We start from the raw sequence: 72,089 nt of genomic DNA, 5'->3' as shown, positions 1-72,089 counted from the left end.
AAGCAAGATACGTCAGTCCTCCTGAAGCATTTTGGTGCCTTTCAGAATACCTTCTTCATGGGCAGTCACACACCAAGATGTGGGTGACGTATCAATTGTCCAAACTTCGGACATGGTCAATTGGCAATCATGTGTAATCAAAATAAGACAACTGATTATTGAATATGTAACCATGGAAGCAATTTTAGTTGTTTCTAGCTCGTTGGCGTGCCTCAAGGTCATGCATTCTTGCAAGCGCTTGGTTACAATGATGACGTCATCACTGCAGGTTCCTTCGGGGCTAAAAGGCTCTTGTTGTAAAATCTAAAGAAAAAGAAGTTTTCAAACTGGCTTCAGGTTACATTGAAAAAAACTTTTAAAAATCCAGACCCGCCTCTAATCCCAGGTGAGACCAGGTGCCGTCTCAGTGCGGTTACCGTTTGTGGGCAGCACCTACTGAGCTAAAACCAAATCGATCAGGTTTTTTTTTTTTTTGTTTTTTGTTTTTTGTATACAAGATCGAGGCTCGTGAAAGAGCGAACATTAATCACACAGAAAGACAAACAGACACACAAAACAAATAACATCGGGAGCGGTAGACAAGATGGGGAGAGAGGGGGAAGGACACAAACACAACATTTGAGAGCAGGGACCGAGAGACATGGAGACACTTTGGGGGGAGGCATGGGAAGGGGGGGGGGGTGGGAGAGGTATAAAACATATGGACACTGCCAAGACTTCCAGGAAAGAAGTTGGAATTTCAAACAAGGTGGATCTGGGGTGAATTAGTGGGGGTAGAAAAGATCAAGGTTTTGGATGGGGGAAGATAAGCGATGGTGGTGAACAGCTGTTTTGAAGACCTGGAGGGAGGAGTGTGATTGAAGTGAGTGTGGGAGTTTGTTCCAGAGGCGGGAGAAAAGAGGTATGAAAGAGTGAAGGTGAGCAGAGAGCCGAGATTTCGGCAGTTTAACCATCAGAGGGTTGCTGGCAGATCTTGTGCGACCTGTAGGAATATTTGGGGGACAGAGCACAGAGAGAGCTGGGGGAGCAAGGCCGGAGAGGAGTCGGTAGAAGACAGAAAGACCACCTACCTGCCTGCGGTGAGTGAGTGAAAGGCCCTCAGAGATAGCTTCATCGCAGGAGATTCCAATGATTCTGAAAGCTTTGGATTCAACAGCGTGAAGCCGAGCCAGGTGTGAGGCAGGAGCACCAGCCCATAGGGGAGAACAGTATTCCATTGAGCTGCGGATAAAAGCCTTGTATGTGGTGAGGAGCCCAGGCGTGCCTAGGAAGGACTTCGCACGACGGAGGACGCCCAGTCGGCGACTGGCCCTGGAGGCCAGCTTGGAAATGTGGCCTTCCCAAGAAAGATCATGTCAGATAGTGAGACCCAAAAGCTTGAGCGACAGAACTTCTTGGAGAGGACCGTTGAGAAAGCAGATGGGAGGGCTGTCCAGTCGATCCCCTCGGAGAGACATAGTAAGAGTGTGAGATCCGTCAGGACCGAAAGACATGCTCCACATGTTTGACCAGTCTGCGACCCCGTCCAGGTCTTCAGAGAGTGAGGAGGCTGCAGACTGCCGATCTGAGGGAAGAGGAATGGAGCGGCAGAGAGTGGAGTCATCAGCAAAGAGATACAGAGGATTTTCCAGAGAGTCGGAGAGATCACTGATAAAGACCAGAAAAAGCACAGGGCCCAGCACACTGCCTTGGGGAACTCCAGCCTGAACGGGAAGGGGAGATGAGAGAAATCCACCCAGGGCCACACGTTGACTACGACCAGAGAGGAAGTCCGCAAGCCATGCATGGAGATCTCCATGGACACCATAGGAGGAGAGCCTCACCTGCCTGTGAACGACCAAGATGGCAGTTTGGAGCTGGGTCGGGATTCGAACATAGGAAAGAAGCCTCACCTACCTGTGAACCACCAAGATGGCAGTTGAGAGATGGGTCGGATTCGAACCTTGGAAAGAAGCCTCAGCTGCCTGTGAACCACCAAGATGGCAGTTTAGAGCTGGGTCGGGATTCGAACCTAGGAAAGAAGCCTCACCTGCCTGTGAACCACCAGGATGGCAGTTTAGAGCTGGGTCGGGATTCGAACCTAGGAAAGAAGCCTCACATGCCTGTCATTCACCAAGATGGCAGTTTAGAGCTGGTTCGGGATTTGATCCTAGGAAAGAAGCCTCACCTGCCTGTGATTCACCACGATGGCAGTTTAGAGCTGGGTCGGGATTCGAACCTTGGAAAGAAGCCTCACCTGCCCGTGAACCACCAAGATGGCAGTTTAGAGCTGGGTCGGGATTCGAACCTTGGAAAGAAGCCTCACCTACCTATGAACCACCAGGATGACAGTAGGGCTGGGTCGGGATTCGAACCTAGGAAAGAAGCCTCACCTACCTATGAACCACCAGGATGGCAGTTTATACCTGGGTCGGGATTCGAACCCAGGCTAGACAGCTTAACGAGGAGTGTTCATACTTTTATTTCATGTGCATTTCTGCTAAGATTATTGAACATTTCCTTCCCCCTCCATGACCCCTGACCCTTTCCTCCTGTAACCGGTGTGAAATCAAAAGGGCTTCGCTGACCACGTCGCCCGCACGTGCCAACCCAACAACCTTTATTGGCAACATCTTTACTATAATTCACCAAATGTCTGTCTGTCTGTCTGTCCGTCTGTTCCCAGGTGCCGCAAAAACGGCTGAACCGATCGCAACGAAATTTTGGGTGGGTAATCCTGGGAACCCCTGGAGTAAAATAGGCCATATTGGTTTTCCAATTTTTCCCCATTTTCCCAATTTCCAAATTTCCAATTTTCCAGTTTTTCCAAACACGATGGAATAATATTTACCGATATGAACAGTGATGTGGCTTTTATTGAAATTCTACAAATACGGTTTAGATTTTAATGATTTCCGTGTGATATGGTTTAACGGATGTTTATATGAATCGTTTAAAATAAAAAAAGTCTTCAATTTCTGATATTTTGCCTTTTCATTTGGGCCTCCCTTCATTCCTCTTTTCCTTCATTCCTCTTTTCCTTCATTCGTCTTTTCCTTCATTCGTCTTTTCTCCCGCCTCTGGAACAAACTCCCTCACTCTCTTCAATCCCACTCCTCCCTCCAGGTCTTTAAAACAGCTGTTCACCACCATCTCTTATCTTCCTCCATCCAAAACCTTGATCTTTTCTACCCCCGCTAATTTCACCCCAAATCCACTTTTTTGAAATACCAACTTCTGTCCTGGAAGTCCTTGGTGTCCTTGCGTTTTATACCTATCCTGCCTCCCCCCAAGCCCACTCCCTCCCACACATCTCCCGATGCCCCTGCTCTCAAATGTTGTGTTTGTGTGCTTCCCCTTCTCTCCCCAATCTTGTCTACTGCTCCCCTTTTTATATACTTTGTTTCCTTGTTTGTTTGATTTGTTTGTTTGATAAATGTTAGCTCTTTCACGCGCCTCGATTCTGCATACAAAAAAAAAAAAAAAAAATGAAAGAGTGAAGTTGAGCAGAGTCTTGATTTTGGCAGTTTAACCATAAGAGGGTTGCAGGCAGATCTTGTGCGACCTGTAGGAATATTTGGGGGACAGAGCCCAGAGAGAGCTGGGGGGGGCAAGGCCGGAGAGGAGTCGGTAGAAGACAGAAAGACCACCAAATTAACCTGCCTGCGGTGAGTGAGTGAGAGGCCCTTGGAGTTAGCTTCATCGCGGGAGATTCCAATGATTCCGAACGCTTTGGTTTCAACAGCGTGAAGCCGAGCTAGGTGTGAGGCAGGAGCACCAGCCCAGAGGGGAGAGCAGTACTCCATTGAGCTGCGGATGAAAGCCTTGTATGTGGTGAGGAGCTCAGGTGTGCCAAGGAAGGACTTCGCACGACGGAGGATGCCCAGTCGGCGACTGGCTTTGGAGGCCAGCTTGGAAATGTGGTTTTCCCAGGAGAGATCATGGCAGATAGTGAGACCCAAAACCTTGAGTGACAGAACTTCTTGGAGAGGATTATTCAGAAAGTGGATGGGAGGGTTGTCCAGTCGGTCTTTTCGGAGAGACATCGTAAGAGTGTGAGATTTGTCAGGATTGAAAGACATGTTCCACTTGTTTGCCCAGTCTGTGATTTTGTCCAGGTCTGCAGAGAGTGAGGAGGCTGCAGACTGCCGATCTGAGGGATGAGGAATGGAGCGGCAGAGAGTGAAGTCAGCAGCAAAGAGATAGAGAGGATTTTAAAGAGAGTCAGAGAGATCATTGATGAAGACCAGAAAAAGCACAGGGCCCAGAACACTGCCTTGGGGAAGTCCAGCCTGAACAGGAAGAGGAGATGAGAGAAACCCATTCAGGGCCACACGTTGACTATGACTCGAGAGGAAGTCCGCCAGCCATGCGTGGAGATTTCCATGGATACCAAAGGAGGAGAGTTTGGTGAGCAGAGCGGGGTGCCAGACCGTATCGAAGGCACGTGATATGTCGAGGGAGACAGCTCTAATTTCCTGTTTGGCATTGAGGACCTCCATCCATTGTTGAGACAGCAGAAGCAGCATGTCCAGAGTAGAGTGACCTGGTCTGAAACCAAATTGATGATCAGAGATCAAGCCATTGGAGAAGAGGAAAGATTTCATATCCGAAGCAATGATGGATTCCATGGTTTTGCTGATAATTGGGAGAAGGCTGATTGGTCCGTCGTTGCTCGGATCTGTTTTGCACCTTTTTTGCGTAAAGCGGTGATGTTGGCTGATTTCCAAGCAGATGGCAGTTGACCTTGAGCAAAAGAGAGGGTTCTCTCCCGCCTTTTCCCTTTTCTCTTTTCTCCCGCCTCTGGAACAAACTCCCCCACTCCCTTAAATCCCACTCCACCCTCCAGGTCTTTAAAACAGCTGTTCACCACCATCTCTTATCTTCCCCCTTCCAAAACCTTGATCTTTTCTACCCCCGCTAATTCACCCCAGATACACTTTTTTTTTCATTTTGAAATTCCAACTTCTTTCCTGGAAGTCCTTGCAGTGTTCATATGTTTTATACCTCTCCCACCTCCCCCCAAGCCCTCCCCCTCCCACATTTCTCCCGATGTCCCTGCTCTCAAATGTTGTGTTTGTGTCCTTCCCCCTCTCTCACCATCTTGTCTACCGCTCCCCTTAATTTTTGTGTTCATGTGTCGGTTTGACTTTTTGTGTGATTAATGTTATCTCTTTGACGAGCCTCGATCTTGTATACAAAAAAAAAGAAAAAAAAGGACGTACATGTGACCTCATATAACTACCTATCTTCAAAGTGCACACATCACCTGGATGCTTCCATCTCCGTGAAGAGCGTCAAATACTTATGATGTGCCAAAGGTGGAGTCGTTCAACGTGATAACGTCACACATAATGAAATATCCCAGTTTCTCGAAGCAAGATACGTCAGTCCTCCTGAAGCATTTTGGTGCCTTTCAGAATACCTTCTTCATGGGCAGTCACACACCAAGATGTGGGTGACGTATCAATTGTCCAAACTTCGGACATGGTCAATTGGCAATCATGTGTAATCAAAATAAGACAACTGATTATTGAATATGTAACCATGGAAGCAATTTTAGTTGTTTCTAGCTCGTTGGCGTGCCACAAGGTCATGCATTCTTGCAAGCGCTTGGTTACAATGATGACGTCATCACTGCAGGTTCCTTCGGGGCTAAAAGGCTCTTGTTCTAAAATCTAAAGAAAGAGAAGTTTTCAAACTGGCTTCAGGTTACATTGAAAAAAACTTTTTAAAATCCAGACTCGCCTCTAATCCCAGGTGAGACCAGGTGCCGTCTCAGTGCGGTTACCGTTTGTGGGCAGCACCTACTGAGCTATAACCAAATCGATCAGGTTGTTTGCATGTTACCTGTGAAGATCCTAGATTTGGTAATGCCATGAAATGCTTGATGTGGAATGGGGTGCAGGTGTATGCTTTTGAGAAGTTGAAGTTTTCTTTATCATCCGAAGGTGGAAGGAAGCCGAGGTAACTCGAACGGCATTCGGTTGAGAGAGCATATTACCTCCACCTGGCTGAACAGCTTACGTTTTGTATCCCACTGATAGGTACGATGTGGATCCAGATCTTCACCAAAATCGAATCAATTCGGCCATGTCACACACCCAACCTGTACACCAAGTTTCGTCCGAATCCGTCCATAACTTTTTGAGATATTCTGTTCACTGACAGACAGACAGGAATGAAAACATAACCTCTGTCGATACCTTCGGTGGCGAAGGCAGAGACAGTCATAAAGAGAGAGTCTTCAGGTGGAGGAGGATTGCGTCATCAGCATTCTTATTACACATTCAGCATCAAGGAATTCCGTCACAAATTCTTCTTTCAAGAAAGCCATTTCTAAGATGCAATGGCACGTGAGCTCTTCAGCCGTGTCGTGTTTACGTCATTGCGTCGATTAAACACCTTGGTCTGATCAATATGGCGTCCACGCACCAGCAGGCTGAACACGTGGTCAGAGGGCACCCTGCACAGAGCTAGCTCTATCGTCTTTACCCAGAACAAATTTCAGGAATGGCCGATTTCGCTTACACGGGGGCACTGCATCACCAGCACAGCCGCGCCCTCAGAAATGTTGCAACCTTAACGCAAGACAGAACACATTGCGGATGGGACGAGTCAGGTTCACTATGTTAACAAATATAATTTCGTTCAAAATTTTGGGATTAGCAAACCTGTACATTTTTGGAATCATCAGAGCATGGAGAATCCGAAAATCAATGTTGGCATTTGCACAGACACCTGCATGGCCGCCATTTTGGATTTTCAAAATGGCCGCCATAAAACACATATTTTGCGCTGCCTTGGCTTCTCTTCAACCTAGAATCTTAATTAAATATGCTAATCCTATGTTTTCTGGGTCAAGGAATCCAATAAAGGCCTCAAAAGAGTGTTCAGGATTATAGAAAAGCAACAAACAAAGGTAATTGAAAACCATTGTCTTTATATTTGTGATATAACTGTATTACATAATACATGATATTGCAAGTCCTTTGAAGTTATAGGTATGGGTTTATAAAGCAAGAAAGCAGCCTTGTTAGTATCAGATTGAACTATAAGTCCTATACACAGGATCTACTAGGTCTATACCATTCAGGAATATGCTTTTACACATCTTCATCACTGTCCTGAGTGTCATTTTCGCAAAGGTGTCTACGCAAATGTAAACATTAATTTTTGGATTCCTCATGCTCTGAATATTCCAAAAATGTATAGTTTTGCTAATCCCCAAAAATTTTGAACGAAAAAAACATAGTGAACCTGACTGGACGGCCGGTTTGGAGTCTTTTAGTGATGGTGTGCTCCGCCATGCAGCACTATATTTAGCCCAGCAGATATGTATCACATTTGGGGTTCTGTGACTTTAATAACACAATCATGGACTTTAGCAAGCATGTACAGAATGCATAGAGGAAACTTTTCAGCTTTCGGGCCATCGCTGATTTCCCCTATAAGAGCAGCGGCCATTTTCCAAGATGGCCGCCAGCTAGTTTTATTACGATTAAGCTCATGGTGCAACCAATGCATCGTTTCATCAATAATACGTTTATGAGGGCCCAATATGGCTTGAATTGCTTGCACAGATGTGAGGAATGTGATTGGCAAGGAATTAGAAATGGAATATCTAGCAAGTTCATCATCAACATTTTGGTCTCTAGTTTCCCAGATTATTCTTCCAGATTGATACAAAGCTCTCCGCACGTGCTTTGATGTCTCTAGAGTGAAATGATATACAACATTATCCGATAAAATTTTTCCCATATTGACATTTTTGCCAGTGAACTAATCCCACCCAGTTTGTTCATGAAAAGTCACAAAGTCACATCAAATGCGATAAAGATGGCACAATTTACTAAACTCTTTGAATGACAGACCAGGGCATGCAGACAACTGTTTTGTACTGTTTATTTTATTTTAAACTCTTACAATATCCCTCAATTTACATGTAAGACAATAGATATCATGTGTCTGTAGACACTACGAGTTAGACTATTTATCTTCTATATTCTATATATCTATCTATAATTCCAGTAATCTCTGTGTGTGTGTGTGTGTGTGTGTCTGTGTGTGTGTGTGTTTGTCTGTGACCGCTGTTTCTCGACAACTACCGGTCCGATATACTTGAAACTTGCCAGGTATATTGCTGGGGACCCGAGGATGTGCCTTTTCAAGGTTTGAAATTAATCGGACAAGTAGTTACCGAGCTATGTCCAAAAAACGATTCAACCAATCAGAGAGCAGCGAGCTATCACGTGTGCCGAACGTGGCGAACAGACTCTGCCTCGGACGGCACATTTGAGAGCGTATTCATTTATTTCACGTTGGCAAACTATGTTGGCGTTAAACTATGTTTTAAAACTAATTAAAACTACTTTGCGATTCATCGTAACTGCGATTCGTAACTGCCGTTCGCTTTGGCTTTGCGAATGGACCAAACCATTTCATGTAAATAGAGGGGGGGGATTGTCACCGTACTCGCAAGCCGTTCGCTTTGGACCAAACCATTTCATGTAAATAGAGGGGGGGGATATAATTTTAGATATAGATATAGTACGGGCATGCCCTAGTCTATCTATAATTCCAGTAATCTCTGTGTGTATGCGACCGCTGTTTCTTGACAACTACCGGTCCGATATACTTGAAACTTGCCAGGTATATTGCTGGGGACCCGAGGATGTGCCTTTTCAAGGTTTCATATTAATCGGACAAGTAGTTACCGAGCTATGTCCAAAAAACGATTCGACCAATCAGAGAGCAGCGAGCTACCGAGCTATGGCGATTTAGCCGTTCGCCGTTCGCTTTGGCTTTGCGAATGGACCAAACCATTTCATGTAAATAGAGGGGGGGGTTCTACCGTACTCGCAAGCCGTTCGCTTTGGCTTTGCGAATGGACCAAACCATTTCATGTAAATAGAGGGGGGGGATTGTCACCGTACTCGCAAGCCGTTCGCTTTGGCTTTGCGAATGGACCAAACCATTTCATGTAAATAGAGGGGGGGGGGGATATAATTTTAGATATATATATAGTACGGGCATGCCCTAGTATATATAAATGCAAGTTGCCCGATTTTGTCTGATCAGGGAAAACGTCATAACCACAGCACGTATAATGCTGAATGATACCTCATTTAAGAGCTCTCGGGTCCAGACAGTGCATGAGGTGTCTATAATATATCTATCTATCTATGTGTGTCTCTCTATCTATCTATCTACGCGTGTCTGTCTCTCTATCTCTCTATCTAGTGTGTCTCTCTATATATCTATCTATCTACGTGTGTCTATCTCTATCTATGTGTGTCTCTCTCTATCTATGTGTGTCTGTCTCTCTGTCTAGCTAGCGAACTATGTGTGTCTGTTTTTATCTATCTATCTATCTATCTACGTGTGTCTGTCTCACTATCTATCTATCTACGTGTGTCTATCTATCCATCTATCTATCTATCTATCTATCTATCTATTCTTCTGTCTGTTGTAAGAATGGCCTTGGGTAATGTCTCGGTGATTCCATTGTGTATTGTCTGTCTGTCCATATATCCATCTTATGTAAGAATGTGTGATTAATGTAAGAATGAGCATTCACATTTATGAGGGATGGAGGGGAGGACAGGGGTTTGGGGTTTGGGAGGGGAGTAGGTTGTGGGGGGGGGGGGGGGGGGGTGAAGCGGTTGAGGAGTTGTGGTGTGGGGCAGGGGGGGGTGGAGGGGATTTGAAGGCTTGGAGTGTGGAGGGGGAGGTTGCGGAATTGGGAATGGGGTTTGATGACCTGGGGTTTGCGAGGAAGAGTTGAAAACTTGAGATTGGGAACATCGGCCTGGGAAGGGGAACAGGGGTTGAGGACTCGAAGAAGAAAGGAGTTGAGGACTCCAGGTCACATTTTACATGACGGGGAATTTAGTAACCCTGAAATTATGCTGTCAAAGGACATTCCTGTTCAACTTCCTAAATATGCCACACTTTATTGGGAACTAATTTCCTTACAACAGGCCAGTATATCCTGGTTATCTGCTGGTCAATATATAATGGAGGGAATATAAGTATGTGTGTTGTATTTGGTATGTTTCATTTACTCCTCCGAAATGATTTGTACTCAGAAGCTGAAACTCTCAAGGATTACTCAGGAGACCCGGAACGTGTGTTTCCTGAAGTTTCATTTGATTCCATCAATTTTTGAAAAAAGAAAAAGAAAAAAAAAAGATTCCTTTCATACCTTGTACGGAAAATCTGCTGAACTTGCGCGTCGGATCTCGTCTCGATGAACCATTCGATGGACTGAGCTTTCTCCTGTGGAGTCGCCATTTTCATTTACATGAAACCACCAGACCTGAAAAAAGAAAACTTTTTGAGTTTCTGTATCATAGAAAATAAAAGGTAGCATTGCATCATTTGTGGTCGCCATTTGAAGTTCTTGGTACATGCCACAATAATCGTGCCAACTAAGTGATGATATTTAGAGGAAAGGATGATGCAATCACTTTGATCTTATCCTATCAAGTGCTACTGACATTGTTTGTGCCCATTACATGATTGGTGATAACTGTTACGGATTCGTCACTTCCGTCTTGGTGGTTGTCATCCACTTGAAGCATTTTAAGTTTCATGTACTATTATTGTTACAGTTTGAGTGCGAAATGGAGATAACTGTCTTCAAAGGTAAAATTAGTGTTTCAAAAGAAAAACGAAATGGATCAGGAGAAACCGGAAGAGGAGGAAGAAGAGGCTGAAGCAGCTCGAGTGAGATCGGGAAAGGAAGGCCTATCTGCTTCGAGGTGTCGAGCGGACGCTAGTGGACATTGGTCACGAGCGAATATTGGTTTCCCCGGGAAAGGGCTTCCTGTGACAGTGTCGTTATTGCTGTGGCAAATAAACCTGTGAGACGGGTTTTGCTTTTGGTTCCGAAAGTGAATCATTGCTGGAGAGCAGGTACGCCCCCATTACAGGCCCGTCCGCCATTTCACCTCGCACCAGCCATTTCACCTCGTACCAGCCATTTCACCTCGCACCAGCCATTCGCCTGGTTCCCATACATGTGTGTCATGGATTTCCCTTGGAAACTCGCGGTTCTTCGCGGTTCTCTGCTTGGGAACTGCTGCTCGTTCATGTCAGCGTCATTATCTGGTGAACCGAAGGTGTGAATTCCCAGTCGCCTTTTGAGTGAACTTTTACCTGACCAACGTCGGGCCGACCTCTCACCCAGCGGCTCTTCTGCAGCGTCGACTGTCAGCCGTCCTGGGTTCAGGTCTCAGTACGACCTTTTTTCTTGTGATCACCGGAGAGTGGATCTACTTTGGCCTGGTGTCGTGACAGTGACTTTGGGGGTGTTACAGTTTGCTCACGTGGAGTACCGTGAGTTATTGAGTTAAGAAACTGGTGGTACCATCATAGGAATTGTATGGTGTTTGCTGTGCAATTGAGGTTTTGTTGTACTTGCGCAAGTTGTTATTATTGTGCGATTTTAATACAATACTTGGGTTTTGTATCGATTGATTGGTGTGGTTTCACCATTTGTCATTGGCACACATAATAGCACATCTTTCTGCCGGGACTCCTTTCGGGGCTCGGAGGTACACCGTGACCGGGGTTTGGGGCGGAGCACGTAACAATAACACAGCTCCATAACCACGTAACAATAACCACATTTTTGTTATCTATGACGACATGCAGTATTCCATTTTCTTCATTTCTTCCCCCATGTATAAGTACTGACCTCCAGCTTGTCTGACAATGGATAAGGTACAGAAGGTAGTGAATCCTCAGCAGCCTGGGATGTCGAACAGTTCCACTCAGTGTTACATAAACTGGGCCAAAAGTTATTTTTTATTGGATAGAGTCAAGGCTCATGGAAGGGTGAGAGCACTGAATGGATCAGAGCAAAAGGAACAGTAGAGAGAAGGGGTAACACCAGCAGCAGGGTATAAGGATAAAATAGAAGAAGACTTGGACAAACAAAGAGTGTGGGGAGGAATGAGGGGTTTGTGAGGACAAACGGAGTGGACAAGATGGATACAGAAGCAAGACTTGGAAGGGAAGAATGAGTAGTTCTTTGTCAGGAAGACATATGAGAAGTACTCCTTGTCTGGCTAATTACTCCCGCGAGGGAGTAATGCATTCGATCGTGTTCGTGTGTTTGTGTGTGTGTGTGTGTGTGTGTGTGTGTGTGTGTGTGTGTGTGTGTGTGTGTGTGTGTGTGTGTGTGTGTGTGCGTGTGTGTGTTCGTGTGTTTGTGAACAAGATATCTGGAAAAGTTCTGAACGGATTTGGATGAAAGTTGGTGGGATGATTGCCCTTGGAATAAGGAAGAATTGTTTAGTTTTTGGTGAAGCTCAGGATATTATTCCGGATCCAGGAATTTTTTGAAGGATTGTTTACCATTGGAAGATAGGGCTCATTTTTTTTAAACATTATCTTCTATACATTCTATATTTAACATTGTGATATGAAAATAGTTTTCATATTTTAGTGGGGGGGCCAATGTAGCAGATTGAAATGCCCGGTGAAATTGCTTGTTAATTTTTGGACACTGGTTGGGCTGTCTTTAGGGATGATATAAGTTCTAGAAAAAATATGTCTCCAATTGTTTCAAGTTCTTTATGGCGGCCATTTTGGATTTTCAAAATGGCGGATGTCGAAAACGTAAAATTCCATTATCTTGGCTTCTAAATGACCTAGAGTTTCGATTCTGGTGTCCAGTTGTACATTTTTGGGGATAGAGAATTGAATGAAACCTTCTTTAATAACCTACAAGGGATAAAAATAGGTTTTTATGGCACAGCCGAACCAGTGTCCAAAATCTAACTTAATGCACATCTATCTTAATTGTTATTTGTTATTTGTATGTTCCAGATTCGTGACCCTGAGCTATGATGGAGCCAAAAAGCAAGAAAACCAAGAAAGAAACTGATTTCACACTTTGCATTCAGTGCCAGGATCCCCAAGGTGCACTAGTGACTGAGCCAGCACTGGGCTCATATGCAAAGTTTCTCCAGTTCATCCAGGAGAGGGCACGATATGGTGATGCCGACTTCAAACAGATCAGCGAACGATTAAGCTGTTTCACTGCCACTGACTTGAGGAACAATAAAGCAAAGTGGCACCGGGCATGTTATGGATCTACATGCAACACTGCTCACCTGGAGCGTGCTAGAGTTCGCCACCAGAAAGCCTGCGAACATGGCGACACCCAGCATCTTCATAAGAGGTGTGGACGTCCTTCTTCTGCACCTGCCGCTGCAAGTACCTCAGGTTCTACGCAAGACGAGACTCTTCGCTTCACACGTTCATCATCAACTCCATTCAACAGAGACCTTTGTTTCTTCTGTCAAGAGGTCACTAAGGAAAGTGTACATGTTGTATGCACGTTCAACGCAGGTAAACAGCTGAAGAAAGCTGTTGAAGAAGGCAGCAACCACAAGTGGAAAGTTCAGCTGAGTGCTGCCATCAGTGCACATGATGCTCATGCGATCGACGTCAAGTATCATCTCCCATGCTGGGTGCAGAATGTCCAACGTGCTCCCAAGAGTGGGACATCAAGTGATGACAAAGAACACATACTGCAAGAAACTAATGTTATCAAAATAGCCGCAGACATTGAGTTTGTCAGCCTTGTTCGCTCTCTACTCCAAGCTGGTGAAATTCTCAACATGTCTGACCTGAAGTCGGTTTACTCCAGGATTCTTGACAATAATGGTGTGCACAATGTCCCATCACCTACTACCCAAGGCATGAAGGAGAAAATCAACTCTCACATTGATGACGTTCACTTCATGAAACCAAAACGTCGAAACGAGTCAGACTGTGTATTCTCCACTGCCGTGTGTGATGCAGCTGTCGAAGATGCAATGACGAAGACAAATGAAAAAAACATCGAACAACTGTTTGAGAGTGCCTCTGTTCTCCGCAGTGCCATTGCTTGTCAGAACAAGCACCCATGGCAATTTGAAGGAGAAATGAACACTGATGATGCTGAAAAGCATGTACCCAAAGTACTCTATGCTTTCCTCCGCTGGCTACTGGAAGGACCAGCCACGAGCATTGAGCCAGAGACTATGCGCTCAGCCACTATTCATCGAGATGTTATAACCATCAGTCAGAACATCATGTACGGCTACAAGTCAAAACGCCAAGTCACGTACAAGCCCAAAGAGCCAGATGCACCATTCCGCCATCGCTTAGAATGGCCACAGCAGCTTGCCGTTGCCATTGTAGTCCATCAGTCCACCAGAAACAAGAAGCTTCTGGATTTCCTGCATGGGTTCGGTCTGTCTGTTGATTATAGTCGGATCTTGCGGTTGGAGACACAGCTGGCCAACTCAGTCATAGAGTCTACGACAGAACAGGGTGTATACTTTCCAAGAACCATGCGCATAGGGACGTTTGTCTTCTTTGCAGTGGACAACAGTGACTTCAATGAAGACACACCTGATGGGAAGCGGACACTCCATGCTACAGCCTGGGCACTCTACCAACGACGGGAACATGCACCCTCCACAGATGAACATAGAACACTGACACTACATGACCGAAAGGCCAGACACCGCTCACTCAAGGTTCTGACTGCTCCAGACTTTGTTCCTTGCCAAGCACCAAACAAACAATCTGCCACAGGTACCACGTATAGCTTCAAGACACGGTCAAACCCAGATGTCACCAAGCCGTACTCTGCGACGGACACAGTGTGGCTACTTTCACGCACAATCATGCGAACAGCTGAAGCTGAGGACGTACAAGACGACATCATCCCACCAGATGACCAGCTGCAAGCTGCAGAACCCCAGCATGCTGACCCTGTTGGGTCACTCGTCCACGATCCAAAACAACCACCTGGCAGTAGGATCAAGCATCACGATATCCCAACTTGGACAGCCTACAACTCACTGCTCTCCTCTTCGAAGCCTCTGACAGAGGTCAACGCCCTGCCATTGGTAGCAGCACCAGCCCATGAATGGCAAACACTGATAACAGTCTTGAAACAGACACAGCAAATCAACTGCATGGTCATGGGTCCCGATAGGAAGACAGTGATCACCTTAGACATGGCCCTGTATGAGCGAGCCAAACAGCTGGAGATGACCAGAGATGACTGCAAAGGCAAGTGGGTACTGCGACTAGGGGAGATGCACACTGTGATGGCTGCACTGAGGGCTGCTGGGAATGCCATAGAGGACAGTGGTCTTGACGAGGCTTGGTCTGAGGCTGATATCTATGGCCCAACAACGACCAGACAAATACTGGAAGCCAAGCACATGAAGAGGGCTTTGGAGGCCCACATCACCACTGTCCAAGCCCTCTTCGACCTCTATGTGGACGAATTCTTCCAAGAGCATCCCCATCTGAGGGGCCCATGTACCCAGTCAGCACAACAGGTTGCCCAGAGCTGTCATCTACACAACCGAGAGGAGATGACAAGCGCGCAGAACAACATGCTAGCTGTCCTCGAGTCAAACGAAGTCCTGGAGGCCATGGCAAAGTTTGATGAGAGGAAAGAAGCCAAGAGTCCACTGTTCAAGTTTGTGCGACGCTACATGCGGATGATAATGCTGATATACACATTCATCCGTGCCACCCGTGATGGACAATTTGAGCTTCACCTGTCTTCACTGGATGAGATGTGCATATACTTCTTTGCACATGACAAACAGAAATATGCCAGGCTGACTCCCCGGTACCTTGCAGAGATGAAGGCCCTGAAGATGACAGATCCAGGGATCTACCAAGAGTTCATGGATGGGAACTTCAGTGTCCATAAGAATGAAATCCCCTTCTGTGCTGTAGGTGTGGACCATGCACTGGAGCACATCAACAGGATCATGAAGGTGACAGGGGGTATTGTGGGCATTACCCAGAATGCCAGTGCCCGCGAAAGGTTCTTTCTGACAGCACCAGAGCTGAGTAGGCTTGCTGAAGAAGCCCGTCAGATGGCTGGCTCACAATCAGCTACACGCAAGGAGCACCACGACCTATCAACCACAGTCTGGGCTCGGCAGGAAGACAGCATTCGTCGACTGAAGAATGTGATCAGAGAGTCCATGAATCCCATGACGCATGAGGGTGAAGACCTGACGACTATCATCACCAAGGTGGTGATGCCAGCTGAAGTACAGAAGGATGTCTGCAACCAAGATGAGATTGGTCAGAAAGCGTATAACACGTTTGTTGCAGAGCGCATCAACACAAATGAAATCAACCTTATGGGCCAGAATGGGAAAGGTCAAACTGAAGATGTGGAAGAGTGCCAGGAAAGCTGTGAAGCACAAACTGGCAGACAAGGTTGTAGAGCTGAAAGACGACAGGTCACTGTTTGCGCGCATGCTGATTGTGGCCCGCTCACGACCAGAGATCAACTTGAAGGATGCCATAGGTCAATATGAATTCACCGCGCTTCCACGAACCCTCTTTGCAATGGCTGGGACACTACTACCATGCACAGACAAAAGCAAGCTCATGGGCATCCTAGAAGATCTACCCAAGAAGTCAACTGGCACTGGTCAGCAGCCAGACGACGACAATCCTGAACATACTCCACCCCCTCCCAAGAAGGTGACTGTCATAGACGGCATGGCATTAGTGCAAGCAATGGGTAAGCCACAATGGGTCAAAACATGTGCCCAGTGGGCTGGCCATTTCAATGCAACACTGGACTGCAAGACCAACGGGTATGATGAAGTCCACCTCGTGTTTGACCGATATGATCTGCCAAATTCACTGAAAGAGGCCACACGGGAGAGGCGCCAAGGTGGCAAGCCGCCCACTGCTTACCACGTTCAAGACAGCACCCCGATTGGGAAACTGACAGCAAAACAGTTCCTGTCGCACACCAACACCAAAGATGAGCTAACTGTCTATCTGGCAAAGAAAGCTCTGTGTCACTTTGAGGGGACTACCAAGGTCTTCATCGTCACTTCAAGGCAGGATGTCTTCTCCAACTGCATGGATGTACAGCATCTCCGTAGCTCCCAGGAGGAGGCTGATACGAGGATCTTTCTTCACAGTCTAGATGCCGTCCGAAGAGGTGCAACACAGCTGTACATTCAGTCACCTGATACTGATGTATTCATCCTAGCACTCCACCGGTACCATGAACTATGCAAAGACACATACTTCATCACGGGTGTGGGGAACAAGAAGAGGCAAATCTCACTGGAACCAATAGTACATGAACTTGGTGTCAGGAAGGCTGCAGCCCTACCAGGATTCCATGCATTCACGGGAGCAGACCAGACTGGTCGGTTTGCCGGCAAGGGAAAGCTCACATGTTGGCAAGCCCTCAATAGGTGCTCTGTTGAGGTGGTATCTGCGTTTCATGACCTTGGGGCCTCTGAGGAGCTGAGAGCTGACACAGAAAGTGACATTGAGGCATTTGTATGCCAGCTGTATGAGCCTCGTACTACAGTTGTGGATGTGGGCAAGCTGAGGTGGAGACTGTTTACCAAGAAACAGCTAGAGGCACAGAAGCTGCCACCAACACGGGGAGCTTTACATGAAGCCATTGCTCGTGCACATTTCCAGGCCATGGTGTGGCATCAGGCTGATGTACCGGACCCCCAGCTTCCACAACCAACAGAACATGGATGGAGAGCAGAAGGAGATCAGCTGGTGCCCATCACAACCAAGGACCCTCCAGCCCCAGCTGCCATCACACATCTAATCAAATGTAACTGCAAGAAGACCCAATGCATGTCTCACTGCTCATGCAGGTCTCAGCATCTCAACTGTTCTGAGATGTGTATGTGTGGGGCAGATGAAGAGGTGTGTGGTAACACGGGTCAGGAGCGCCCCATGGGAATCGATAACACTGATGATGAGGAGGATGGAGATCCTTCAATGTAACAATGAACACTGCCAACTAAAAATATTGCACAAAGACATTATAAGTGTACATTTGAACACTAAAGTCCAGCCTTTATGTGATTTAGAAGTGAAAATGATGGAAAAAAATATATATATGTGTTGGCATAAGTGCGTGAAAATCCAAGATGGCTGCCATAAGAACCCTTTTGATCATATGTAGGTGTATAAATGTGTGTTTATTGGATTAAGTATCCGCAAATATGTACATTTGGACACCAAAATTAACACTCTAGGTCATTTAGAAGCCAAGATAATGACAATTTCGGTTTTCAACAAACGCCATTTTGATAATCCAAAATGGCCGCTATAAAGAACTTGAAAAAAATGGAGACATATTTTTTCTACAACTTCTATCATCCCTAAAGACAACCCAACCAGTGTCCACAAATTAACATTTGAATTCAACGGGAAAACATTGGCCCCCCCACTATTTGTTGTAAATGTAGTTTAAGCTCGTGGTTATGCGTTAGAGCGGTGTATTTTGATAGCAGCGTCGTCTTCAAGGTTCTTTTTTTTTCTTTCTAATAAAGACATATTCTGTCATTTTAAAACCACCAAAGTGTGTATTCGGTTTCCCCGTTCCATAAAATGTATCGTTTGATACGTATAATGCTTTAAAACGGTTTTTGTTTTTGTTTTTACCTTAGAATAGAAGAGACATCAACATTTACCTCAGCGAATGTCAATCGCGGTGTCAGTATTTGATGAACTTATAAAGACTTCGGTGAGTTATAAGTGTGACCAGCATGTGCACGGGATTCTTCCCAGAAGAATGAGTGGTCGCATTAGCTTGTACGACTTAAAATGAGCGAGTTTTGTTTTGACGTTTGGGCCAGTTTTACATGTTGTATCCACAAGGAATGAAACGAACGTTTTCCTGGCTTACAATTTTATTTGAAGTCACACATGCCTCAAACTACACTCACTTATATGGAATTGAACGCTGAATCCTAAAATGTAAGTGCAATTGCCTTGTTTTTCTTTTACATTATCTTCTATATATTCCAAATATATATATCTGTGCAGTGTCTGTCTTGTGTTGTCTTGTCTTGTGTTGTCACTGAACTACTCCCTCAAACTTTTGTGAAATCGTACTATTCCAACTTGACCCATGGCGGGAGTATGCGCTCTACTGAGTGGCGTTCTAGTTCAAGATGTGAAACGAAGTCACCTGAACAGTCAGATGACAATGCCAATAGCCAAGGCCTCACATTTTCTGGACGGGTGTCCTATATTGAAGAAACCCTTATGACAATCCTGTGGCACCGTTTTTCACACCTGGCAAATCTACACGGCGACAATAGACAGAAACAACTTGGAACTGAAATTACCGGACGTGTTCATTCGACCACGCTGAATAATGGAATCCTCGGCTACTTTCCTAGCACGGAATGCCACAAGCAAGGCCGTGATGTGGTACTCATTAGCCACCAAGATGTTGCCTCTGCTCCAGAAAAAGCATGTAATGCGACCATGATTCGGACAGTGATGGCGTTCATCTTGCCAGGGCTGAAACAATTGTCTGTCGAGACATGTTCGCAATGAAAATGAGATCCAAGGCTCATTTGATAACCGATGCCAAGAGCTTTTGTCACTAATGGCTATGATCTTGGAATGACCCAAAACATCAATTCACAGGTAAGCAACCAGTAGGTGACTCAGTCAGCTCTCATCCTCTGCAGTTGCCGATGTTCAATAGTTCTGTACGCTACTGGGAGACAGCTACTGCTGTGAGTGGTGTTCGGCACAGACCGAGAAACACCACTAGCTGTGTATCTTGCAGTGACGGTCCACACTAAGATTGCAAGGTGTGACCTAGGGGACACTACTGTATGTCCACCTCATATGACCACTTACAGAACCATCTCCACTGATGTTGGATACAAAATCTGTCAACACTGAGATGGAGAATGGCATCCGCCCTACTTAACTCAGAGGTGGCCTCTTCACTACCGGAGCAGTGGACAATATAGACCACAATCCCAGATCTACCAGTGTGCATCACCCATTACACTGAACTGGAATATCGCTGTTCATGACGTCAGTGGGGTGCATCGAGCTGTCTGCATCCCTAATTGTGACCAGGAGGCTGAGGCAGTTACCAGGAAGACTGTTCTTCATCCACTACAACCTGATACAGGAAAACGAAAACAATATGTTTGTTTTATGGGAAATCTTGCATTGGAAGCACACAACGTTGTTTACTATTGTTATTATCTTCCCATGCACACAATGATCCAGTGAAAAAGGACATTGTTGACTCGTTAGAAATCAGACAATGAGCATTTAATCTTAAGTTATCTCTGTTCAGCAGTAGGGCGGTCAATAAAGAGGAAAATGCAACTACATCAACTTTTGATAACTCACCACTTTGTAATCTACGATATTACGGTAAATAACAATGGAATTGAGGCCATTTTGAAAAATGGTGCCTCCGATGGGTCTATAGCTCAAATCTTATATATGTCAGGAAGGATCTGAAATGGCACTATAGCTGAAATCCTACATCTGACAGGGAAAATCTGTGATGGCCATATCGCTGAAAATCATATATCTGTCAGGAAGTGTATGCGATGGCCCTACAGCTGTCAGGAAGGATCTATGATGGCTCTATAGCTGAAAATCCTATATCTGTCAGGAAGGATCTGCAATGGCCCTATAGCTATCAGGAAGGATCTGCAATAGCACTACACTGAAATCCTACATCTTTCAAAGAAAATCAGCAATGGCCTTATAGCCGAAATCCTATATCTGACAGGAAAAATCTGCGATAGATCTATAGCTGAAAATCATAAATCTGTTTGGAAGGATCTGCGATGGCCCTATAGCTGAAAATCCTAGAGTTGTCAGGAAGGAACTGCAATGGCACTATATCTTAAATACTGTCGTGTGATTCCCTCACCAGTTAACACCAGGAGAGTCACGGATGGCCAGTCGCGAGCTTTTAACTCCGAAGGCGAAGATCAAATGCGGATTTCACTATATATGCGTGGGGGGTGGGGGGAGGGAGAGAAAGAAGAAGAGGGGGCTGAAGAGCTTACCTGTGGTCCCGCCGCATTCCTCAAACCTGTGGAAAATAAAGTCAAACAAACACGGATTTTGAAATGTACAAAGAAAAATAACAAAAGGATTTATTAAAACGGAATGCCGGTAACAAGAAAAACGTGACGAAAAATAAAGTTCCTATATGGAGCGCTCCCAGAACAGACACCGTACACAAACAGAGGGGAATTCAAGAACTGGAAAGTAATAGTGTAATTATGGCACTTAGCTCAACTCGCTCGGTGCATCGTCTGCAATCGTCAGGCCCCGATCATGCAATCCGGACGCGGCTTCTGCCTTGGCGGGAACAAGGCTTCGCGGTCCGTCTCGAACGGCAGGTGCGCAGCCTGCTTTCCAACCGCGTCGGCAAAACACCAGCTCTTCCGCCTCGTCCCGACCACCACTGGCAAGATCTCGGAACACGACCGCCGCGATGAAGCCTAATGAGAGGAATGTCCGCACACCGCCATCTTCCACCAAAGTCCGGAACCAAGACAAGAGAGTCAAGGGCAGTGGAAGGCGTGAGGGGCAAGAAGCAAGAGAGAAAATGTCGGTCCAAGTCTTCTTTTATTGACCGTCTCGTGACATCCTCGCGCTTCTCCACCAATCAGCGCGCCACTTCTTGCTCGCCTCTGACGTCATCGGTGGTCCTTGCCAATTGGTGCTCTGCTTCCTCCTCGGCCATCCCTCCACCAATCATCGGGTAGCTTCTTGCTCCACCCTGGCCAATCACGAGTCCCTTCTTACCCCGGCCTTCCCGTTGGTCAACTCCCGCCCAATCACTGTCCCTCTGGGCGTGGCTCTCGGCCTGCCGGAGCTATGTGTGCCTGCCAGGCGATGTAGATGGATGGTGGTGTACATCGGCAGTGTTCAGAACTGGCTTCCGATTGGTTTTATTATTTATTACTAGGGCATGCCCGTACTATATATATATCTAAAATTATATCCCCCCCCTCTATTTACATGAAATGGTTTGGTCCATTCGCAAAGCCAAAGCGGACGGCTTGCGAGTACGGTGACAATCCCCCCCCTCTATTTACATGAAATGGTTTGGTCCAAAGCGAACGGCTTGCGAGTACGGTGACAATCCCCCCCCTCTATTTACATGAAATGGTTTGGTCCAAAGCGAACGGCTTGCGAGTACGGTGACAATCCCCCCCCCCCCTCTATTTACATGAAATGGTTTGGTCCAAAGCGAACGGCTTGCGGAGTTTGGTAAAGAAATCGCCATCGCGTGCACAAACGCGCAGGAAAGCGAATGAATCGCAAATTAGTTTTAATTAGTTTTAAAACATAGTTTAACGGCAACATAGTTTTCCAACGTGAAATAAATGAATACGCTCTCAAATGTGCCGTCCGAGGCAGAGTCTGTTCGCCACGTTCGGCACACGTGATAGCTCGCTGCTCTCTGATTGGTTGAATCGTTTTTTGGACATAGCTCGGTAACTACTTCTCCGATTAATATGAAACCTTGAAAAGGCACATCCTCGGGTCCCCAGCAATATACCTGGCAAGTTTAAAGTATATCGGACCCGTGGTTGTCGAGAAACAGCGGTCACAGACATACAGACATACAAACATACAAACATACAAACATACACACAGAGATTACTGGAATTATAGATAGATGGTTTAATTAATGGGCATTTCCTCACGAGTGTCCATGGTGCGGTGCCATAAAGGACAAAGGATGTAAATCACAAAGGGTAAGACAAACAAGGGATCATTTATCCTTGTGCCCTAAGCTAGTTAACATGCCCCACCCCCTCGTGACGGGGACAGATATACACTTACCCGACATTCGGCTAAACAAAAATTACATGGTGATGGTTCTTACCCGACATCAGGAGCATGACACCTACACAAATCTACCTGACTCTACATATCACTGCCTACACCAACCCCACAGACATAACAATACTATATTTGACAGGGAAAATCTTTGATGTCCTTATAGCTGTCAGGAAGGATCTGCGATGGCCCACAGCTGAAAATCCTATATCTGACAGGGAATGATCTGTGATCACCCTATATCTGAGAATCCTCTTTTGGACTTTTCTTGCTGTTTTCCAAACTCGATCACCAAAGTCACGACGCTTTCACACATCCTCCGGGTTCGTTGGCATCGTCCGAGATGCCAGGTTAGTCGATGCGGTTCCGGGGGGTAAGGGGGGCAGGTGGGGTTCATACCCAGAACGAGTTTACATTGAAGAGAAAAACAAATGTTATACTTTCCATGACGCGCCAAATTCGACTCCCAATGCATGTCGGTTATTATCATCCGGGCAGTGGGAAGATATAGGGTGGAGGATGAGGGTGAAGGGGGAGGGTGTCTAGGGGAGGGGGCGGATCTGACACGTGACACGTGCACTAATGACGAGCCATCGTGAACTTTCTTTCAACGATCGGTGCTGCCAGCAGTGGTCGGCTCAGGAATGCAAGAACGCAAGACTCCCCGGTCCGGTCCGACGAGGTGGGGTGGGATTGGGAGGAGACGAGGGGGCGTGGAAATGGGAGGAGACGGGGGGCGTGGTCTACTGGAGGTGGGAGGGAGCTCGAGTTCGACCGCAAAGCGTTGCGCGGGATTCTCCGGACCATCTGTGTATGATCGCCACGCGTTCCCGAGAGAACCCTCGTGCCCACGGTCGGGTGTGCCCGCTGTGCCAAAGGACAACCGACTCTCCTGGGAATCCGAAAACAACCGGAAAAGAGCCTGGATCCGTGGAAAGTTCTCTCGTCTCCAAGTTAAAGACTTTTAAAGTTAAGCCATGGACTGATTTCAAGGTGAGCAGTTGCTTGGCTACCTATACGTTTGCGTTTCGGGTTCATCAGGGTCCTCAGGTTCGGTTTCGATGGTTTGTAGTTAACCCGGGTGTGCTTTTGAGTACTTTATAAACACGAAAATAGCAGCCAAAGATTTTCCATACAATCATTGCGAATGACCATGCTTGGCCAGGAGTTTTATACAAGACCATATGTGGAGTGTCCGTACACGCAGGTTCGCTTTGTTTATTCCACCTTTCATTCACTGGGATCTACAACACCACGAAAGGGTGTTCAGGAAACAGCCCGCGCATCAGGTACCCGCACCTTCCCGAGCTGCCCGTGGGTAGGTAAAGGGCTGGCAGGATATGTCCTGCAGGTACATGCACACTCACCTTTGAGCGGTCGAGCCTGGATTTCAATCCAGACCCAGCTGTTACCTGCCATCCCGGTGTTTCACAGGCAGGATGATTCATCAATGTGTGTGCCGTCCCTCGGATGTAAGTTAAGCCGGGCATCCCGTCTGCTAGTATTAGTTTGTGGACGTTAAAGGTCCCTCGGTGTCCTTAACGAAGTCGGCGAGTTATCTCCAGCACCATGAACTGATTCCAAATTCTTGCCCTAACCTACAGGGGGCACTGCATCACCGGCACAGTCACACCCTCAGCCAATGATGCGACTCACAGCCTCGCGCTGCGTACCAAAGAAGAAGAAGAATGAGTACATAATAGAGAATATTATCTCTGGAATACAGAGAGTATATATAGTACAGCAGCAAACAAATGAACCAAGCAAACCAAGTTTGTGCAACGTCTCCGACATAGCAAGCACCAATTCCGGTATTTTGGACACAATCGTTTGGTCTCATCTCACATTGGTCCTTGGAGCTCCAGTGCATTTCATTCACCTGTCGAACGAACCACGAAACGAGAAACTTCTAGATTATTGGCCTTACCAGTTACCATTCGTTACAAGCTGAGTCACCACCTTGGAATAGTATACATTGAGTGAAGTCCTTCATTTTCCATTATGGACATCTTAATGATGTCGAAGGAACTAGAACGGCATTCAGTAGAGAGCACACCTCCACCTGGTTGGCCATATCACTCAATGGTGAAGAATCACTTTAAAAATTCCACTAGCTGGATCCGGATCTTCACCAAAATCGAATCGAATCTTCCTTGTCACACACACAACCTGTCCACCAAGTTTCGTCCAAATCCGTCCACAACTTTTTGAGATATCCCGCTATGTATCGTTTTTGTCCCATCTCCCAATGGTGAAGAATCACTTAAAAAATTATACTATCCGGATCCGGATCTTCACCAAAGTCTAATCATGTTGTCCTTGTCACATACGCTACATCTCTGCCAAATTTTGTCCGAATCCGTCCACAACTTTTTGAGATATTTTGTTCACAAACTGACAGACAAACAGACAGACAGGGGTGAAAACGTAACCTCCATCGACCTTTTGTGGTGGAGGTAATTAGTCTGCAATGAAGTGGAGTATGGTTTCCCACTGCGGGGTGGCGCTGCTGCATGCCATGATCTCATCTCCAAAGAACGTTGAGTTCCAAAACCTCAGGACTTATCAGTATCTCTTAGTAGGAGCTAAAGGATCAGAACTTTCAATGTTACTCTGTCTTGATAGGATAGTGGCTTCTCCATCTTCAATCCGGTTTCTGATGACCCACCACCTAGACTGCCCTCCATCCATCCCATGCGGCCTGCCCCAGTAGGTTCCACACATTCATCTGCACCGTGGACAATCAGGTGGCTTCGCAATCTTCAATCTCATTCTTATGATCCACCACATCTGCCCTCCATCCATCCCATGCCCACAGGTTCCACATATTCATCTGCACAGTGGACAAGCAGGTGGCTTCACAATCTTCAATCCGCTTTCTGATGATCCACCACCTCTGCCCTCCATCCATCCCATGCCCAGCAGGTTCCACATATTCATCTGCACCGTGGACAAGCAGGTGGCTTCACAATCTTCAATCCGGTTTCTGATGATCCACCACCTCTGTCCTCCATCCATCCAATGCGGCATGCCCCCGCAGGTTCAGCACATTCCTCTACACCGTGGAAGGGCGACTGACGTCACAATGTTCAATCCGCATTATTATGATCCACCACATCTGCCCTCCAACCATCCCATCCCCAGCAGGTTCCAAACATTCCTCTGCATCGTGGACAGGCAGCTGGCTTCGCAATCTTCAATCTGCTTTCTGATGATCCACCACATCTGCCCTCCATCCATCCCACGCCAAGCAGGTTCCACATATTCATCTGCACCGTGGACAGACAGCTGGCTTCGCAATCTTCAATCTGCTTTCTGATGATCCACCACATCTGCCCTCCATCCATCCCACGCCAAGCAGGTTCCACATATTCATCTGCACCGTGGACAGACAGCTGGCTTCGCAATCTTCAATCTGCTTTCTGATGATCCACCACATCTGCCCTCCATCCATCCCACGCCAAGCAGGTTCCAAACATTCCTCTGCATCGTGGACAGGCAGCTGGCTTCGCAATCTTCAATCTGCTTTCTGATGATCCACCACATCTGCCTTCCATCCATCCCACGCCAAGCAGGTTCCAAACATTCCTCTGCATCGTGGACAGGCAGCTGGCTTCGCAATCTTCAATCTGCTTTCTGATGATCCACCACATCTGCCCTCCATCCATCCCACGCCAAGCAGGTTCCAAACATTCCTCTGCATCGTGGACAGACAGCTGGCTTCGCAATCTTCAATCTGCTTTCTGATGATCCACCACATCTGCCCTCCATCCATCCCACGCCAAGCAGGTTCCAAACATTCCTCTGCATCGTGGACAGACAGCTGGCTTCGCAATCTTCAATCTGCTTTCTGATGATCCACCACATCTGCCTTCCACCCATCCCACGCCAAGCAGGTTCCAAACATTCCTCTGCATCGTGGACAGACAGCTGGCTTCGCAATCTTCTCCATCCATCCCAAACTCCACCAGGTTCCACACATTCTTCCAGTACAAACAGTTTCTTGTTTATCATTCCCAGTTGATGCTTTATTATCATCTCCCATAACTCCATGATCCCCCCCTTTCTCTAGCTTATGGTATTGCCTCCTTGAGCCTGTCCTTTTGTCCTCTTCCATACAGTCCTTCAAGATGGCCATCTGCACCATATCGCATCTCGTGCTGTCTTCCTGATGTCCATACAGTCCTTCAAGATGGCCATCTGCACCATATCTCATCTCGTGCTGTCTTCCTGATGTCCAATATGAATCTCAGAATCTCACAATGGTATCCGGATATCACTGTACAGCATCATTGTCCAGAGGTGGTATGGCTTCCATGCTACCTGTGAGTCTTACTCTGTTTGATTTCCATTCCTCTTCTTCTCTGCCCCTGCATCTACCTACACATTTATCGTTTCATTCAGATGTTCTCTGTCTGTATATCTCTTGTCCGTCAGTTCTCTTCTGCTTCATTGTGGAAATAGTGGACCATACTCTTATGTGAGCCAATACCCCAGCAGAAAGAAGGAATAAATCCCCCACACCGGGACGGATAAAAGCCAGGAACATTATTTTATGTCGTTCCCGAGGATCGAGAACATAGTCACGTGCATACCCTGGGTCCAGGTGGGGATCTCCTCGGTTATTTATATCCGGCTGTGCTACCCACGGAAACACAAGGAACTCCAATGCACGAGGATGCTATTTGATCCATGATGTATGTGTTGAATATATAAACAACAGCATGCTGTATCTGCTTGTCTCATGCAGATGTCTTTTGGTGCTCATTGTTTCCTGGAACACGCTTGGGTCAGGTTCGAGCTCATTGGGGTCTTTGAGCTATTGTCATGACCTTTCAGACCCTGAGACCTGAGACGACATAGATTAGTATATTTCTGTGTCTGTATCATTTGTTTATGACTTACAGAGCCTCTGGAATCGCCATGACCACACCGAACCGCTTTGCACAAAAAAGGTGCAAAAACAGATCCTAGCAACTACAGACCAATCAGCCTTCTCCCAATTATCAGCAAAGTCATGGAATCCATCATTGCTTCTGATATGAAATCTTTCCTCTTCTCCAATGGCTTGATCTCTGATCATCAATTTGGTTTCAGACCAGGTCACTCTACTCTGGACATGCTGCTTCTGCTGTCTCAACAATGGATGGAGGTCCTCAATGCCAAACAGGAAATTAGAGCTGTCTCCCTCTACATATCACGTGCCTTCGACACGGTCTGGCACCCCGCTCTGCTCACCAAACTCTCCTCCTTTGGTATCCATGGAAATCTCCACGCATGGCTGGCGGACTTCCTCTCTAGTCGTCGTCAACGTGTGGCCCTGAATGGGTTTCTCTCATCTCCTCTTCCTGTTCAGGCTGGAGTTCCCCAAGGCAGTGTTCTGGGCCCCGTGCTTTTTCTGGTCTTCATCAATGATCTCTCTGACTCTCTCGAAAATCCTCTCTATCTCTTTGCTGATGACTCCACTCTCTGCCGCTCCATTCCTCTTCCCTCAGATCGGCAGTCTGCTGCCTCCTCACTCTCTGAAGACCTGGACAAAATCACAGACTGGTCAAACAAGTGGAACATGTCTTTCAATCCTGACAAATCTCACACTCTTACTATGTCTCTCCGAAAAGATCGACTGGACAACCCTCCCATCTACTTTCTCAACAATCCTCTCCAAGAAGTTCTGTCGCTCAAGATTTTGGGTCTCACTATCTGCCATGATCTTTCTTGGGAAAACCACATTTCCAAGCTGGCCTCCAAAGCCAGTCGCCGACTGGGCATCCTCCGTCGTGCGAAGTCCTTCCTCGGCACACCTGAGCTCCTCACCACATACAAGGCTTTCATCCGCAGCTCAATGGAATACTGTTCTCCCCTATGGGCCGGTGCTCCTGCCTCACACCTAGCTCGGCTTCACGCTGTTGAAACCAAAGCTTTCAGAATTATTGGAATCTCCCGCGATGAAGCTATCTCTGAGGGCCTTTCACTCACTCACCGCAGGCAGGTAGGTGGTCTTTCTGTCTTCTACCGACTCCTCTCCGGCCTTGCACCCCCAGCTCTCTCTGTGCTCTGTCCCCCAAATATTCCTACAGGTCGCACAAGATCTGCCAGCAACCCTCTGATGGTTAAACTGCCGAAATCTCGGCTCTCCGCTCACCTTCACTCTTTCATTCCTCTTTTCTCCCGCCTCTGGAACAAACTCCCTCACTCCCTTCAATCCCACTCCTCCCTCCAGGTCTTTAAAACAGCTGTTCACCACCATCTCTTATCTTCCCCCATCCAAAACCTTGATCTTTTCTACCCCCGCTAATTCACCCCAGATCCACCTTGTTTGAAATTCCAACTTCTTTCCTGGAAGTCCTGGCAGTGTCCATATGTTTTATACCTCTCCCACTGCCCCCTTCCCACGCCCCCCCCCCCCCCCCCCCAAAGCCCTCGCCCTCTCTCAGATCTCTCGATGTCTCCATGTCTCTCGGTCCCTGCTCTCAAATGTTGTGTTTGTGTCCTTCCCCCTCTCTCCCCATCTTGTCTACCGCTCCCTATGTTATATGTTTTATGTGTCGGTTTGTCTTTCTGTGTGATTAATGTTCGCTCTTTCACGAGCCTCGATATTGTATACAAAAAAAAAAAAAAAAAAAAAAAAAAAAAAAACCCAGGACTCAGAGTAACCACACCGAACCCAGGACTCAGAGTAACCACACCGAACCCAGGACTCAGAGTAACCACACCGAACCCAGGACTCAGAGTAACCACACCGAACCCAGGACTCAGAGTAACCACACCGAACCCAGGACTCAGAGTAACCACACCGAACCCAGGACTCAGAGTAACCACACCGAACCCAGGACTCAGAGTAACCACACCGAACCCAGGACTCAGAGTAACCACACCGAACCCAGGACTCAGAGTAACCACACCGAACCCATGACTCAGAGTAACCACACCGAACCCAGGACTCAGAGTAACCACACCGAACCCATGACTCAGAGTAACCACACCGAACCCAGGACTCAGAGTAACCACACCGAACCCAGGACTTAGAGTAACCACACCGAACCCAGGACTCAGAGTAACCACACCGAACCCAGGACTCAGAGTAACCACACCGAACCCAGGACTCAGAGTAACCACACCGAACCCATGACTCAGAGTAACCACACTGAACCCAGGACTCAGAGTAACCACACCGAACCCAGGACTCAGAGTAACCACACCGAACCCAGGACTCAGAGTAACCACACCGAACCCAGGACTCAGAGTAACCACACCGAACCCAGGACTCAGATTAACCACACCGAACCCAGGACTCAGAGTAACCACACCGAACCCAGGACTCAGAGTAACCACACCGAATCCAGGACTCAGAGTAACCACACCGAACCCAGGACTCAGATTAACCACACCAAACCCAGTAACCACAGTAACCCAGTAACCACACCGAACCCAGAGTAACCACACCGAACCCAGGACTCAGAGTAACCACACCGAACCCAGGACTCAGAGTAACCACACCGAACCCAGGACTCAGAGTAACCACACCGAACCCAGGACTCAGAGTAACCACACCGAACCCAGGACTCAGATTAACCACACCGAACCCAGGACTCAGAGTAACCACACCGAACCCAGGACTCAGAGTAACCACACCGAACCCAGGCCTAGCCACCGCAGCACCAATGTGGATGGCATACCCGCTGTCACGCACAGGCCGGGACAGGCCGTTTCCCCCGCGTCCCCAAACCCCCCCATCCATCAATCTGCTCACCCTCTCATGCCATGACACGGACAAATGGCACCAATCCAACCAAGCTCTCTTTCTCTGAACAGGGGAAACTCAGGAGCCAATGGTGGGACAACTTGAACTTTCTACAGCGCAAGTGTCTTGAGGCAAGGATGGGGAGAGAAAGAGAGAGATGAAGTGATGGGGAGAGAGATAAAGAGAGAGAGAGATAAAGAGAGAGAGAGAGAGAGAGAGAGATAAAGAGAGAGAGAGAGAGAGAAAGAGAGAGATGAAGTGATGGGGGAGAGAGAGAGAAAGAGAGAGATGAAGTGAAAGGGGGGGGGGGGGGGAGAGAAAGAGAGAGATGAAGTGATGGGGGGGGGGGGAGGAGATAAAGAGAGAGAGAGAGATGAAGAGATGGGGGAGAGAGAGAGAAAGAGAGAGATGAAGTGATGGGGGAGAGAGAGAGAAAGAGAGAGATGAAGTGATGGGGGAGAGAGAGAGAGAAAGAGAGAGATGAAGTGATGGGGGAGAGAGAGAGAAAGAGAGAGATGAAGTGATGGGGGAGAGAGAGAGAAAGAGAGAGATGAAGTGATGGGGGAGAGAGAGAGAGAAAGAGAGAGATGAAGTGATGGGGGGGGGGGGGAGGAGATAAAGAGAGAGATGAAGAGATGGGGGAGAGAAAGAGAGAGATAAAGTGATGGGGGAGAGAGAGAGAAAGAGAGAGATGAAGTGATGGGGGAGAGAGAGAGAAAGAGAGAGATGAAGAGATGGGGGAGAGCGAGAGAAAGAGAGAGATGAAGTGATGGGGGGGGGGGGAGAGAAAGAGAGAGAGATAAAGAGAGAGAGAGAGAGAGAGAGATAAAGAGAGAGAGATAAAGAGAGAGAGAGAGATAAAGAGAGAGAGAAAGAGAGAGATGAAGAGATGGGGGAGAGCGAGAGAAAGAGAGAGATGAAGTGAAGGGGGGGGCGGGGGGGAGAGAGAAAGAGAGAGATGAAGTGATGGGGGGGGAGGAGATAAAGAGAGAGATGAAGAGATGGGGGAGAGAAAGAGAGAGATAAAGTGATGGGGGAGAGAGAGAGAAAGAGAGAGATGAAGTGATGGGGGAGAGCGAGAGAAAGAGAGAGATTAAGTGATGGGGGGGAGAGAGAGAAAGAGAGAGAGATGAAGAGACGGGGGAGAGAGAGAGAAAGAGAGAGAGAGAGAGAGATGAAGAGATGGGGGAGAGAGAGAGAAAGAGAGAGATGAAGAGATGGGGGAGAGAGAGAGAAAGAGAGAGATGAAGAGATGGGGGAGAGAGAAAGAGAGAGATGAAGAGATGGGGGAGAGAGAGAAAGAGAGAGAGATGAAGAGATGGGGGAGACAGAGAAAGAGAGAGATGAAGAGATGGGGGAGAGAGAGAGAAAGAGAGACATGAAGAGATGGGGGAGAGAGAGATGAAGAGATGGGGGAAAGAGAGAAAAAGAGTGAGAGAGAGAAAGATGGTAGTGGGGGTGGGGGGGGGGTTAGAAGGGGTGGGGTGGGGGTGGAGTTTTGAAGGGGAGGGGTGAGGGGGGAATTTTGAAGGGGAGGGGTGAGGGGGGAGATTTGAAGGGGAGGGGTGAGGGGGAGATTTTAAGGGGAGGGGTGAGGAGGGAGATTTCAAGGGGAGGGGGAAAGGCAGAGATTATAAGGGGAGGGGCAAGGGGGGAGATTTGGAGGGGAGGGGCAAAGGGGAGTTTAGGAGGGGAGAGGTGAGGGGGAGTTTAGGAGGGGAGCGGCAAGGGGGGAGAATTGAAAGGGAGGGATGAGGGGGGGGGGTTAGGAGAGGAGGAGCGAGGGGCGAGTTTCGAAAGTGGATGATGAATGAAAAACGAACATTTATTCCAAACTGGGTTTATTGTGATTTTCAAGTCAGAGATCCGTTTAAAAATGATAGAGGAGGGGTGGAATGAAGGTGAGTTTAAAGAATGTTGAAAGGAAGAACTATAAGAGATAGAATTTATTTTTTAATGGAATGATTTGATGAGGAAATTGAAAAAAGCATTTGAAAGGAAAAAAGAAGAAAACCAGCATGTTGTAATAAACCACTGAATAAAACACTGCAGGGGAAATTTTAAACATGTTTTTAAAATATTTAAACAAAACCATGAAAAACAATCTGGGAAAAGTCCCTGAAGTGAGGGCGTGGATCTGAGAAAGGAGAAAGGGTCGAATGAGTATGGTGGAAACTAGAGTTGGAAAGGTGAGTATCGGCTGGAGAGGTAGAAGAAAAAGGAGATGAAGAGGGCGTGCGAGACAACACGCACATGGTTGTGGGCGGGGACTGCGAGGAGAGAGGAGATATTATATGTTGTTTTTTTTGTATTTAAAACGTTAGACAAAGGGTAAGATGTCCGTGGGAGGTAGGGGGGAGAAAAGAAAATCAAAGAAAAAAGCAATACAGCAAAGGAAAGAACTTAAGTTTACAAATTACTGACGATGAGCAGGGGGGTTGGGGGGGGGGAGTGAAGCCTTGAAGGACCAGGCCGCTCACATGGTGCAAACAAAAAACGACTAATTACACACATGTTTGCACGAATTACAAAACCAAGACTAACTAGAAACACACAGTAACACCTACACACTAAAATAATCAGTGGAAATTTGACAAAGAGATGATTAGGAAAATACTTAACTTTGATGATCTGGAGAGCTCGAAGGACGCTTCCTCGCCGGAGGAAGCGGAAGTTGACGACTATTATTTACTTTAGTAACTATATTTAGTTACTATACATATTTAGCAACTAGTTAGTAACTATATTTAGCAACTATATTTAGCAACTAGTTAGTAACTATATTTAGCAACTAGTTAGTGACTCTATTTAGCAACTAGTTAGTAACTATATTTAGCAACTATATTTAACAACTAGTTAGTAACTATATTTAACAACTAGTTAGTAACTATATATAGCAACTATATTTATCAACTAGTTAGTACTATATTTAGCAACTAGTTAGTAACTATATTTAGCAACTATATTTAGCAACTATATTTAGCAACTAGTTAGTAACTATATTTATTAACTAGTTAGTAACTATATTTAGCAACTAGATAGTAACTATATTTAGCGACTATATTTATCAACTAGTTAGTAACTATATTTAGCAACTATATTTAGCAACTAGTTAGTAACTATGTTTAGCAACTAGTTAGTAACTAAATTTAGCAACGATATTTAGCAACTAGTTAGTAACTATATTTAGCAACTAGTTAGTAACTATGTTTAGCAACTATATTTATCAACTAGTTAGTAACTATATTTAGCAACTATATTTAGCAACTAGTTAGTAACTATATTTATCAACTAGTTAGTAACTATATTTAGCAACTATATTTAGCAACTAGTTAGTAACTATATTTAGCAACTAGTTAGTAACTATGTTTAGCAACTAGTTAGTAACTAAATTTAGCAACGATATTTAGCAACTCGTTAGTAACTATATTTTAGTAATTATATTTTGCATTTACCATATCAATACCAAGGCAACACACAATGCTTCCCAACAGGTAATTGTTTACATCCAGTTGTCCCATTTGCTACAAACCAAAATAGTTTATTGAAACCGGTTATTTACTTAGTGAATCCATTTGACAGTTTATAAACGATTTATACCTTCCAGGGTTATACTCTACTTTGTGGTGCCAGTCAAACCAGAAGTTTTTGCCCGGCTTTCCAATACACAAGAATTCTCCCCAAAAACCTCCCTTGCACTTTCTGAGCAATCAGCGGCGACTCAGACCGAAGATTAGGTGTAATATAATGGATCCGCTAATGCCTCAGGAAATTGCTCGTGATATGTTTGTTAAGAAGAGAAAATTAGCCTTAGACAATGCATGAAACGATCTCCGTAAGGAGCCTTGGACCGTGGGGAAAAACATAATAATTAATTAATTATTTATTTATTTATTTAATAAAGCATGTGGCGGCCTGTATGGAGGTTTGGGTTCAATGGGTTAATATAGAAACTCTTCCGAAAAGGTGAATCGGTATGATGAAAGATGAAACCCCCTTGCTGTAAACGTTACAACAGGTCACGTGACGACGTGAGAGGCTCGAGTTGCTTGTTAAGTGGCAACAGAACAATGAATCCTCGGTGTGTTATGTAGTTCGTAGGTTTGAGGCTGAGCGAAGGTGAGTAGAGACAGACATTTTTGTTTTTTTCTGAAACCATGTCGCTTCCTCGTAATTGTGTTTGTTCCTGATCGTTTTATCGTTCACATTATTTCACTATCCAGGTGACGTGACGGTTGTGCGGACGGTTCCCCGGTCTCTTTAGACCGCAGTCCATGGTCGAGTGGACCGAGTCTCGCTTGGCTGGAGTCATTGGTTCTGGAATACACCGAACCTTGCATGTTATGCACAAGTGAGTGTACAAGACGTCGAATGTTACAGCACGGACAGGGAAGGAAATATAATGCGCTGTGATCGGTCACAGAATGGTATTCCATAATGCATCATGAAGAAGATATTGATGTTTATCTAGGAAAGTTTGGTAACTTGGTTAAACTAGAAGGGCACTCGGTAGAGAGCGTACCTCCAATAGGTTGAACTAGAGTCCCGGTATATAGAGAGTTGTGTCAACTCAAATTTGGACGCCATTTTGTGTCTAAGTGTGTCGGATTAGATATACATGTACATTCGCGATATGGGGTGATATATTCTAAACCTGCTAAAAAAAAATTTACTACACATATTTAGTCTTATTATTACATACAGGTGATATTTGTTTTGTCAAAAACTCAGCTATTGCCGTGAAAAAGAGCTGTGTGGTGATATTAAAAGTGGTATGGCAATGCATATTACAAGCCAACACTGCATATAAGAGCTAACATTATAAGTAAGACAAACCAATGCTGTCGTTCTCTGAATTTTAATAACTTTTAGAAAGGAGTGTGGGCATATCCAATATTTTTTAAAGGGTGCCGAGAGCAATTCCGGTGTAGGACTTCCAGCCGACATATAGTCTAACACACTTAAAACAAATTCTGTACGTGGTATTGCCATATTTCTATAGTGTACAACTTTAGTTTTATCGACATTTATATTCAATTTCCATTGTAATGATTTAACAAGCTGCAAGTCAGATTCTGTCTCTGACATAAGGAAAACGTCATCGGCATCTAGTAAGATTGAAACGTTCATTTATTACTACACCCTTGCCCAGAACTCTGATGGATATTGCCTGATCGATTAATGTTTCATAGCTGGCGACTTAATTAATACTTAATTTTCGACTGCGCCAAGCCGTAATTAAACAGAGAAAAAACTTTTAAAAATACCTGCAGTGTGCACGGTTCGTCTAGTCGAACAGATATGGAAAAGCACAGATAAGACGTCGTATTCACCATAACTTGTTTAATTTCCCAAAAATGTCCCAAATTTGTCTTCTGACTTTATCACTTGGAAATCTATACATCTTATATTTCCCAGATTGGTTTGAACAACCAAAAGCAGAACAACCAGTCATTTTGTTTGGCAATAAACAACATTCCCGTACCAAGCTGACGTTCACGCACGGTGAAGTTAGACACAAAATGGCGCCACGAAATCACGTGACCAGAAATCTCGGGTCAGCGCATGGCGCAACTCTCTTTATACAGGGACTTTAGGTTGAACATTTTACGTTTTGTATCCCACTGATAGGTCCGAATCCAGATCCGGCCTGAACCAAAATCTACTCGGCTTGTTCTTGTCACCGAACCAACTCATCCACCAAGTTTTGTTATAATCCGTCCATAACTTTTTGAGATATTGTGCTATATCGTTTTTACCCCTATAACTCAATGTGGAAGAATCGCTTAAAACATTCTCCTATCTGGAGCTGAGTCTTCACCGAAATCGAATAGATTCCTCCTTGTCACATACCCAACCTGTCCACCAAGATTCGTCCAAATCCGTACGCAACTTTTTGAGATATCACGCTCAAAGACAAACAGTGGTGAAGACATAACATCCATTTACGTTCGATGACGGAGAAAAACTCCACTCGTAGGGGTGATCGGTAAATTCGTGGCTTTTTTCTCTACTTTTGTATCAAATGAATCTCTCGACCTCGTTATTTCACAACACCACACTTTTAACCCTTGAACTGAATTTCACCTTTGTTTAATTCCTCTACGTCTGTGCTAAGACACCGACTACGTCTGTGCTAATCAACCGTAATAGGAGCACGTTGCATATTGTGTATTCCTATGCGTGGTTTAACTACCGAGTTACCATGAGGTAACAAATTGTTTTTTTTGAAATTTTTAATAAGAACAAAATAATTATAAATTAAAGGCTGAAATATCTTGAGTCAATAAGTTTTCAACCCCTTTGCTATGACATTCCAAATTGAGCCCAGGTCCAATTTCCTTTAATCATCCTTGGGATGTCTCTGCAACCTGAGTGAAGTGCACTTGTGGCCAATTCAATTGATTGGAGATGTTTTAGAAAGAAACACACCTTTCTATATAAGGTTCCACAGTTGACAGAGAATGTCAGAGCAGAAACTCTACCATGAAGTCCAAGGAACTGTCTGTAGAACTCCGAGATAGAATTGTGAGGCAGCATAGATCTGGTAAAAAAACAATTTATAGAATGTTGAAAGTTCCCAAGAGCACATTGAGCTCAACCATTAGGAAATATAAAAAATATGGAACTACCCAGACTCTTCCAAAAACTGGCCATCCAACCAAACTGAGCAACCGGGCAAGAAAGACCTTGGTCAGGGAGTTGACCAAGAACGCAATGACCACTCTGACAGAACTACAGTGTTCCTTGGCAGAGATGGGAGAACCTGCCGGCAGGACAACAATCTCTGCAGCACTTCACAAGTCTAGTCTTTATGGGAAAGTGGCCAGACGGAAGGCACTCCTGAGAAAAAGGCACACGACAGCAGGCCTGGAGTTTGCAAAAAGGCACGTGAAACTGTGAAAGACTCTGAGAGCATGAAGCAAAAGATTTTGTGGTCTAATGAGATGAAAATTGGACTCTTTGGCCTGAATTCAAAGCACTATGTCTGACGGAAAATGAGCGCAGCTCATCACCCATCTGACGCAATCCCGACTGTGAAGCATGGGGAAGTCAGCATCATGCTATGGGGCTGCTTTTAATCAGCAGGGACCGGCAAGATTGTCAGGATAGAAGGGACAATGCATGGTGCAAAGTACAGTCATACCCCGTTTTACGCCATTTCGACCCATTTCGACCATTTCGACCTCACTCTCTGAAGACCTGGACAAAATCACAGACTGGTCAAACAAGTGGAACATGTCTTTCAATCCTGACAAATCTCACACTCTTACTATGTCTCTCCGAAAAGATCGACTGGACAACCCTCCCATCTACTTTCTCAACAATCCTCTCCAAGAAGTTCTGTCGCTCAAGATTTTGGGTCTCACTATCTGCCATGATCTTTCTTGGGAAAACCACATTTCCAAGCTGGCCTCCAAAGCCAGTCGCCGACTGGGCATCCTCCGTCGTGCGAAGTCCTTCCTCGGTACACCTGAGCTCCTCACCACATACAAGGCTTTCATCCGCAGCTCAATGGAATACTGTTCTCCCCTATGGGCCGGTGCTCCTGCCTCACACCTAGCTCGGCTTCACGCTGTTGAAACCAAAGCTTTCAGAATTATTGGAATCTCCCGCGATGAAGCTATCTCTGAGGGCCTTTCACTCACTCACCGCAGGCAGGTAGGTGGTCTTTCTGTCTTCTACCGACTCCTCTCCGGCCTTGCACCCCCAGCTCTCTCTGTGCTCTGTCCCCCAAATATTCCTACAGGTCGCACAAGATCTGCCAGCAACCCTCTGATGGTTAAACTGCCGAAATCTCGGCTCTCCGCTCACCTTCACTCTTTCATTCCTCTTTTCTCCCGCCTCTGGAACAAACTCCCTCACTCCCTTCAATCCCACTCCTCCCTCCAGGTCTTTAAAACAGCTGTTCACCACCATCTCTTATCTTCCCCCATCCAAAACCTTGATCTTTTCTACCCCCGCTAATTCACCCCAGGTCCACCTTGTTTGAAATTCCAACTTCTTTCCTGGAAGTCCTGGCAGTGTCCATATGTTTTATACCTCTCCCACTGCCCCCTTCCCACGCCCCCCCCCCCCCCCCAAAGCCCTCGCCCTCTCTCAGATCTCTCGATGTCTCCATGTCTCTCGGTCCCTGCTCTCAAATGTTGTGTTTGTGTCCTTCCCCCTCTCTCCCCATCTTGTCTACCGCTCCCTATGTTATATGTTTTATGTGTCGGTTTGTCTTTCTGTGTGATTAATGTTCGCTCTTTCACGAGCCTCGATCTTGTATACAAAAAAAAAAAAAAACAAACAAAAAAAAAAAAACATCAAATCCGACTTTACGCCACTCTTCGAGAGTAAATTTCAGTTCAGCGAACATCATTATGTGCGACTTTACGTCACTCCTACGGACGTGAAAAAAATTAAACAATTTAAACAATTGGATGTTTTAACGTTTTAACGATCGTTGATCGTTGTTGTAACGTTGATGTTTTAACGATTGAAACAATTTAAAATACAATAAAAAGCACATTAAAAATATTTTTAAAATGTACGTACAGTATACGTACGCGTAGCTGCTGGTTCTCATTCAAAACAAAGGCGACGCCATATGCATTTTGTCCTGTGATGCGGTCGCGTGCTTGCTTTGCCTTTCGCTGGTATTTTTGTGATTATTCCTTTACTGTGTAAAGGTTCCTTTACTGTGTAAAACAACCAACGTAACGTGGCAACGGCGAAACATGACGATGCCGGCTCGGACATACAGTATACGTTTGTATATATATATATATATATATATATATATATATATATATATATATATATAGGCAGGACCCAGTACCTCCAATGACGAGGGCTCATAGTGCGAGAGGACTGGGGGGTGATAGTGGGAGATAGTGTCCGATGTAGAGGGATGGTAGCTCTACCATCCCTCACGTTGGGGCAAAGGAGCAGTAGATTTATGGGGTTTGGCAGTGTGAACTAGCCGAGGGCGGGCTAAGATATTGTTAGGGATTTGGAAGGATGACAATAGGAAACCGAGATTTAAGTAGAGACATTGATACAGGTAGAGGGGACGTAGTCAGATTAGAAGGATGTTAATGATGAGGGAAGTGCTTAGTATAAGGGAAGACAGGGAAAGCACAAGTATTAGAGGGAAGTAGTTAGTTAGATGATGCTGTGTGTGTGGAATTGTGGGTGCCTCTTGGGCTTGGTGAAATGAGGCATTGGTCGAGAATGGTTGTGTTTGTGAGAATCTGGTTATCGTTGAACTTGGTGAAATGAGGCAATGGTCTGGGATGACCGGATAAAGTGTATGAGTGGTGTATTGAGGACATGTGTAATGGTGTTGAGTGATTGACTTGCATGGGGTGCAAGTGGATAAATGGAGAGAATACTTGGTGTGTGGGAATAAATGGTGTGTGGAGTGAGTAGTGTGGATTGAGTGGCGTGGAGTGCATGGTGCGAAGGAGTGGATGGGGGAGGATGGACCCCTTCACGAATACCCGGGGAGGGTAGTTTAAAGTTAGGTAGAGGGAGTAGGTAAATTGTTTGGAAATTGACATCTGTGGTGCAGGGAGTAGCAAGTTGTTGCTTTGAGGGATGCATGAGTGAGTGGAATGGCTGGGCGTGTGGGCTTAATTAGTGCGTATGGTTAAATGGGCACTCCGCCACTGGTAGTCTGTCGGCCAGGTGAGGCCACAGGTAGGCTCTGGGAGCCAGGTAGTGTTCAGTGTAGAGTTCAGTGGGGCCCGAGGATCCTAAGAGAGGACCCGGGTTGCCCAATGCCAGAGAGGGCATCAGAGGGGTGAGAGAGCCAGGAGGGCCTTCCCCGAGTTAGGGTAGTTGAAGGAGCTAGGCAAGCTCGGGTGGCGACTTCAGTGGCGGAGGTGCGCAGGTGCGCAGGTAAGTAGGACCTGCTGGTAGAGCCACACGACCCAGCCCCGAAATTGTGCGAAGGCACAGATAGAAAAAGGGGGGGTGAGACCCCAAATTTGGTAGGGCACCACAGGGTGGGTCAATGGGAATTGGTTTTTAGAACCACATAGTGTAAAGAGGCCAATTGATTGGCAGGGCAAGACCCGGGGTAGTTTAAAGAGTTAATGTCAATTAGAAGGATAGTTAGGATGAAATCTCTTCGCACCATCCACATCCACTCACCAAGGTGACAGGACTCCACACCAGGTTTTGCAGATGATTGGAATGAAAGACGCATCATGTCGTGGGTGAGACATTGTGTTTATTCCATCTCTTCCTTCTTGGGAGGGATTGGAAACGAATTTGGCATAAAGGGGGATAGAAGAGACAAGACGGTAGAGACGGAATTTGTAAAGTGTAAATACGGGGAGGGGCAAGGGTAGTGTAGGTTGACATGTGGGGTGACGAACGGTTAGGGACGAGCTTTCTCCGCTCGCTCTCCCGCGCCCCTCATGTTGCATTACCTTGTTTTGACGTGTACCCTTGTGCCCTTTCCCCCGCTAACCTCTGCTTTGTCTTTCCTCCCCACCCATGGACCCATATCCTTTGTTGAGGGGAGTGTGCGGGAACCCTGAGCCGTGCGGCTGCACTTTTGTAGTAGATATACCAAGTAGATACCCTTGATGCATATCCTTGTAAAGAACCGATCAACGTGTGCATGTGCACATGTGCATGGATTTGCAAATGCCTGCCTGTACGTCGTCGTTTCTGCGTATATCGCATCGTCCAAAAATAAAGAAGCAAGCAACTTCGGCCGCTCGAGGAAAGACGCCTACGACTCGGAGGCGAGCGTCGATCCCCGGGGCGGCCGGGTTCACGGAACCCTGAGCTCATTCGTTCGTCACAGACGACACGACACGACCACCGGTGAAACTGCTCGGACACGTTGGGTAAAGCACGCCGTGGTGAAGCGGGCCGCGGAGCCACTCGGCACACAAGCCAGCACACGTCCGTGCCGGTCACCCCGTTTGAATAGAAGACCCGACCGATAGAAAACAACGGAGGGACTCCCGACGGGGAGCGGCAAAGATTCAGGGCGAAGCCGCAGCCTCCTCCAGTTATTTACTCTAGTTTTACGAATTACGGTGTTTGTCTTCATTTTAAGGCATTTTAAAGACATTACGCCCGGTTTACGTCAAAAACCGAGTTACATCACGGCTTATGGAACCAATTAATGACGTAGGCCGGGCTATTACTGTACATTAAAATCTCTGATGAAAATCTGCTTGAGTTTCATGAATATGAAACTGGGTAGGAGTTTATTGGTGGTCTCGTTCTGTTCCCTCATTCTTTTATTCATTTTGAAAATGGCAGTTACAAATGACCCTCATGCAACTCATTGAGACAGCACTGACATAAAGAAGCAGGAATGACCACCCACATGCCCACATTTTGCAACCTTGAGCTCGGATGCATCCGACGCAAATGGAGCATATTCTGACGTCGAGAGCAACTTGCATCAAAAATCTGACAAAACAACGTCCGCAACACGTGGCAGCATGGGATCACGATGAATGGCAGTGGCCACTTTCGCAGCGATTATAATAGTAATAATAACAAGTCAGGAGACGACGATGGTTCACGAGCGAGCGGTATTCAATGACAAATGACGGACTATAACCGAAACAGGCCCGGACAGGCCAGGTCCGGAAATGTCAAAACGAAGGTTACTGACCTTGAAATGAGATAGAAAATAATGTATAATCAGTTATGAGGTTAGTTAGCTACACAATACCGAAAATTCGGTGAAAAATGAAATGAAAAAAAAAAAATGAAAAAGAAAATGTGAAAAATCGATTTCCGTGGGGGTAGACCTATGACATTGGCCTCACTAAATATCGAAACCCCTGTCAGATTCCACCAAACCCCTCGGAGAAGATGTAGCTTGAACTCGATTACCCCCTAAAAATACATCGTTTTCGGACGTGGCTCCGCCCACAATGGGCGCAATACGCCCACTCTAGGCAGGACACAACTACATCATGATATCAACCTCCCACCCAAGTTTCATCAAGATCGGATGATATCATCAGGTAGTTATGCTGCGGACAGACAGACACACACACAGACACACACACAGACAGACGCAAACACATGACGAATATAGATAGTGGTCACTTGATATCTCGTGAACCAATTACCGGACCAGATTCAATCTGTTGCAACATGACCATCTCGACCTCATCTGCAGGTTCGACACCAGCCTTTAGAGAACAAAGCTCCGACCCTCTCCCTACGTGCAGAGTACCTAATTGTAACGTTTTATTGTGACGACGTCTAAAGAATGAAATATTCCGATTATATGAAGAATACAGTTCAAATGGAAAAGTCCCTGGAAAAAGTCTTATGGGCGGTGTATAAGAACATTACCTTAAACCTTTCTGTCCGGCAAAAACCAAAGTTATTCTTTTCGTTGCAGCATACAAAATGACATTTTTTAAATTAAAGATTTCAAATAAACCTCTTTAAAGTGTACGTGTACATAGCTTATGAAATAAGAACGAAAAAATATCTCTCGGCAATTTTCCGTCTGTGTTTATTTATTTATTTTACATATGTGAATTACATGTCCATGCACACGTGAAATGGACTTTGTTTATTAATCCTGGATGTGAACATGATTCAGCCTTGAAAACTCGTGCGAAAAAAAAACAAAAAACATCAATGGAATGAATGGAGTGTTTAAACAGGATTACCTTTACTTCTGTATGATAATGATGAATGAAATAAGAACGAAGAAATATCTGTCAGCAATTTCCCGTCTGTGGCGATATGTGAACGAAGCTCCGCCCCTCTCCCCACATTGTTGACTTTTTCGTGACGACTGTCATCAAATGGAAAAGTCTGCCGTGAATTTTTTTGTATATCTCCGCATTTTCCCATCTGTTATTTTAGGTGGTGTACCGTGCCGCGAATTTCTAAAATGTCTCAGCAATTTTCCGTGTGTGCGTTAATTTTCTCAATTATTGCTGAAACCAAGTCTAAAACCAATGATAAAAATGAAATATGATGGTGAATTATAGTCGAGATAAAGCCGTGAGAGAGTCTCAATGGTCTTTATGTTATAGGCCTTTGAAACTGCATTTCGTTCTATAAACGATAACTTTCATCAAATTTTATTCCCGTTTTTTTTTTCAACCGAGTCTAAAACCATGTTAGCAACTGTGAAAAATGAAATGAGATATCGAATTAGAGTTGAAACAAAACTGTGAGAGAGAGAGCATCACACCGCGGGCCTAACAAAAGAGGCCTCAAAGCTATGCGAGTAATAAAATGGTGGATATTTGTTTTTGAAGCCCCTCCCACACCAGGTGCAGCCACTCCCCCAGACAGACTCACAGACAGACAGAATCACCTTCGGAGAATATATTGTATATATATATTTATATATATATATATATATATATATATATATATATATATATATATATATATATAATTATAATTTAAGTTCTCCAGCCTAGGCTGGAGAACTTAAATTAGAATTTGATTGGTTACTCCCGGCCACATTCAGGCGACTCCATATAATGAGTGGATACCAGAGGTAATGTACTGTGTGGCAGGCGGTGCTTATCACTCCCATTAAGGTACAGCAAAGCTGGATGGGATACCTTAATGGTGGTTCACCACTCATGGTATGAAGTCGCATAATGACATACATATATATATAATATATATTGTCGCGATCCCGTCTGTGGAATGTATCCCAGCACGGAATACGGACGTAAATGTCCGGGCTTCAAGTAATCCACGGAGTGGACAAAAGAGACGTAATCAACACAATTGTGTTTTAATCGGCCTTCTAGGGGTAAGGCACGATGCTTTATTGGCTCGATCACAAAAACCATGAAAGGTAACAAATGGAATAGGCTGCACAAGCCTGCAGGAACGGTCGGCCACAGACGCTCCAACAAGACGCAGGTAAGATCCTCGCGGCTCCAATCGACGAGCTCCGGGACTCGAAGGATACCAGGATGGAATACCACACAAGGCCGCCAGGAACGGTCGGCCAGGAGCTCCAACACGAAGCAGGCAATATAGGACTCACAGTTCCAATCTACGATCTCCGGGAATCACTCGTTCTCTTCCGGAATCACTCACTCGTACAATCCATAACTATAAACGATCAGCACAACTCGCTGTCGTGAGGCGTAACGAAAGTTCCCTCGCCTCGAGGCCTCGAACCTCCGAGCTGCGTCCGTATCATGAGATGGCGGCCGCGCTCTCTGACCCTCCACCAATCACGTCCCGACTCGCCTCCCAATCGCGTGAGGCTCCAAGGAGGTTACGTCAGTGGTGGGCGGGGCACTCATTTGGGTGAGAACAAAGGTCGTTTCACCGGGGGGGTTTCTCACAGTCCTCCCCCCCTAAGTAAAAACCCCGTCGAATAGACGGCGTTTTTAAAACCAGTATTTGTAGTAGGTGCAAATCACATGGCAAGATGATGGCGGGAATTGCTAACAGGCAATTAACGCAATTAACAATTACTAACACTTGTTAACAACAATAACGAAACAACGCAACAATACAACGCAACGCAATGGCGCAACACAATAACGCAACAATAACGCACTTATTAACGCAACAGGCAATTAACAGGCGTTAACAGGGTAAACAATGAACCAGTTTTGTTTTTTTTTTCACACACAATATTAAACACCATACACCCCATTAACATCTACCCCACAAGAGTTACACTTCACCCAAAGCACAATAGAGAAACAAGGGAGCCAAACTCAAGGTGGGGAAACATTTACAGGAGGGAAACGGACCGAGACCTAGAGCGGCGGGTTCTCCTCCGGTGTCGAGAACGACAGTCATATGCGTAATGACCCCTTTCACCGCACTGGTAACATCGATCTTTCGGGTCGAACGGCCTGCGGACCAAAGGGCGTCTGAAACGAGGCCGCCGCGACATGCCATTCGACATCTCGACGCACACCCGCGATCCGCAAATTAACCTTCCATCAAGGGCTCTGACCGAATCTTCAGCATCTCGTGGATCTTCAAACTCAACATCCGCGAATCCAGGTGGGTTCCGAGCAACCCATACGTTGCGGAGTGGTCCGTAATGCCCGAAGACCCTCCCTAGCTCGGCTCTCGCTGCTCCATTGCCCAGGTTTCCCACATATACCTTAGCATTAGCGTTCCTGCTGAATCGCGACATGGCGGGAGCGGTCCCTGAGGAGCACGGCACCTGAGGTTGGCTTGACGGGAGGCTCGGGTGGACTTCAGCTGACGCAACGTCACCGTCGGAAACTGGAGTCGAGGCGCTAGGCTCCTCGGGCCAGAGTGAAGATATGTCTGACTCCGCCACTCTCTCCGCCTGTTTACTCTGGGCTCTAGGGACCCCCCCACAGGTCAGAGTCAATGACTCCTCCCTGGCTATGGCATCATTGCCAATCAGCAAGGAGACCCCGGGTATAGGGTAGTAGGGTACTACCACACAGGTCACTGGACCCTTAAAAATGTCACTCCGGACCTCGAGGAGGGCAAGGGGGTACCGGCCAAGAACCCGGTCAATGCCCCGAAGGAGGGTATACTCGCCGGTATAACGCATCTGAGAGGCCGGAACTACCCCCACCCGGAGAACACACCGTGTCGCCCCAGTATCCCGAAGGTATTTGGTCTCAAACTTCAGCATCGAATCGGGGCCACCCACTAAGGCTGTCCCTGAATACTCCTGATGCAGTGGATGAATGGAATTAGCCCCGGTGGCAGTGACCTCGGTCACCGATGCCACCGTCGTGTGCGAGGGCCCGGCGGATGAGTTCCACTGATCTCCCTCCGACTTAACAGGAGGGTTGCCTCGGTAGGCCGGACTGGCGGGATTAGAGAAACAGCGGTTTTCACCGTGCCCCACGCGTTTGCAGAAATCGCACCAGGGCCCTGCCCTGGTCTGCGGCTCGCGAGCGCCCCCAGTGGAGGTCATCGGAGAACCCTTCCCCTCGATCCAGCCGCCGGGCAGACGGGGGGCGGTCTTGATCGCAGACTCCTCCGTCTTACGAAGCGACTGCGTGACTTGCAGCATTTTGCACGCCAAAACATGTTTATCAATAAGGTTGACGCAGTCTGCCAAGGAAACAGTGTCTTTGTCGACAAGAAACAATGCTAAGTCAGGCGGAAGCTGTTGATCGATACGGTAACGCACCAGGAGTTCCGCAACCGCTTGAGGTAACTCAACCTTGCTCCCCTTGAACCATCTCTGCAGCTGTTCCAACAAGGCCCGCGAATGTTCCTCATAGGTTTGACTGGACTCACGAGTCCAGCTGAAAAAATTTCTCCTATAAATACATGCGGACACCGCATAGGCATTCAAAATCTCGGCCTTCAATGCCCTGTATTTGTTTGCGTCCTCGGTTGCCATCCTCGCATATACCTCCCTCGCCTTCTCAGATAGATGGCTCACAAGATGGCCGACCCACAAGCTCTCATCAATGCCACCGGCAGCCAACAACTTCTCCGCCATCTCCAGATACGCTTCTGGCTTCGTGTCTCCCGTCCAGTCCGGCAAACGAACATGAACAGTTTCCGGGACTCTTGCAGCAGACCCCTCTGCCCGCAGTCGTTCAGTCAACATTCGCAACTCATGCTCTCTGACGCGTTCAGCTTCTGCTGCCGCATGCTCTCTCTCTGCTGCCGCCGCACGCTCTCTCTCTGCTGCCGCATGCTCTCTCGCTGCTGCCGCACGCTCTCCCTCTGCTGCTGCCGCACGCTCTCTCTCTGCTGCCGCATGCTCTCTCTCTGCTGCCGCACGCTCTCCCTCTGCTGCTGCACGCTCTCTCTCTGCTGCTGCCGCACGCTCTCCCTCTGCTGCCGCATGCTCTCTCTCTGCTGCTGTCTCTGCTCTGTCATTCTCCCTGTTATACATGTCAAGTTGTTGAACCGGAGTCAGCCCGGTCCAGAAGGGCGAACGCATGCATTTGGTCATGATGGGATCGCTTCCTAACATCTCGGGTTGAGTGACCGGGTCAAGGCTGCTTGCGTCGCTCACCTCGCCACCCACGTGACTGTCAACATGATCAGGTTGAACTCTCACTTCCCTGGTCGACATAGCTTGGCTACGAGTTATCATACGACCAGGCACAAAACACAACCTCAAACACAACGCTCAAACACAACGCTCTGTTGGGGAAATACGACACAACTACGCAATATCACCCGCACATCAAATTGCCAATGAGAAAAATACCACGTACAAATACTCACGTTTTTTTTTTTTTCGGTTGTTTGGAGGGATCCGAGGCTATTCGCTTATTCTTTGTCGGTTGTTTGGAGGGATCCGAGGCTATTCACTTCTCTGCCCAAGACAGCGTCCTACGGCGAGAAAGTTCCTCCCAGACGGCGTCCGCTGGTGAGAAGGCGATGAACAGATGCCAGAAGATGTCGTCCACTGCAGAATTCCCGTCTCAATCGAATGGCTCTTACTTGAATGATCCTAGGACGAGCAACCCATTTGTCGCGATCCCGTCTGTGGAATGTATCCCAGCACGGAATACGGACGTAAATGTCCGGGCTTCAAGTAATCCACGGAGTGGACAAAAGAGACGTAATCAACACAATTGTGTTTTAATCGGCCTTCTAGGGGTAAGGCACGATGCTTTATTGGCTCGATCACAAAAACCATGAAAGGTAACAAATGGAATAGGCTGCACAAGCCTGCAGGAACGGTCGGCCACAGACGCTCCAACAAGACGCAGGTAAGATCCTCGCGGCTCCAATCGACGAGCTCCGGGACTCGAAGGATACCAGGATGGAATACCACACAAGGCCGCCAGGAACGGTCGGCCAGGAGCTCCAACACGAAGCAGGCAATATAGGACTCACAGTTCCAATCTACGATCTCCGGGAATCACTCGTTCTCTTCCGGAATCACTCACTCGTACAATCCATAACTATAAACGATCAGCACAACTCGCTGTCGTGAGGCGTAACGAAAGTTCCCTCGCCTCGAGGCCTCGAACCTCCGAGCTGCGTCCGTATCATGAGATGGCGGCCGCGCTCTCTGACCCTCCACCAATCACGTCCCGACTCGCCTCCCAATCGCGTGAGGCTCCAAGGAGGTTACGTCAGTGGTGGGCGGGGCACTCATTTGGGTGAGAACAAAGGTCGTTTCACCGGGGGGGGTTTCTCACAATATATATATACAATATATATATATATATATATATATATATATATATATATATATATATATATTTATATTTATATGCCATTTTCAGGTTGACCCTTGTTATTTTATCACGATCCACTTTTGTGTAATATAATGGAAATACTTGGGCTTGGGGTAGCAACAGCATATATTGGATTACGATGTCAATGATGTCCCAGGAAAGACCGTAGAAGTACCCATCTGTCTTGTCTGCAGCCTCTCCAGCATGAGTGGAGGAACCACAACACTCACAGCCTCAACCACCAACCCTACAGCCTCACCTCAAGATCTCTTACTCCAAAGTAGGTCCCACTGTACGGCTGATACATTGGGATTTTTATAACCATGACATTTTACCTACCGAAGTGATACATTAGCCATACTCACGCCAGAATAACTTTATACCCAGGTGCTGGTGCAATCGTTGCTGCTGTCGTTGTTGGCGTGACTCTCCTCTTTGGTGTCATCATCGCTATCCTCATAAAGCTAAGAAAGTAAGGCTTCCATTTTGGAAAGGCAAAGTTTTCATGTTTTCCTGTGTAATCCCATTGAATTGTGGAAAAATCTATTCTTGAGGCATGATGTTGGAAAAGGATTAATCCACACAAGTAAAGGCGAACAAAACATGGCGAACACAGTAGAAAGGGGGAAAACAGACCAACAGCAGGTTCAGAGGAACATGATAGAGATGCTTGGGGGAAACAATGATGAGGGGAATGAGGAGAGAGTAGGGGGGGGGTGGGGAGTAGAGAATACACATGGGTGAACAAGCTGGATACCAGCTCAAAAACAACAGGTGAGGGGCAGGAATGGGAAACCATGAATGAAACAGAGATGGAGAGTATGGGGGAGAAACACAATAAACTGGAAGGGAAGAGATGGGATTAAGGAAGGTTAAAGAGGGTAGAAGAGATCATGGTTATGTTTGGGGGGGGGGGGGGGAGGTGACCTGAGGACGAGGTGAATACCTGGAGGTTTGAAGCTCTGGAGGGAAGGATGACATTGACAGACTGAGGAAGTTGGTTCCACAAGCAAGATAAAAGAGGAACAAATTGGGGAAAGTGAGCAATAGCATACATTGGTTGACGTAAACAGTCGTACAGTACACCTGGATTCTGGAAGTTTCACCACAAGTGGATTATTGGTAGAACCCTCACAGCCAATTAGAGAATAATATGGTGGAGAGGGCACAGAAAGGGATAAGTGGAAGAAAGAAGGGCCACCAACATATTGTGGGAGTAACATGCCCAGGGGTTCAGATTTGTCGCGGGAGATTCCAATAATTTTGAGGGACACCCAGATTTACATCTCCGCAGCCGACATTGTGTCGCCCTTGGACTCCACGACATCAAGACATGAAAGGTGTGAGGCCTGGGATCTACGTCCCCTCTAGCTGAAGTATAAGTGTGTAAGAGTGCTCCATTGACCTGACGATGAAGCCTTTGTAGATTGACAAGGAAGTAGATGGGACGGTTCACCAAACAGTCCTTTCGGAGAGACGGGTGAGGATTTTTATTTTTTTGTACACAAGATCGAGGCTCGTGTAAGAGCTAATAACATCAATCACAAAAAAAAAAAAAAAACGGACACACAAAACATACAATAAAGGGAGCGGGAGACAAGATGGGGAGAGAGAGGGAAGCACACAAGTACAACAGGGACATCGGGAGATCTGTGGGAAGGAGAGGGCTTGGAGGGAGGAGGCGTGGGAAGGCGAGGTGGGGGGGGGGGGGGGGAGGAGGATTTGTCAGGATTGAACGACTCTTTCCAAATGTTTCACTGGCTCGTAATTTAATCAAGGGAGAGAGAGAGAGAGAGGGAGAGGGAGAGAGAGAGAGAGAGAGGGAGAGAGAGAGGGGGAGGGGGAAAGAGAAAGAGAAATAAGCCTGCCTATCTGAAGGATGAGGGATGTTGTGACAGAATCTGGGTGTTGACGGGAAAGAGGTAAAGAAGATTTTCCAGACATTCGGAAAGATGAAGATTAGGAATAGAACTGGGCCCAGAACACTGTCTTGGTGAACTTCGGCTCGACAGGAGGAAAGGATATGAGAAAATCCCATTGAGAACCACGTGCTGAATGCGAGACTGGATGACGTCAGTAAGCCTTGCCATGGGCAGGGAGTTTGGCTTTATGATTGGTTGATTTAAACCCCATTTTCATGTAACCCAGTGATGTTGTTTTTGTTTCGTGCTCCGTAGACCAGAGAATGAAATGATGGATCCAACAAGACACACTGGGATGGTAATGCGGAGATCGAAAGGAACTAAACGTTATGCATCCCCCATGAGGTCTCCATACTACATCGCTCGAAGTGACCATGTGGCCACAGAACCTTCGGCACCATCCAACCTGGACCCGGGAAACGACCTAAACCCTGGTAGTCACCCCACTTCCTCCCCAAACGGCCTCGGCCAGAACCACGTGCGCTTGAGTGGTAAAAGTTCTCCAACCCCTGTGATGCGGCCATTCATGGGTACCGACACCGTGGAAATCCTCCTGACTCCAATGTATCCCACGGACCAATCCCAAGCAACGGCCAAATCGTCACAGAGCCAGTCACAGGTGCACACAGAGGATTGTGGATACTGTTCTAACGAGACCGCATTGTGATTGTTGCACAAGAAATGGACGACGTATTATACTTACTGCTTCGGGAGACAAAAATTTTTTTTCAAAATGGCAGAATACCATACATTTATTATTTATAATTCATTCCCTCATCATATCTTTGTCTTCATTCCCTCATTCTATCTTTGTCTTCATTCCCTCATTCTATCTTTGTCTTCATTCCCTCATTCTATCTTTGTCTTCATTCCCTCATTCTATCTTTGTCTTCATTCCCTCATTCTATCTTTGTCTTCATTCTCTCTCTCTCTTCATTCCCTCATTCTATCTCTCTCTTCATTCCCTCATTCTATCTTTGTCTTCATTCCCTCATTCTATCTCTCTCTTCATTCCCTCATTCTATCTCTCTCTTCCTTCTCTCATTCTATCTCTCTCTTCCTTCCCTCATTCTAACTCTCTCTTCATTCCCTCATTCTAACTCTCTCTTCATTCCCTCATTCTATCTCTCTCTTCCTTCTCTCATTCTATCTCTCTCTTCCTTCCCTCATTCTAACTCTCTCTTCATTCCCTCATTCTATCTCTCTCTTCATTCCCTCATTCTATCTCTCTCTTCCTTCTCTCATTCTATCACACACACACACACACACACACACACACACACACACACACACACACACACACACACACACACACACACACTCTCTCGCTGTCACACACACACACACACACACACACACACACACACACAATCTCCCTCTCGCTCTGTCACACACACACAACACACACACACACACACACACACACGCACACACACACACACACACACACAATCTCCCTCTCATTGGTGCACAAGTTCAATGCTTCCAAAGCAGTCCCACATCAAGCAGTTGACCAGGTGGTTTGTTGGTTACCTTCCCAAATGTCAAGGAAGTAATTTACAATGAGTTCAGGGTGCCGGAGATAACTTACCTTCTCTGCAAAAGTCACTGTGGGATATTTAATATATACACAAACGAATACAAGCACATGTGGCATCTGAACTCTGTACATGTTCAGAAAACTCTCACTCTGATGTTTTTTTTCGATCTTCCTTTCCAGAGGTATAATTGCAAATACGGTAGTTGTTTTCAATCATTTTGTATCATACAGTATTTGAGGAGACAGGAAGTTGCAAGTTGAGCTAGTTGAGGTCACACATGGAAGGAAATGTATGTTAGCTGGCACGTTCCGCTAATGTGGTTTTGCTGGCACGCAGTACAGGTGGTGAAATGGCATACCTTCCTTTGCAGTCATCTACATATCGATGCTATTAATTAATTTTAAAATCGTCACAGTAGCACATGGTCAAGCGTTCTTTATAATCTGCTGTATTTTTTTACAAGAGAATCGAAGTGTGCAGATAAAAAGAATACATCCAAATGGGACACAAACATTTTGTGACAGGTACTCACTGGTATCGGAGGTGTGCTTAAATGTAGTCGCCCGAGAGATATTTACAAAAGGAAGATGCATCTTGCATCACCTGCAACACATCTGACATCACAGGGCAAGACAGAAAGGTCAACTGGTGGGTCAGCTCAGGTGATGTACATAACACCTTATTCTATCGAAGGATTTTCTTAAATGAGCTCTTTTTGCACCGATTTATCAAGTGAATTTACAATGTGTTACAGAAGTGGGATTTATGTGGTGACTTCTTACACACAATTATGTCAAACACAGTTACGTGGAAGGAGGTGGAGGCCGTAGCTAGATTGTTGTAAGAATAGCATGGTCGGTGAATCTGTGTGTTTCGAGTAGGTTGGATTGCCATTTATCAGGGACCTGTTAGAGTAAGTTGTCTGAGGAAACAGTGTATGTAATTTATAGACACTATAACTCGGATAAGATTGTATGCGTAAAACCTCTTGTTTGTGGGTGGGGCCAGATGGATGGGGCCAGGTACTTCATGCTTTAAAAGGATCGATCGTCTGTCTGGCCGGTGCACCACAAGCCATGAGGGCACGATCCTCTGTAGGGCCCTGAATATGGGATAAACTTGTTTTTATTGGGAACGCCCTGCGGGAGGGGCGGCCCAGAAAATGGCATCTCCTACAAGCAGCGGGCAGCCAATCCTGGGGCCAGGGTACTGATGGAAGGCCAGAGGTAAGATTAAAGGTGGAATGACAGGTAAATTGGTTTGTAGGGGTAAAGGAAGATCAGACTCAAAGGGTTGGAGAGAAAAGTCACACAGAGCTGTGGTTAAAGCTTGAGGAGCTCAATAGAAAGTTAACGGAGGTTAGGGCTGGTTTAATTAACTGTTCAGCCTGGCGGAGGTGTGTAGTATAGCGAGTGCTGTTCTAGTTGGTAAGGGAACGCACGTTGAGTAGCTCAGACACTCCAATAGTTTTACAAAATTGATTTTTCCCCCATTTGGCTCATTATTGACCTGTGAAATCGGACAGGAGATATAAATTCAACCAAAGTGCAGGTGTGGTCATTACATCATGGTGAAGTGGAGTGCCAGTGAGTATTACTTCGATGTACTTTGGCATGGCTGAAGGAAAATGATTTTATTTTAATTTAAAAGTTTAATCCTTCCCAATAACTGTAGTTGGTGTGTGGATTCAGAATTTTTTTTTTTTTTTTTTTTTTTGTATACAAGATCGAGGGTCGTGAAAGAGCCAACATTAATCACACAAAAAGTCAAACCGACACAAAAAACACAAAATAAGGGGAGTGGTAGACAAGATGGGGAGAGAGGGCGAAGGACACAAACACAACATTTGAGAGCAGGGACATCGAGAGAACTGTGGGAGGGAGGGGGCCTGGGGGGGGTGGGAGGGGTATAAAACATATGGACACTGCAAGGACTTCCAGGAAAGAAGTTGGAATTTCGAAAAAGTGTATCTGGGGTGAATTAGCGGGGGTAGAAAAGATCAAGGTTTTGGATGGAGGAAGATAAGAGATGGTGGTGAACAGCTGTTTTGAAGACCTGGAGGGAGGAGTGGGAGTGGGGGAGTTTGTTCCAGAGGCGGGAAAAAAGGGGAATGAAAGAGTGAAGGTGAGCAGAGAGTCTAGATTTTGGCAGTTTAACCATAAGAGGGTTGCTGGCAGATCTTGTGCGACCTTTAGGAATATTTGGGGGACAGAGCCCAGAGAGAGCTGGGGGAGCAAGGCCGGAGAGGAGTCGGTAGAAGATAGAAAGACCACCAACATGCCTGCCGTGAGTGAGTAAAAGGCCCTCGGAGTTATTATCACCCGTGTTGATCGGTATCAGACCTGGTGGCGGTTAGAGTTGAGGTCTGGTAAAGGTAAAGAGTGGAGGAGGAAGTGGTGGCACCTTATTGAGTTTACTCGTGCACAAAGAAAAATTCCATCAGTGACGTCACTAAATTATTTATTCGGATATCCTTTAATAATACACAACCTGCACCCTAACAACAATGTAACCAAATCAGCTGCATTGGAGCCCCCCCATCCCTCCCCTCATATCCTCAACCACCCCCAGCCCGATCCAAGAGTGGATAATATTACCTTGAAGTGGTTTTCGCGACTTGCGTTTTGATCAAACACAAAGAGAACGTTGTACATGAAAGGTGCTCTGGTGGGATAAATAGGAAAAATCCTTCTCTTAGCTCAGCTGCAGGTACAGAGACACTGTGTCTGAGATTCATATTCATGGACTCGGCGGTTTCGGTTCTTGTGCAGGATGAGTATGTTTTTACCTGGAGGTTCAATGGACTAAAGACATATACTCGGCCTCTAAAACAAGAGGGAGGTGTGTGTGTGTGTGTGTGTGTGTGTGTGTGTGTGTGTGTGTGTGTGTGTGTGTGTGTGTGCGTGAAAACTAGTCAATTGCTTACAGGTTAAGGTTCTTGCTTAAGGTAGAGGAACTATGTTTTGATGTTTACAATTTAAATAAAGTTGAATATGGGATGTTGTGAAATTAACATCATTTACAGAAATCCTTTAAATTATTAATATTTAAGTTTAGGAACAACAACAACAATAAAGGCCATTTTCCCTGCAAGAGCGGGGGTTAGCCTTGCGGTCCCCATGGAATGTTCTCCATTTTGTCCTATTTTCTGCATCTCCCCTTGTTAACCCCCTTGCCCGCATTTCTTCTTCCACCATCTTTAGCCAAGTCTTTCTCGGTCTTCCCCGTCCTCTCCTTCCTTCTACATTCATTTTCATCACTCTTCTCAACCAGTCACTTTCATCCTTCCTCAACACATGACCAAACCATCTCAGCCTGTTCCTCTTCACAGCATCAATCACAGGCTCTATTCCCATCATCTTTCGCAATTCATCATTTGTCTTCCTCTCTCTCAACGATACTCCGCACATCCACCAAACCATTCGCATTTCCACCCTTTCCAGCCTTCGTTGCTGCTCTACGTTCATTACCCATGTCTCGCTCCCATAAATCATAACACTTCTCACACATGCAGCATACACCTTTCCCTTCAGCTTCAGCGACACTCCCCTCCTCGTCAGCACGCCACTCAGTTCCCGAAACTTCTTCCATGCACATCTCACTCAAGCAACCGTTGCCGAGTCTGATCCACCTTCTCCATTCAGCATGTCTCCTAGGTAACGAAATGTTTTCACACCTTCCAGCTTCACGCCGTCTCCAAGATCCAACTCAACATTTCCTCCATCTGCAGCTGCCTCTGTGCACACCTTACACTTGAATGTAGCTGCCTGTTTATATATATATATACAGACTTGGCATTTAATATGGAATATTTTATTTTTCTTGACTTGGGTTTACTTTCTTAACTCAGTATATCAATCTGGTGAGTTTCTTTTACACCTTGGTGATTTATTTGTTAAAAGAACCATGTCACTGATTGTCTGTCGCAGCAAGAAGTCAACAACAGGATTATATCACAGGTGGCAGGGCAAAATGTACGGACAGGTGCATTTGATGATTGACTTCACAGTCAGGTATACAAGGGTTGTTGCGTTCTGTATTAGTGGAAAACAACTGCTGCACGTCTCCAAAAGTTATTGCCGCTTCCTCTGGAGATGGTCCGTCAACTCGACAATGCTGTTTGTCATGGAGTGGTGGCTTTACGAAATCACGGCATGAAACAGCGTGCTATTGCTTGGCAGTATGGCATCACTCAACGTCAGGTGTCAAAGATCCTGAAACAAAATGCTCAGAGGGGTGTCCCTACTCCAATACCGAGGCCAGGACGTCCCCGCAGAACCACAAGGAGGGATGATCGCCAGATGCACCGGTAAGTCCGCAATGGCCGTACCAAGTCAGCTAATCGGCTTAGGGCTGAGTGACAGCAACTGACAAATGTGCCTGTATCCAGAAGGCAAGTCAACCAACGACTGGTTCAAGCAGGCTATCGTGGCAGGCATCCCCTGAGAAAGCCACGCCTGACCAGAAAACACAGCCAGTGCCGATTGCAGTGGGCCAGAGAGCACCGTCAATGGCAGCCAGGACATTGGAATCACGTGACCTTCAGTGACGAGTCTAGATTTCTGGTCTATCATCAAGATGGCCGCGTCCGAGTGCGCAGACAAGTCCATGAAGCCCACAACAAAGATTGTATAGTGCCAAGAGTCCAAGCTGGAGGTGGTGGGGTGACTGTTTGGGCTGCTTTTCATGCAGGGGGTAAAACTGACCTGGTTGTTCTGAATGGAAACCTGAACCAGTTCAAGTACAGGGTCATTCTGGAAGAAACATTGCTTCCATTTGCTTGTGCAGCCTTTTGAGGAAACTTTGTCTTCCAAGATGACAATGCACGGCCTCATTGTGCTCGCATGATCCAACACTTTCTTGCTGACCGTGGTGTCGAGCATATGGAGTGGCCTGCCATGTCCCCGGATATGAATCCGATAGAGAACTTGTGGGCAGAATTAACGCGTCAAATCGACAACTTGGACCAGCAGCCTGCCTCTGTGCGTGAATTGCAGCAGGCTATTGTCACTGCATGGCAAGCGATTCCTGTCCAAACCTTGGCAAATCTCGTGAACAGCATGCCTCAACGTGTACGTGCTCTCCTGAATGCTCGTGGGGGTTACACGAAGTACTGAACTGTAATTTTACTGTCCGTAATCCCAGTCATAATTTAGCTTTGTTTTTGTTGAAATTTTTTTTGGCTAATGTGCAAAATAAAGAGATACTTCTGGAAAACGTACAGAAGTTTAACACAGTACTGTCTGTGAATTGAGTTCGATATCAGTTTACATCACTTTCAAGGATCTATTTATTTGCTTCGAAATGTCAAATGTCATTTTTGTTTCTTTTAAAAGTCACATCAACAAAATCTGGAATAATTTCAACATAATTCCAATGAACTTTTGGTTCTAAGTCATCTTGAAAAGTAAGTTCACCCCCACAAAAAAAATATTCCATATTAAATGCCAAGTCTGTATATATATATATATATATATATATATATATATATATATATATATATATATATTGTTACGTGTTCCTCCCCGACCTGGTCCCGGTATACCTCCGAACTCCGAGAGGAGCCACGGCACAAAAATATGTTATTCCGTGTCAAAATCAATATGGAAACCACACCAATGGTTATCCACAAACAAAGAATATATTAAAAAGTACATAGGAATAACAATACAACAATGATAGCAATCCACCATACAATCAATATATCTTAAGATGGTACCATGCTCTCAAGTAACATAACTCACTGCGCTCCCAGTGAATGGAACAGAACACTCCTCAATGTCTCTATAACTCAAAGGGGATCCCGGCGATGAGGCGATGAGGCGAGTAAGGAGTTGTAGGCAAGGCATGGACCGTCACGTGGTCCAAACCAACAGCAAACTGGCGGTGGAAAGGGAAATCCCAAAGACGCGATCCAGACGTGTACATTCACCATTCAATCAGCGAACCGCAGGGTAATCTTCAAACGCCGCTTTAGTGCACCCCCATCCCCGGCAGACCATCGGAAGGGTGAGACAAGCTGACGCGGCAAAAACCTTTTTCAGTGAACGACGCGCGAGGTTCAAAATAGCAGACGACTCTTACTCGAGCTGAAGCCTCTAGGCGAGGATTCCTCGGAACCCAAATGCCTATACCTGACTATGCAGGTTTTTCAATACTCCAGCGATAACACCAATCGCACGAAATTCCTTTCACGGACTCAAAGTTCACTCGCGACGTTCACTCGACCACGCTCGCTAGCTTCAAGACACGCGTCTTTTCACTTTTTCCTCACGCCTTCTTCTTCCTCTCTATCGTCGTCTTCCGGTGCTCGATCCTGTTTCCTGTCTCGTTTTTTCCATGAGCGCTTTTAACCTTTTAACCACAATAATGATTTCCCTTAAACAACAATAACCATAATCGCCGTTTCCTTCAAACCCCAATAATAATAATAATAATAATAATAATACATAACCAGAAATGTTTCAAGTGGATGAAAACCACAACCACGGAAGGGCCGAATCTGTAACTATATATATATATATATATATATATATATATATATATATATATATATATTGTTGCGGATATGAGGACTGTATTTTTTTTTGATTGTGTGCTTTATTATTATTATTATTGTTATTCTGCGCCTCCTGCCTCCGGAGCTGTGTAAAGGTCAAAGGGCGTCCCATAATTAGTCCATAAAGCATCCACACCACAGCTAATCATAGAATACCCCTGTTCGATAGCTTATATCTTATTATGTGTTTTAGGGTAAGGCTGTGTCTCCCATTAATTGAAATACTCCATTGCACCAGTGAAAGAGATAGATTCCCTTCATTCCCACTCCCAAAACTTCCATTCCCCCTTTTCGTCAATTGCCATTCGCATTGCCAACTACATTTGGGCGGTTTTCTCTTCATCCGCCATTGACCACGAGGCAGGGTTGGGGAAGAAAGGCGGGTCCCCACCTCGTCATAGAGGGGAGGAGTGAGTCAGCCCCACTCAACCAACCATGAACAAGGGGTTGGACTTGGAAAGGGTGTGGAGAGAAAGATCGAGGAGGTTCACGAAGGTTGAGGGGTGGGGCCTATATAACCCACGGCAGGGCGTTTTCCAAGCGGCAGAAGGGAGATGATGAGCTTTTACTGAAACTGTGAGAGAAGTCCAGAGTTGAGCTGCAGATCGAGCCACCGAAACTGCGAGAGAAGTCCAGAGTTGAGCTGCAAATCGAGCCACCGCAACTGCAGCCACAGCAGCGTGAGGCCTGGATGGCAGTTTGGAGCAGGGCCGCGAAGGGGCGGCGGCTGCCCAACGAGTCGATCGGGGCAGGACTAGTTGGACCTCCCTATCCCGCCAGCCATCCATCTCCCGCCAGTCCTATCATCATTCCCCGTGTAAGTGTGCTCATAGTCTGTCTTTTGCTTGTCCCTGGGTAGTAACAATAAGTCTGTATAAGCTAGTATTTTCACTGTGTCACCTGCGTCTCATGTGCTTGTAAATAAACGTGACTGCTGTCTTTTTGCTTATGTGTGTGAATAGTAAATAAATTTAGTAGTATTTCCAAACCTTTCTTTGCCTTCGTTTTCCTCTTTGCATTCGGTCGCTTTAGAGTTTTCCCGATTGAATAGCGGTGGCGCGATCCGGCCAAAGTTTGGGGCAAATCGGGTATTAGTCGGGGAATAACTGTTCGGTCGCGGTTACACCACCGCTCGGTCAAAATAACATCTTAACTATATATATATATATATATATATATATATATGTGTGTGTGTGTGTGTGTGTGTGTGTGTGTGTGTGTGTGTGTGTGTGTGTGTGTGTGTGTGTGTATGTATGTATGTATGTATGTGTGTATATGTGTATATTGTTGCGGTTTTGAGTTTTGTACAGTCAGTATAATAAAAGTTAAAATTTCCCCCTCATAGTCACACAAGCAACATGTAGCCTCGCGATAGTGTAGTTATTTCTTAGTATTTGTCAACTTAGTCCTTTTCCTATGTTAGTTCTGCGTTGAGTAGAGTAAGGAGAATAGGTCATACTTCTACTGACTCTCCAGCCTCCCTAGCCTCATGCCCCTTTGCGCTGACTTTGGTTCATTTTGGGCGAATTAACACGAGGCAGGCCTAGGAGGGACGGGCGGAGCCGAATGAGGGCGGCAGAGGAGCTGACGGTAAGCACGAGCCGCCAACCAGGGCTCAGAGGGTGTGGCGGCAGCACTGCGTCACAGGGCGTGGTTGGAGGGTTTGAGAGGGTTCGAGAAGGTTCGGGGCGTATCTATATAAGCGTTGCGCAAAGCCCCCAAGAGGTCTCGCACGCACTGACCAACCAGGAGGAATTGTTGACGAGCAGGAGTTGAGAGCGTCAAATAACTTTGAGAGATACGCGAGTGAAGAAAGACACGCATGAAACGGAATATGCGCAATTATAAAGTGACGCTCAGTTGAGCTGGAGGCCGAGCCACGTACAGTGCATTAAGTCACGCGAGTGATAACGGCTGTGTAACCGCCGACCGCGCTGAGAGATGCGTATTTGCCGTTCTACCTCATCGGCTGCTTTTTTTGGGAGACGCGCTACGAGGTTCCTTCCACCGCCTGCTGCCATCTTCGCGGGACGTGCTGGGACCGTGGAGAGCCGGACAGGGCCGCTCCTGGATGTCCACGTCAACGCGTTTGGCTGGAACATCAACCCATCTGCAATTCCCTGTGTGAGTGTGACGGGCCCGAGTCTGGGCAGTAAGATAAGACTGACTAAGTGCTGCTCTGTGTCTCTGCATCCCGATCATTGTGCATATGTGTGGGAATAATAAATAAACCTGTGTTCTTCCTTTTCCATTCGATCGTTCCTGTGATTTCCTCATTGGCTAAGCGTGGTATGAATAGAACCGCTCGAATCGGGTTCCACTACTAAGACTGCATGGACCACGTGGTACTCAATCCGCTCGGCGTAACCAAACCACACGTGGCTCGTGCGAGGCTTGCTTCCTCGGTTCCGTGGCGGCGCAGGGATTTAGGTACGAGCGAGACTTGGTCCCGAAACCCTACCTTGCGTTTTGCCCGGAAGAGGCGTTTGAAGTCTCTCGGTTCCGCCAAGCCCAGGAAGAACAAGGGGATTAATTCCCCCTTTGTAATGGTAAGAAGGGCGGCGGAGAACCGTAACAATTGGTAGTCAGGAGTGGGGATTTGGAACCTGGGACAAAATTTTGGACACCAATTGTACATATTGGCCATAACAATTGGTGTCCGGGAGTGGGATTTGGAACCCTAACCAAATTTTTTTGGACGAATTGGCCCCAAAATTATGAGCGACCGAAATTTAGCTGTTAAAATTCAAAAATTTTAATTTGTACCATCGCTAGTCAAGACGGTCGAATGCCGGTGTGGGTAGATGATGAGGAGGAATTAATGACCCAGGACCCACGGGAAGAATTGGTAGAAGAGGAGGAAACTGAAGAGGAGCCGGCAGCAGGGGTAGAAAATGGTGGCGCCTCACACATGGCGGGCTCAATTTATGGCACAAATGAGGGCCTACATGGTCAAGTCGTGTGAGGACATGAAAGAAATGAAGGGCGAATTGACTGAAAATGGATGCCCAAAGTCACAAATCCACCAAAGAAATAAAAGAAATGGGGGACAAAACAAGAAGGGAAATGAAGGACGAAATTCGTGGACTAAATGATAACATGAATAAAATGAATGGGAAAATGGACATCCAGGCGAATAAATTGAAAGAAATGGGGGACAAATCCACCCGGGAATTGGAAAAAATGAGTGTGGCGTCGAAGAAGGACATGAAAAAGGCAGGGAAGGACATTGGGCGCACGTTGAGTGAGGAGGTCGCATTGGGACACGACGAGGTAACGCAATGTGAGGAACGCGTGGAGAGCGAGCTTTGGCAGAGCGCAGCCAAATTTACCGAGGGTATAGAAATCGCGACACGGGGTGTAAAAGAGCCGACGGCCGCCGAATTGGACGAAAAAAGTTTATGCGCGCCGGCGGTCGTCGAAGAAATAAGTGAAATTGCAGAAAAAATTGGGGCCGAAGAGACGGCAGAATCAGAAATTATATCGAGGGAAGAAATGGAATGCACACAACGTTCATGTTCGCATCGTGATGTCGGGCTTGCTGACCAAATGAAAAGTTTGCAGGTGCTGCTGGCGGAAAAGAAGGTCCCCAAGGTGAGATATAATGGTGCGAATGTGTTTGGCGGGAAAAGGGTTTTGGCGCGCTTGGGACATGGACGAAACCCGGGCGGTCGTGGAAGATCCATTGTGCGGTGTACGAGGGCGACTGGTGCGTGTGTGCGAGAAAAGTGTGCACCAGAGCACGAGTGTGTGCGAGAAAAGTGTGTTACAGAGTGTGAGGGTGAATGCACACTGGAATGTGTGTGGGAAGAGTGTGTCGGAGAAGAGTGTGCTAGAGAGTGTGCACGAGAAGAGTGCATGGAGAAAAGTGTATGATGATTGGGTATGTACCAGGAGAGTGCACACCCGTGGGCGTTACGGAGTACATAATGAGAGAGTGCGTAGAAGAAGAGTGCGTACTGAAGTATGTGAGGGGTGTGAGTGCGCCTAGGTGTGCAGGTGCGAGTACGGTGTGTGAGGGGGAATGCTTACCAGAGGACATAGAAGGAGAGTGTGCTGTAACAGAATGTATGGAGTGTATGGGGGCACCACGGTGTGCGAGTGTGGAGTGGGTCGCGATTGGTGAGAACGCGGCTCAAGCATCGACACAGACCGGGGTAGCGTTTAGCGCGACGGATAGCCGACGTGAGCCCTCGGTGAGTTGTTTGCGGCAGGGACCGGCAGGGATCGATGCTGCGGCGGTTTCACAAGGACCGCCGTGCACGGTTCGTGCCGGCCCCCGCCCTGTATGGTTGGTGCCGTGGCGGTAAAGGCGAACGGCGAGGTTCAAGGGGAGGTAGGAGATTTCGGAGCCATGCCCCCTGGCGGGTGCGGTGCTCCGACCGTGGGCGGTTGGGCCATCGTGCGTGGGTCCGCGAGGCCCCACGCAGAGATGGAGCTCTGAACCTCGGCCCATCCATGCCTCCTCCCCTGGATCGAAAATGCCGGACGGACCCAACCTACAGGAGACCAACCACCCGCACGGATCGCTCGGCCTTTCGAGGTCAAGCCATGACGATGTATTCCCACTTGGAGAAGCTCAAGTGTAGTGGACGAATGAGGATAGTGTACCCTACGTGGGGGAATGGTAGTTTAACCATTCCTCACACGATCAGGGCTCATGAGCATTAGATTAGGGGGATGGCAGTGTTAGGCACATGGGGGGGCCAGCGATGGTTACCTCCATGGGGCCACCGAAGCTAGCCGAGGGAGGGCTAGGATAATTGATAGGGAATTAGATGACTTTAGAAGACAAATGATTTAAGTAGTGACATTAATTGTACTGTAGTGGGGACGTAGCGAGATTAGGTGGTTGATAATGACTGAGGGTGTGCTTAGTTTAATGGGATGACGGGGAAGCACGAGTTTTAGGGGAAAAGCAGTTAGATAGATGATGCTGTGTGTGTGAAGAATTGTATTGAGAAAAAGTGGAATTGTGTTTGGAGTGTATGGAAAGAGGAGTGTGAGCACAAGAGGTGTGCCAGATATTTGGTGTGTGAGAAACAAAAGGTTTGAGAAAAATGGTGTGCGAATAAGTAGTGTGGAACGCTTGGTGTGGAATAAAAGGTGTGGAATGCATGGTGTGAAGGAGTGAATGGGGGAAGAGATGGACCCATTCGCGAAAGCCCAGGGGAGGGGGGGGGGTAGTGTAACGTCAGGTAGAGGGCTTAGGCAAAATTTGTATGGATATTGACACTTGTGGTACAGGTAGTGGCCAAGTAGTGCTTTGGAGGGTGCATGAGTATATGGAATGGCTGGGCGTGTGGTTTAATTTGTGAGGATGGTTATTGGGGCACTCCGTCACTGGTAGTTTGTCGGCCAGGTGAGGCCGCAGGTAGGCTCTGGGAGCCAGTTAGAGTAGTTGTGAGTTGTTCAGTGGGGCCGGAGGATCCAAGGGAAGGACTCGGGTTGCCCAATGCCAAGGAGGGCATCAGGGGGTAAAGAGCCAGGAGGGGCCTTCCCCAGTTTAGGTAGTCGCAGGAGCAGGTAAGCTCGGGTGGCGACTTCAGTGGCGGAGGTGCGCAGGTAGGTAGACCTGCTAGTGGAGCCACACGACCCAGCCCCGAAATTGTGCAAGGGCACAGTATGAAAAATTGGGGAGTGAGACCCAAATTCGGATGGCATCACAGGTGGGCAATGGGAATTCGGTTTTTAGAACCGCATAGTTTAAAGAAGGCCAATTGGCAGGGTATGACCCCGGGTAGTTTAAAAGTTAATGTCAGTAGTGTAGTTAGGAAGAGAAATCCCCTTCGCGCCATCCACAGCCATTCGCCAAGGAGGACGAAGCTCCACACCAGTACCAGGTGATCTATTTGAGTTAGTGTAAGATGCATCATGACGTAATGGGACATTGTGTTTGTTCCATTCCTTCCTTCCTGGGAGAGATTGGGAGACGAATTTGGATTAGAGGGGGATATGGGAGACAAGACGTAGAGACGAATTTGAATTTGTAAATACCAGGAAGGGCTAGGGTACTGTAAGCTGACGTTGGGGGGTACGAACGGTTAGGGACGAGCTTGCTCTGCTCGCTCTTCCGCGCCCTTCATGCTGCATTACCTTGTATTGCTGTGTACCTTTGTGCCCTTTCTGCTTTGCTGGTCATGCTTTGTCTCTCCCCCCACCCCAGGACCATTTTGGAGGTGGAACTGTGCAGCACCATCGACCTGTGCAGCATCCCTGCTGCACTTTGCTACCGTATCCTTTTCATTTGTTATAACTTTGCTGCACGTGTTCAGCACCCTGCTGCCACAAACACTTTGCTGCACATATTACACTTATGGACCACAAGTTTTGTGGCCTTACACCTCACCTGTGTAGCACTTTGCTGCAAATTCACCTTGCATCTTCGGACCACTTGTTTTGAGTGGCATTAATGTCACGCAGTTGGACCACATAGGGTTGGCCCTGCTTGGCAAAGAAGTCAAATAAACACAGTTTTTGTGTATTTTTATTATTGTGTGCTAGGGACGAGAAGAATTGGAAGTTTATTTAGCCCCGAAGAGCAGGAATGGCCTGCATGCCGGTCCGGGGGCTTGCCGGTTTGATATACGCACACAGAAGATGCAAGCAGCAAGATGCAAGAAGCAAGCAGCAAAAATGTGATTTTTGAGTGTGTTTGTGTACTTTTCTGTGTTTTCTCTTCCCCTCCAATCTTATTTCCAAAAAGGACAGGTCCTGGGTCATAGAACTGTAAATAAGGAGTAGGTTTTGTGCCTGTATTTAAAAATGCTGCCCACCGGCTCTATGTTTAGTTTGAAAACAATTCCGCAATTCGGTTAATTGTGGGCGTGATTCTGTTAGAGGAGCTACTCAACGCAGTAGGTGGGACATATTTAGTGTTTTAAAACTGTCGCATACACGAGTTAGAGTAAATGTTAGAGGGAACCACATCTATATGTCACATGTAACAGTAAAAGTTAGTCCCAGATCTTTCTCAAAACCAGTCGTTCCTATTTTTGCAGGTTCGACTTGGGGACGAGTGATGAGGGAGAGGGGTAGTGTTGCGGTTTTGAGTTTTGAACAGTCAGTATAATAAAGGTTAAAATTTCCCCCTCAAAGTTAGTCACACAAGCAACATGTGGCCTCGCGAAAGTGTAGTTATTTCTTCATATTTGTGAGCTTAGTCCTTTTCCTATGTTAGTTCTGCGTTGAGTAGAGTAAGGAGAATAGGTCCTACTTCTACTGACTCTCCAGCCTCCCTAGCCTCATGCCCCTTTGTGCTGACTTTGGTTCATTTTGGGAGAATTAACACGAGGCAGGCCTAGGAGGGTCGGGGCGGAGCCGAATGAGGGCGGCAGAGGAGCTGACGGTAAGCACGAGCCGCCAACCAGGGCTCAGAGGGTGTGGCGGCAGCACTGCATCACAGGGCGTGGTTGGAAGGTTCGAGGGGGTTCGAGAAGGTTCGGGGCATATCTATATAAGCGTTGCGCAAAGCCCCCAAGAGGTCGTGCGCACACTGACCAACCAGGAGGAATCATTGACGAGCAGGAGTTGAGAGCGTCAAAGAACTTTGAGAGATATGCGGGTGAAGAAAGACGCGCATGAACCGGAATTATGCGCGATTATAAAGTGACGCTCAGTTGAGCTGGAGGCCGAGCCGCGTACAGTGCATTAAGTCACGCAAGTGATAACAGCTGTGTAAGTTTAACGCGCTCTCGGCTGCGCTGAGAGACGCGTATTTGCCGTTCTACCTCATCGGCTGCTTTTGTTCGGGAGACGCGCTACGACGTTCCTTCCACCGCCTGCTGCCATCTTCGCGGGACGTGCTGGGACCGTGGAGAGCCGGACGGGGCGTTCCTGGACGACCACGTCAATGCGTTTGGCTGGAACATCAACCCATCTGCAATTCCCTGTGTGAGTGTGACGGGCCCGAGTCTGGGCAGTAAGATAAGACTGACTAAGTGCTGCTCTGTGCCTCTGCGTCCCGATCATTGTACATATGTGTGGGAATAATAATTAAACCTGTGTTCTTCCTTTTCCATTCGATCGTTCCTGTGATTTCCTTATTGGCTAAGCGTGTTACGAATGGAACCGCTCGAATCGGGTTCCACTACTAAGACTGCACGGACCACGTGGTACTCAATCCGCTCGGCATACCCAAACCACACGTGGCTCGTGCGAGGCTTGCTTCCTCGGTTCCGTGGCGGTGCAGGGATTTAGGTACGAGCGAGACTTCGTCCCGAAACCCTACCTTGCGTTTTGCCCGGAAGAGGCGTTTCAAGTCTCTCGGTTCCGGCAAGCCCAGAAAGGACAAGGGGATTAATTTCCCCTTGGTAAGGGGAAGAAGGGCGGCGGAGAACCGTAAGAATATGTGTATATGTGTGTGTTTGTGTGTGTGTGTGTGTGTGTGTGTGTGTGTGTTCAGTGCCTTCATAAAGTATTCACACCCTTTGACTCTTTTCACATTTTGTTGTGCTACAGCCTGAATTTAAAATGTATTAAATTGCGATTTTTGTCACTGATCTACACATAATACCTCATAATGTCAAAGTGGATCCTTTTTGGGGGGGGGGGGGGGGGGGGAATTTTTACAAAATAAAAAATGAAATGCAGAAATATCTAATTTACATAAGTATTCAGCCCCCTGAGTCATTACTTCGTAGAAGCGCCTTTGGCAGTGATTGCAGCTTCGAGTCTTCTTGGGAATGTTTGTATCAGCTTTGCACATCTCGATTTGGGGAGTTTCTCCCATTCTTCCTTAGATTTGCTCAAGCTCTGTCAAGTCGGATGGGGAGCGTCGGTGAACAGCAATCTTCAAGTCTTTCCACAGATTCACAATGGTATTCAAGTCTGGGCTTTGGGTGGGCCACTCAATGAATTTCACATTCTTGTTATGAAGCCATTCCAGTGTTGCTTTAGTTGTATACTCGGGATCATTATCCTGTTGGAATGTAAATCTTCGCCGCAGTCAAAGGTCTATTGCACTCTGAAGCAGGTTCTCCTCAAGTATTTGGCTCCATTCATTGTTCCCTCTATCCTTACAAGTCGCACAGTCCCTGCCGCTGAAAAGCATCTCCATAGCATGATGCTGCCATCAACATACTTCACAGTATTGATGGTGTTCGATGGGTGATGAGCTGTGCTCAGTTTCCGTCAGACGTAGCACTTTGCATTCAGACCAAAGTGTTCAATTTTCATCTCATTAGACCACAGAATATTTTGCCTCATACTCTCAGCGAATTTCACGTGCCTTTTTACAAACTCCAGGTGTCCTGTCATGTGCCTTTTTCTCAGAAGTGGCTTCCGTCTGGCCACTCTCCCATAAAGCTTAGATTTGTGAAGTTCTGCATGGACTGTTGTCCTTCTGGCAGATTCTCACATCTCAGCCAAGAAACTCTGTAGTTCTGTCAGAGTTGTCATATGGAACACACCCTTGCACTTGAAATTTATTTATTTATTTATCATGCCTCCGTCGACAAAGTCGCCGGAGGCATTATTTTTTCGGGTTATCTGTCCGTCTGTCCGTCCGTATGGACTAAACCCCGTTATTCTCAGCAACCATATGTCCGATTGAGACTAAACTTTCAGGGTAGAAGTGACACCCATGCAGAATGTTTTTTTATGATAATTGTGACGTCATATGTCACGTGGTATGGCAGCCATCTTGGATTAAAAGCAAAAAATTTTTAAAATCTCGGAAACCTCTGAATGGAAAAATTTGAAAATTCGCACATTGTCAAGTACTCCCAATGGGGAACAAAAGCCTGATAATGATGACATCATATGTGAAGTGGTATACCAGCCAAAAATGTTTTAATTCAATTCCTTATTCTAAAAATCTGAAATTGCATGCACATGATCTATGACCCATTTGTATTGAAATATTAAATTTATGACATCATAGATCACATGGTATGGCAGCCATATTGGATTGAAGGAAAATATTAAATAATTATATCTCTGAAACTGCTCACCCTATCGATGCGAAATTTTACAAACTAGTGAGATACCCATGCTATGCACGGGTGGGAGGCCAGAAGCAAACAGACAATGCAGAAATGGTGAATGCTAAAGCATGAAACCAATGAGTTCCACATTCCGGTAGCACCTTCAGTCGCACGTCAGACATGGATAGCAAGTTCGTGAAGGACTTACATGAAAAACGTATCCGTTCGCAAACAAACAGGTACGTGTGTTCCATTCACAGTCAATGGCGAATCTGCATATGGTGATCCGCGAATTTCACATTTAGAAAGTAGAAACCGTAACTGCATTTCGTCATTCACTTGAACTCAATATCTCCTTTTTCATTCCAAACAGCATAACTCCAATCACAAATTAAATAGCAATAATATATATATTTTTAAAAATAAACCTTTAACAACATTCGTGACATAAACAAATATTTAAATCCTGATGTGAAGTTCCATTCGGTTGGGTGAATACAATTACGAATTCAAAATCGTAATTGTATTCACTCAATTCCAATCATCAATTGATACTTTAACAAAACGATTAACACGATTAACGTTTAACGATTAAACATTACGATTGAATGACGGTTGTATTTGGACCTTATCAAACCTGCGCATTGCCGTCATCTGTCCACTTCAGGATTCGCTGCAGGTTCGTAATTCTCATCACAATCTAAACAGTATTTGTAGAATTTCAATAAAAGCCACATCACTGTTCATATTGGTAAATATTATTCCATAGTGTTTGGAAAAACTGGAAAAATTGGAAAAACAATATAGCCTATTTTACTCCAGGGGGTCCCAGGATTACCCAACCAAAATATCGTTGCGATCAGTTGAGCCTGTTTTGCGGTACCTTCGAGCAGACAGACGGACGGACATTTGGTGAATTATAGTAAGATATCATCGAACAGCACTGTTGCATATAGTTTGAAAATGATGATGTCATAGGTCACGTGGTTTGGCGGCCATCTTGGATATAAAAACGAACCTTATCCGATCAACACAAAACTTCACAAAAGTCATCCCCTACCCATACATATGCAGATTGATGGCATCTAGCCGTTGTGGGACTACGCGGAGGCATATTGGCGACACAATCGCATTGTTCTAGTTTTTTGTATTTATCGACGATGCTCGTGGAAGAGCTAAAACCTTCTTGAAGAGTGCTCTCCAAGTGGCTTAAGCACTCAAGCAAGCGCTCCAATGAAACCATTTGCAAGGAACAGACGGCTTGGCAAGCGATAGCAAGCTGCTTGGTGATGGAACACACCAGATGAACCAGACAGCCAGAGGAACCTTTTCTGGTTCTTCCTCTTGTGTAATGAAAAAGTTAATTTCGGGTCATTTTAAACCTTTTTTGTCTTTTGTTACCTGCACAACCAAAGGTGTATAAAGGTTATGCTTTTACAACTATCCTTTTGGTCTGTCTGTTTTGTTTGTCTGTTTGACTGTGCACAGGATATCTTAAAAAGTTGTGGACGGTTTCGGACCAAATTTGGTGGAGAGGTTGCGTAGGTGTTCATCTGTACACGTTAAACGTAGTTTTCCCACTTAACCAGCTTTCTCGTCTAATATGAACTTCACCCCCTAAGTTTGTAATAGTCCTGTCTCGTTAAACATCAAGGAAACATTTATTTTTTTTCGACTCTCCACGTGACTGTTTTCTTTCTTTGAGATGGAGCATTCCCTTACCACTCACAAGGACAAGGTGATGTGTTTGTCGACAAACTCAGACCCACCCTCGGTCTCGTCTCCAAAGATTGTGAAACACGATCGCTGATCTCTCATCTGTCTAATTTCTCGTGGCCCCATTGGTTGCATCACTCTCACGCCGCCTCTCGTTCGGTCATGCAGGACTCTCGTTCAACGTTTGAACAGCTTCCACATGAAACTCACTTGGTCATTGCGTTCTTGAGCAGCTCCCTGACCAAGGTCTTTCCTGCCTGGTTTGTTCGTACTGGCAGCTCTTGAAAGAGTCTGGGTATTTCCATATTCTTTCCATTTCCTAATTATGGAGCTGACTGCGTTCTTGGGAAATTTCAACACTCTATAAATTGTTTTATACCCTTCCCCAGATCTATGCCTCCTCACAATTCTATCTCGGAGTTCTACGGAGAGTTCCTTGAACTTCATGGTAGAGTTTCTGTTCTGACATGCAGTCAACTGTGGAACCTTGTATAGAAAGGTGTGTTTCTTTCTAAATCACGACCAATCAATTGGATTGGCCACAGGTGGACTGTAGTCTAGTTGTAGAAATTTCTCTAGGATTATCAAAGGAAATTGGATGCGCCTGAGATCAAGTTGGAGTGTCACAGCAAAGGGGTCGAATACTTCTTGACTCAAGATATTTCACCTTTTCATTCACAATTATTTTGTAAAATATTCTAAAAGAAATTCCACTTTGACAATATGTAGTATTGTGTGAAGATTAATGACAAAAAAAATCTCAATTTAATGCATTTCTTAATTTAGTCTGTAACACAACAAAATGTGAAAAACGCCAAGCGGTGTGTATACTTTATGAAGATGCCGTGTATGCAAACACACAAATATATATATACACACACACACACACACACAAAGACACACACATACAGACACACAGAAACAGACAGACACACACAGACACACATACACAGACAGACACACACAGACACACACACACACACACACACACACACATAGACACACACACAGACATACATACACAGACATACATACACAGACACACATACACAGACACACATACACAGACACACACACACACACACACACACACACACACACACAGACACACACACACACACACACACACACACACACACACAGGTCAAGGTGTAGCAGTTGTGAGACATACCATTGCCTACGTTGCAAGGACAGCCGGCTTAACGTCTTCCCATGACAGGATGGTTCATCGGTGCAGTTTATCGGTTACCAGGTCAATAGATCAAGGTGTACCGTTAAACGCGTACCTAATATATAGATGTCAATTTTCCATCCTCCGCTCCTTGGGCAACGTTTGACGACGTTTTCTTTCACAGAAAAGAGCAAATAAAATAAGAAATGAAGGATAATGAATGTGTTACACAAAACGCATCATGTATTGATGTAAAGTTCCGCCAGGTACCGACACTTTGATGGATCAGACGTTAAACCGTCATTAACCAAACAGCGCGAACCAACCAGCTGTGCGTGCTCATTATTTATACCTGTCTAACATTTTGCTTATTCTATGTAAATATGATATCAATTATCATTAGGTTCAGGTGGAACCGTTTTAATGAACCGTTTTAAAATCTACTGACGATTATAAACCTAATTCTGGGACGAAATCAGACTGCATGACAATTTAAGCCGGCTGTCCACTCTACTCGCCAATTGCAGGTGATACTTTTTTCTCGTTTGCCTTGTTTTTAGTCCAGCTAACACCAAGTTGCTACAGGTACCATTACAGATAAGATTGGTGGTGACGCAAAAGCCGGTCCGCGACCGCTTTGTACTCGAACGAAACTTGACGAAAACGACAGTTTAAATTTTTTTACATTTTATTCATCTGTGTTCTCAATATTCTCATAATAAA

At 46.3% G+C, this 72,089-nt stretch overlaps 1 protein-coding gene across 2 annotated transcripts; it reads left to right on the top strand.

Annotated features, from left to right (window-relative positions):
* The first annotated feature begins 23,420 nt into the window (after nucleotides 1–23,420).
* Nucleotides 23,421–51,648, top strand: LOC137427141 (uncharacterized). 2 transcript variants are annotated; one of them, XM_068116349.2, is made up of 5 exons: nucleotides 23,421–23,649; nucleotides 34,621–34,748; nucleotides 48,726–48,811; nucleotides 48,919–49,003; nucleotides 50,709–51,648. In XM_068116349.2, exons 2-5 carry the CDS (start codon nucleotides 34,672–34,674, stop codon nucleotides 51,118–51,120), a joined length of 660 nt encoding a protein of 219 aa, XP_067972450.2. In that variant the 5' UTR covers nucleotides 23,421–23,649; nucleotides 34,621–34,671; the 3' UTR covers nucleotides 51,121–51,648. The 2 variants fall into 2 exon arrangements, with proteins under 2 accessions (XP_067972450.2, XP_067972451.2); XM_068116350.2 differs by lacking the exon at nucleotides 34,621–34,748.
* The last annotated feature ends 20,441 nt before the right edge of the window (nucleotides 51,649–72,089 follow it).

This window comes from Myxine glutinosa, chromosome 5 (genome assembly GCF_964187855.1).
Source record: "Myxine glutinosa chromosome 5, kmMyxGlut1.1, whole genome shotgun sequence".
Lineage (NCBI taxonomy): Eukaryota > Metazoa > Chordata > Myxini > Myxiniformes > Myxinidae > Myxine > Myxine glutinosa.
This window is presented reverse-complemented; position numbering and strand designations above follow the sequence as displayed.

What these genes read in the sequence shown, in the direction of transcription:
- LOC137427141 (XM_068116349.2), top strand. Translation starts at nt 34,672, where the DNA reads ATGGTCGAGTGGACCGAGTCTCGCTTGGCTGGAGTCATTGGTTCTGGA. An exon ending in TCAAGATCTCTTACTCCAAA is followed by an intron (nt 48,812 to 48,918) that starts GTAGGTCCCACT and finishes CTTTATACCCAG; the next exon opens with GTGCTGGTGCAATCGTTGCT. An exon ending in ATCCTCATAAAGCTAAGAAA is followed by an intron (nt 49,004 to 50,708) that starts GTAAGGCTTCCA and finishes CGTGCTCCGTAG; the next exon opens with ACCAGAGAATGAAATGATGG.